Below are 72089 nucleotides of genomic sequence, written 5' to 3'. Positions count from 1 at the left end.
ACATTGTCAGAATGAGAGGCAAAACTTTGCAGGGGGTTATTAGATAATAGAGTAGACATTTTCACTTTCACCCCTTGATTCCAGGACACACGCACTCTGACTGTAGGAAAAACAATGACATGCAGTGACCTCTGATTCAAAGCATAAACGGCACCGTATAAAACAAAATCCTGTGCATTCAAAGTGTAATTTATCAATTGACACCATAACAGAGTCTTTATTAAGCCATTTTACCTTTCAATTAGGCCAACTGCTTTTGGGTAATGAGGTATATGGGAAGGCCAGTTGATTCTAAGACATAATCCCATTATTGCATCTCCTTTGCTGTGAAATGCACTTCTGGATCCAACGCAGTACTGTGAGGAATCCCATCATGGTGGGTCAGGCATTATTTGAGTCCATTTATGGTAGTACTAAGATAAATATTACCAGCAGGGAAGATAAATTCATATCCAGATCATATGTGTATTCCAATGAGGCTAAATCGGTCACTTCCTTGATGGAAGAGAGCCAATTCAATCAACCTGCCGCTAGGTGGCAGGGTGGTCCCCAGGGAACGGTGCCACAATGGAAACCCAATGTTGATACCAAAATTGGCAGATAGACAAACGGGACTTAATTAAACTAAAAAGCTTCTGCATAGAAAAAAGAATACAAACAGGCAACCTTCAGAATGGGAACAAATATTTGAAAATTATTTATCCAACAAGGACTAATATCCAGAATTTACAAGGGACTCAACAACTCAACAACAAAAACTAGTAATCCATTAAAAAGTGGGCAAAGAACATTAATAGACATTTTTCAAAAGAAGACATCCAATGGTCAACAGGTGTATGAAAAAAATGCTCAAAATCACTAATCATCAAAGAAATGCAAATTAAAACCACGATGAAATATGATCTAAGACCAGTCGGAATGGTTATTATTAAAAAGACAAAATATAACAAATGTTGGTAGAATGTGGAGGAAAGAGAACTCTTATATACTCTTAGCGGGAACATAAAACAGTATGGCGATTTCTCAAAGAACTAAAAATAGAACTACTACTATTTAATCCAGCAATTCCACTATCTGGTAACTCTCAAAGGAAAATAAATCATTATATCAAAAAGATAACCACATCTATATATTCGTGGCAGAACTACTCACAATAGCAAAGATATGGAATCAACCTAAGTGTCCATCAGTGGATAACTGGATAAAGAAAATGTGGCACATGTCCATATAGTGACACCATTTAGCAGTAAAAAAAAAAAAAAAAAAAGTCTTTTGAAGCAACTTTAATGGAACTGGAGGACATTAGCTTAAGTGAAACAAGTGAGACACAGAAAGACAAATACTGTATATTCTCACTTTATAAGTGGGAGCTAAATAATGTGTATGCATGGATGTAGAATGTGGAATAATAGACAAAGGAAACTCGGAAATGTGAAAGAGCGGGAGTGAGGGAAATGATGATAAATCACTTAATGAGTGTAATGTACATTATTTGAGTGATGTGATGCATGCCATAAATTTATATACATTTTTGAAAAGAAACTTTGAAGAATTAAAAGAAAGAAAAAACATGACAGATCAGGCTACACATTAGTGGTAGCCAGGTCAACCTTAGTAAGGAGTTTCTGTGGAGCCCAGACACAACGTACGTCCCTGTTATTATGGTCACTATGTTCATCAGTCCATTGGGAAAGCACTGGGGTGGCTGGGGAAAGAAAATGACTAACATCCACAGAGATATTACTTTGTTTACTTATTTTTCCCCAGCTTTATTGAGTTATTGACAAACAGAGGTCTATGTACTTAAGGTTTAAAATGTGATATTTTGACATACATATACATTGTGAAGTGATTATCACAACCAAGTTAATTAACATACTCCTCACCTTCACATAGTACTTTTTTAAGTAATGAAAACATGTAAGATCTACTCAAATTTTAAGTATACAGTACATTATTATTAACTACAGCAGATGCCTTTTCTTGAGCATCCATATGGAACAAAAATATCTTCACAGTCTGTGTCCATTCTGAGAGGTCAATCCACATACTTCTTACCCATACACATTTGTTACAAGTCTTCTAAGTTTACTTCTTTGAAAGTCCCTAATTATTCAGCTAAACCATTAATTAGCAAGTGCTCATAAATTAGTATAGATCTGCACTCTGGCCACTTCTCACTCCAGATGTAATAGACAACAAATATACTTCATGAAGGTCTGCCACTGGGGAGATTTTCCTTCATAATTGCCAAGAACCACCCCTGACTGAGGCTGTTCATTACTTAATATCTATTAATACAGTAAAATCGAGTGTTATATTGCTTCCTTTTTGGTCTAATATCCTTAAACAATATTCTCACACGTTTCCATGTTTTCTGTCGATATATATTAGCAAGGTCTTGCTGTTTCACCATGGGTTATACTGTCTGCCACCCCAGAGCCCACTGAGATTTGACCCTAGCTATGGGCCTAGTGACAATGGAGGCGAGGGGTTGCGATGGGTCCCAAGAAGAAGAAGCACTACTTTCCAAGGCATCCAACCCAACTTACTGTCTCAGAGGGTTTTCAGGCTGAGAAAGGCAGACTCCTGGAGTACCAGATGGCCAGCCATTTCTATTGGTAAGAGAGGTTCAGAATGAGTTGAGGGTTACAAGATGATCAGTTTTACCTGGGTTCAACCAGATGTCTTCATGCCAAATTTTAGACTCTCACTACTTTTCAATCAATAGCCTTTAATATAAGAAACTTCGAGAGACTGTGAATTGTCATAATACCCTTGTAATACAATTGTCGTTGTAGTTTTTTACAATTAAAATTTGTGTCTGATTTTTAGCAATATTGGCCCTGCACCTATTATACTAGGAAAAAAAAAAAACATTGTCTTAGGTATGTCATGGAGGGCTATGATGAAAGTGGCCTGATTTTCAGACCGTGACTTGAAATGGAAGATGATAGACCTTAGCTTGTCATTTTCTCTTTGTAAGCACTCAAGTGCAAAAGACAAAAACAAACAAACAAACAAAAAACACAAAAAAAGGGAAAACATTTTACACTGCAGCCTTTGTAGTCGTTATTGCTGCCAAACAGTTAAGGACAGCACCCACTTGAATTCTCAAGGTATGTGTTTCAATTGGCACTTAATTATAATCAGCCACAGATGACAACTTGATTAATTGTAATGTCATTTCATGCCATTGGTTATTAACATCCTGTGTCTCACTGTGGGGTAAAGATCATGCTCAGACCCAAGGGCATGACCAAACCAGTCCTCACACCCTATCTGAGTTAGATTGAAAAAATCCCCCCTAAAAGACCACACGTCTCTCACATCTCACATCCTAATCTCTGAAACCTGTGACTTTTATCTCATGTGGTAAAAAAGAAGCTGAGGAGTGCAAATCAGATTAAATTAAGGATTTTGAGATGGAGAGAATATCCTGAATTATTTGGGTGGTCCTTACATACAATGACATGTATCCCTAGGGGAGAGGCAGGAAAGATTTGATACATACAGAGGATAAGGCCATATAAAGATACAAGATTTCAAGGTTGGAGTGAAATAACCATTAGCCAAGGAATGCCAGAAGCCCCCAGAAGGTGGAATGGACAGGAACAGACTTTCCCCTGGATCCTCCAGATGGAGTGAGGCCCTGCCCACAGCTTAACGATGGCTCAGTGATACTGATTTTTAACTTCTAGCCTCAGAACTGTGAGAGCCATGAATTTCTGCTGCTTTAAGCCACCCAGTTTGGGGTAATCTGTCACAGAAGCCCAGGAAACTAATATGTCATCGTCAGGGGCTATATTTTCTGAAACTATGCCTGATAGCAATTCTGTAGCAATCTGGATAGTCAGGAGACAGACACCAGAAAATATGTTAAAAAAGGTAAGTTAAACTGTAAAATTATTAACTATAGTAAAGGACTAACTATAAAATACAAGAGAAGTCTATATAGCAACCCAGGACTGAGAGAGTGCCAAGAGAAGAACAAACTTGAAAAGGAGTTCAGACCTCATAGCACAGGTGGGTTAGCCACCAGAGAGCCAAGAAGTTAAATAGTTTCACCAGTCTGGAGCTATTCTTGAGATTCCGGGCAAATAGACAACCTTCTGGATTATAGGTGCAAAAGCTGGCAATGAGTAACCAGTGGCAGCGGGAGTCCAGGTGACAATAGGGAGGGAAGACCTCAGAGCATGCAGACCACTTTGGAGGGAGTGGCAGCTCTGCCTGAATACCTAAGGCATAGGTAGGCTGTGTGCAGACTACATAGAAACTCATAGAACAAGTAGTGTTCTGTGTGTAACCCTTTGTGCTATAGGCAGCTTTATGTAAGCCATGCAGGGATATTGATTTCCATGTTAAGAAGTTTGTAGAAAGGCCATTGCTAGGCAGAGGTTGGTAGCTGAGAGATTATGTTACAGGTCTTATGCTGGGGTAGGCTCCATGGCACCAACACTGATCTCTCCACCCCAGGGGCCACCCCTTGGCATGGAAATTGCAGGAGTCCCTTGCTCCTGTAAAAGTCTCTCCAGTACCCTCTACTTAGAAAGCTTAATATCGTGCTCACTTTTTAAAGGGGAAATGTTTAAAGAAATTTCACTGTTTATCACAGAGCATATATTGAAGGGTTTATTAGAAGCTGATAGGCAATGAATAAATGACACCATCGTATATATATATATACTGTACAGCTCATGATCAAATTTCCCCAATTGTTCCAAATATGCTTTTTACAGCTAGGATTGTTTGTTTTCCCCTTGATTCCAGATTTAATCAAGGCACACATTACATTTTGTTGTCAAATTCTCTTTATTCTTATTTAACCTAGAATATTCCTTCATATTTTTTCATCTTTCATAATATTGACATTTTGCAGAGTCTAGACTATCATATGTGTTCCACATCTGAATCATCTGACGATTTCCATGTGATATGATTCATTGTAAGCATCTGTGGCAACAGTATCACATAGCAGATATTGCATTCTTTCTTTTGCACCCTATAAGGGGGCCTGTGATGTCAATTTGCTCCATAGATGGCAATGCTAAGTAAAATTGCTGGGTTGAGATGCTGTCTGCCAGATATCTTTACTGTAAAAGTAGATTTCCCCATTTGTATTAAAAAGTAATCTGTGGAGTGACACTTAAAAACCATGAAAATACCCTTCTTCCTTCCTCCCTCCTTCCCTTTCCTTCCTTTCTACCTCCCCTTCCCCTTCCCCTACCCTTCCCGTTTCCCTTCCTCTTTCCCTTCCCCTTCCCTTCCCTTCATCCTTCCTCCTTCCTCCTTCTTCTTCCTTCCTTCCTTCTTTCCTTCCTTCCTTGCTTCCCTCCATCCCTCTACATTTTTATGAATATCACTATGGATTCAGATTTTTTAATCCAGTGAATTATAATCTTTTTCTGTCATTCTTTTACATATCTTTTTTTATTGAGGTGAAATTCACATAACACAATTAGACATTTCAATTTAGTGATATTTAGTATATTCACAATGTTGTTCAACCCACCTATATCAAGTTCCAAATCATTTTCATGACCCAAAAAGAAAAGCCCATATGCACTAAGCAGCCACTTGTATGTTCTTCCCCCATTAATTTCCTGGCAACTACCAATCTTCTTTGTGTCTCTATTATTTTATCTATTGTGGGGATTTCATATGAATGGAATAATACAGTAAGTGATCTTTTGGGTTCGGTTTCTTTAGCTTAACGTTTTTGAGATTCACCCTTGGTCCACATATCAGTAACTCTTTTCTTTTTATGGCTGAATAATGGCCATTCTATGTACATATATGACTTTTTATTTATCCATTCATTTATGGATGGATATGTGTGTAATTTCTACCCTTTGGCTATTGTGAATAATACTGCTATGAACATTCCTGTACAAGTCTTTGTTTGAATACCTATTTTCAGTACTTTTGAGTATATACAAAGGAGTAGAATTACTGGGTCAAATGGTAATTTCATATTTATTTTTTTGAGAAACTGCCAAACCTTTACACAGTGGCGAAAGCATTTCAGATTTCCACTAGCAATGTATGAGGGCTCTTTTTTCTCTACATCCTTGCCAACACTTGTTATTTTCTGTGTTTATTATTGGGGCTATGTTAGTGGGCATTAGTTGGTATCTCACCATGGTTTGGATTAGCACTTTCCTGATGACTGATATTAAACTTCATTATGTGTGCTCAGTAGACATATGTATATCTACCTTGAAGGAATATCTATTCAAATTATTTTTATATTTTTAAAATTGGGTTATTTTATTTTTATTATTGAGGGTAAAATACTATGTTTTCTTATAAGAATTTTATGCTTTAGCTCTTACATTTAGGTCTTTGATCTTTTTTCGGTTAATTTGTGTTTATGCTGTGAAGTCAGTGTCCACCTTAATTCTTTTGCATGTGAAGATCTAGTTGTCCCAGCACCAATTTTTGAAGAGACTATTCTTCCCCCATTCGATGGTCTTAGAACCCTTCCCAAAAATCAATTGTTCACAAAGTAAATCAATGAACTCAGAATGATCTTACATTTATTTATGTTTTGCATAACTTGTTCAGAAACATTTTTAATTTTCAGTGTACAGGTCTTTCACTTTCTTGCTTAAATTTAATCCTAGGTATTTTATTATTTTGAATGTTCTCATAAATGGAATTTCTTTCTTAATTTCCTTTTTGAACTGTTCATTGCTAGTCTGTAGAAATTTCAGCAAATTTGTATGTACTCCTTTTGTGTCTTGCAACTTTTTTGAAATGTTTATTAGCTCTGCTATCACCTTAGTGGATTCTGTAAGCTTTTTCTGCACATAAGAGTATGGTATCTGTGAATTAGGATCATTTTGATTCTTCCTGTCCAATTTGGATATCTTTTTTTTTTCTTGTTTCATTGATCAGAACGTCAAGCACAATATTGCACAGAAGTGATGAAGTGATTGCCTATTTGTCTTGTTCCTAGTATTAGGGGGGACATTTTCTCTTTTTTACCATTGCATATGATGTTAGCCTTGAGTTGTTTATAAATGTCCTTTAGCAGGTTGAGGAAGTCTCCTTCTATTTCTACTTTGTTAAGTGTCTTTATGATGAAATGGGCACTCCTGCAATACTTAGCTAGGCCATCTATAACTTTAGACCTTACTTCCTGCTTGCACTGAGCCTAAAGATCAGCCAGAGATGAAAGTTTCGGGGTTTCTCAGTTCTCTTCTGAGCATGCAACCTGCTCTGGCATCTATATGTCTTCCTGAATTCTGCAGTGCATAGTGCTTCTAAATGCCTCCTTTTCCCAGAGAAACGCACAGCTTTCCTCCCAGGATTTCAGTATGCCAATTGTTTTCCTTGATTTTATTATTTTGCCTCAAGCAACTGCATGTTATTTATCATTGCCTTACTATCTTTTTGAATGATTCCCTCTGTGTAGCTGCTTTTTTGCTCGAAGAAAATTTCAGGTTAGGTGAAACAAAGTCAAGCATCTTGCATGAGTCTTTAGGCAGTATTGATTTGTCTCCTCAAGCCTCAGTTTTCCCATTTGTGTTACAGAACCATTTCTCTTTCAGGGATTTTGAGGATTAGAGGTAATGTTTGTAAGACAGCATAATATTAGGCATGGAGAATTTGGTAGCTCTCCATTATGATGGTAATCTCAGATCTCCTTCTTGATGTGTACAGTTTCTCTTCTTCCTTAGTTATTAGACACACATTTATTTGCGACCTCTCAGAAGCCAGGCACCCTGCTAGGCATGGGAGATACACCAGGGAACAATACACACTCCTGACTCAAAGTGGTCTGTAGTCTAACGACAAAAAGTCAAGTAAATATGCAAGTACCATATTCAGGGAAGGAAGGGCAAGTATGAGGGGAGAAGTCCAGAACTAAACCTAGTGGAGTCTTGAGGGAGATTAGGGAATCCTTACCGGAGAAAATAGCATTTGAATTTGTACAGGCTATGTTTTCTACAATGGCCAGAAAGAGTAGCAGGTATTATCCATGTTAAGGTGAAGAAAGAGAACACTTCAAGAAGTAAAAATTTCTTGAACAAAGGCCGCGGAAGCTGTCAAAGAGCAAAAAAAAATCTCTGGAAGCTTCAAGAGGCAGTTTAGTTCTACAGTGAAATAATTGAGAATACAGAAAGTGGAGAATATTGGAGAAAACAGTTGTATTTTGAATATTTGTAAGATATTTTAAAAGATCAACCATTAATTGATCCACAGAGAACACTTTTACCTAGTGCAGAATATTAGAAATTGTGGAGGCAGTGATTTTGTTTACAATGCTATAAGAGTAGAAAGTATCTTTAGAAGAAAGACTGTGCTCCATTATACTACAAATTGTGAAAATGATTGGCTTGAGTTTGCTATATATATATTCATATATTTGAAAAGAAAGAAGAAAAAACAGGAAAGAAAGAGGAAGAGAGGGAAGAAGGAAGAAAATTAAGAAAGGAGAGAGGAAGGAAGATGGTAAGGAGAAAGGAAGATGGTAAGGAGAAAGGAAGAAGGAAAAAAGAAAGAAAGAAAAGAGGAATGGAAGGAGAAAGGGAGGGAAGATGAAAAGGGATGAAGAGGGGGACCCAGGAAGCGGGAAAGGCAGGGAGAGAAGGAGATAGGGTAGCGAGGAAGAAGAAAGGGAGAAAATAGAAATAGAGAAAATAGAGGTAGGGAAGGGGAAAAGGAGGAAGGAAAAGAAGGCAGGAGAGAGGAAGAGAAAAAAAGGAAAAAAAAAGAAGAAAGAGAAAGAAGGAAGAAAAGAAAGAAGGAAAGAAAGAAAAAACAGAAGAAAGAAAGAAAGAGAAAAGAAAAGAAAAGGGAAGATTCTGATGAATTTCTCTTTGTTCACTTGATGGAATGTATTTAATCATTTTTTTCACGATATCTCCAAGATATGAAAGGTAACAGGATGTTTATACCAGAGATAAGATTGGACTGAAATCCTAGTTCACTCTGGGAGCTAATAAAAGTAAAGATTTGAATTTAAGTATCACTTTCTCCTAGAAGCACATGAACAAGGAAATGGGGGTCAAAAGGGCAGTGGCAGTGTTGTAAGCACTTTATCTGAAACATAAACATTACTGGAGTGCATTTTGGACCAAATTACCTCTCTCAGATCTGGGATGTTAGCATTCCTACCCTACTTAAGCATGGCAATTTTACTGTGGCTTTGAGGAGGGCTGAGCTGGGGGCTTGGCTGGACACTTGAGAAAAGGATCTTACCTCAAGGGCTAATATAACTCAAGCAATTAAAAGGCATCCCACCAAGGGGGATCTCATAAAACCCGAATCCATGGAACAGAGCCCTCCCCCTATAAATATCACAGGCGATTGGTGCATATATCACTTCATTCTGAAAGATAATGCAGCCACCTTTCTTTCCCTTGTAAACAGACACAGTTAGTAGATCCAGAAATACTGCACATGAATGAACCATGTCCAATTAAGTCTTGGTTTTATCTTATTGAAAATACCATGGGAGCCTCTGTTTCTTTCATCACAGACTACAGAAGAATGGACAACAGAGTTGTGCTCTCTAAAACCAGAAGTAACACCCACATGGAATAGTCTATTTAAAAAAGTAATTTTAAAAAAGATGATGAAGAAAAAAACATAAGGATAGCCACCTGGAAAACTGGGCATTCTGCCTGATTTAAAGGTTCCCAGGAATATTTTATGACCAAAACATACATACACACACACACACACACACACACACACACAATCTATCTATCTATATATAAACATTTATATATATATATAAAATCTATGATTTCAGTAAAATGTATCTGGGTCTCAGTTCTTCTAAGAAATTTGCTATCCTGAAATCCACCATGAAATACTGTGATAAAATAGTAGCTCATTGGGTGCAGAGACCATTTTTTAAAAATTAAGTTTATATAGCATTATTCACAATAACCAAAAGGTAGAAGGAATACAAATGTGCATAGATGAATGAATAGATAAATAAAATGTAGTTTATACACACAATGGAACATTATTCAGCTTTAAAAAGGAAGAAAATAGATCCATGCTGAACCTTGGATGAACATGGAGGAAACTTGAAGACATTGTGCTAAGTGAAATAAGCCAGATACAAAAGGACAAACACTATGATTCCACTAATAAGAGGTTTCTAAAGTAATCAAATTCACAGAGACAGAAAGTAGAATGATTTTGCCAGTGGCTGGGGGCAGGGGAGAATAAGAAGTTGTTGTTCAATGAGTACAGAGTTGCAGCTGGAAAGAAGAAAATAATTCTGGACATGATGGTAAGGGTGTTAAAACAATGTGAATGTAATTAATGCCACTTAGCTTGCCACTTAAAAATTGTTAATTGTATGTATGTTCTACCTCAATAAAAATAAAGTTAATAATGAAATTACTTCTCTCCATGTTATTTTGGAATACCTCTATTTGCCCTCTTTCAAAAATGTTGTTATACTATTAACTTGAGAAATAGCCTAACACAACAGTCCCTGCCCCTGTATACTTCTTTTTAGAATGTCCCTCGACTAATCAGGCAGTTAGTAGCTATTACAAATTAGAGAGAAGCAAATTAAAATATCAACAGTTGCATTTTTTGTTGTTGTATTGTTGGAAGCTGCCAGCACATAGAGTCTTCCTTCTCCTGAGAAGAATCACTCAGTTGCCAACCTTACAGCCTTGCTAATGGATAAGGAGACAGGGATTGCTCTAAAACCCAAACTTTGCAAAGCTGTAAATTGGTTGTGAGTGTTGCTGCCAGCATTAATAGCCAAAACATTACTCAGCCAGTCTGAATTTTGCTCATTTTGTATGTTTCTAACTCGTTCTAGAAACGCTTCTTGTTGGAACTCTCCTTCTTGGATTAGTAGCTTTGGTTAACCAGGCATTTTACTTGCTATAAAATATGAATGATCTAGGACAGATGTGAACAAACGAATAAGTGAGGACTTGGCTGAAGGAGGATAAAAATTACCAAGAATACAAATACAAATTAAAATTTAAAATATGCTACACTTGGCATTTTTGAAAATAGGAGAGTTAACAGTTTTTCATATGGTATAGCGTCAAATGACTCTGAGTTGTCTTTAAGATATATTCCCATTTTCAGTCTACTTGCATTTTAGCCACAAGCTTTCTATAGACACTTGTGAAATAAGAGTCATTTTTATACTGCCTTAATAATGAGGTAGTTGAGAAAGTAGTAAACATGCAGCACATTTCCATCATGATTTGATTTTGTGTAAAGATCCATCCACATGTTAAATGGTTGAAAAATCTGGGCAGAAATACTACACTTAGACTGGCAAAAAATCTACACCTTTGCTCTCAAACTAACATCAGTTCTTTTCTCCTGTTTTTCTTAGCCTAAAACCTTCTTGCCCACAATAAAACTATGTAGCATCTCTTGTGTGGTCACATTATCAGTCTAAGGGGAATAACAGTGTGGGTTCATCTATTGCTCTTTCTACCAGAGAGTTTCAGAGATAGGACAGCTGGAGATAGGGTACACAGGAGGTTGTCATACATAGAGTATTAACTTCCATAATTCGTCATCCTAGTTTAAAACAACAATGGACACTCTGTCTGCCAGTCATCACACCACACAGAAGCAGCCACAACTCAACAAAGTGCTGGTTCTCTCAACCGTTGGGAGAACCAAGTCCCCTGGAATAGTTACCAGGTTAATTGAAGAATAAAGACAAACACATATGAAAAAGACACGAGAATTTTTCCAAACAAAACTAACAAGTTTAAATCAATGTAAGTAAATGAGAGGGACTGTGGAGCTACAAGAACAACATCAGGGAGAAGAGTGAGGAGGATAATTTAAGACTCATTTTGCTCTGGTCACACTTCTTTCCTTTTACGTGTCTCTTCTTTGATACAGTTTGCTTATTTGCACGATTCAATATTAGACAATGCAAATTCACTTGAGAAAGTGAATGGTGAATAAGAAATATGACAGCAAAAACAGTTACTGAATAGGTTCATTATATAAAACACATAAAAACCCCTGCTATAACAATATAAAACTTATTTGAAAATCCATACATCTTTGATCAACTAAAAGAAAAGATTATGCTTTGATTTTTTTATGATTAAAATTACTTTAATAAAGTTAAATGTCTCTAACTGAAATTCAGAGAAAACAATTACTTTCTTAAAATACTATGATTCGTAAAAGTATATTTTACCCCCTCTTATGACTTTTAACTAGCCAAGAACATTTTTAAAGACAATATAGCTTTTCTTAAGTAGTTCACTCCTGTTTTTGCTTAATTTTCTCTTAAATAATTTCTTTGTTTCTTTTCTTTTACTGGCTTGCGTAGAAACCCTTTTTCTAATGATGTTCTAAAACTAAGCCATTGCATACCAGTATCACCAAACAGCTATGATAGGTGGTGCAAATAGCCAGGAAACTAAGAGGAATAAGCTGGTAAGGCCAATATAAAGCTTCATTATTTTGCATAAATGTCAATTATTTGGCATAAGTGACCAAGCTTTATGGATCAGCCCACACATCATGCCATTTCCCAAAATTCTTTTGATGACAAGTGAATATAAGAAGACAACTGAAAGCCCCCAGACAAGCACGGCAGCTTTTAAAGCACCAGGGAACCCAAAAGAGAATACGGTAGTAGTCTTGGAGAAAAAAATTATGGGTTTATTAAACTCACTAAACTCAGTAACAGGATAATTCCCAGTGATGGTGTGCACAGATGTATATTAAAACACACTTACATAAACAATATACACACATACACAAAAAGAAAATAGCCCCTTAATATAAGGTAAATACTTGAAACAATATTTTTCCAAATATTGAGAAAAAAAATTTATCTACAAAAATCTATCATTTTTCTTTGATAAGTCACCTTTTTTTGGTAAATGAAAACCCAGGATAAATTTTAATAAATTATTATATACTATGAAAATATTGGACATTATCTAGTTATAAAATAATGTTGATGAAGATGAGAAGGATGATGATGATGTTATCTCCTAATCTTTGCATTCAAAGAAATCCTGTAAATCCAATCAAAATAAAGCAATGCTGGTTGAACATTCAAATGGCATTCATCTAACATGCATTACTGGGCTAATAAGAGGATGTATTGAAATAATCATAATATTATCTGAACATATTAAAATAATGTTTTTATTTTTTAAAATTTCTGACAGAACACTATGCAAAATTTATATTAAAATAATGTTCAGGTAAAATTTTCAACTGAAGGTAATCAGAAAATGTTTTCAAAATATGCTATTATGGCAACAAGAACATTTTTGCTTTATTTAAAAGTGCTGTTTTTCCAAATAGCATTTTGAATTATGGTATTATAAAATATTAAAACTTCAAAAAAGACTATAGTTCACAAAATATTACTTCCTTATTTTACAGAAATGGAAACTTAGGACACCTGCCCTGAGCCACACCTTTGTTAATTGACCTGTAATGAAACAGAATAGAAACAGCTATTCAAATGTGATATTGCATGGAACTCAAACTTTGGAGTGATGGAACCCTGCAGTCAATGAGGTCTGTTGGAATACTGAGCTTCTAATTTTCTTTAAGTTTATGTTACCTGACTTCAGTTTAGTACTTTTCCACAAATCCATACGCTAAGCCTTTAGTTTATGTTTATTCATTTTAGCTGCATAACAGGAAGTCATTTTACACACTTGGATGTTAAAGTTTGCTATAAGAAAAAAATCACTAGATAGCCTCAATATCATATTTTAGCTGAAAGAAGTAAGTATCATTAAAATTAAACATAGGTTGATTGAGATAATATAGACTGGTGAATAGATAGAAAAAAAAGTATTTTAAAAAATGTACAGAGCCTCACAGACTTATGGGACTCTATCAAGCATATCAACATATGTATAGTGTTGATATGCTATCAAGCATCTCAACATACATATAGTGGGAATAGCAGAAGGACAGAAAAGAGAGAAATGAACAGAAAGTCTATTTGAAGTAATCATGGCCAAAATGTTGCTAAATTTTTTAAAAAATAAAACTGCAACCAATGCATCCAAGAAGCTCAGCGAATTTCAAGTAGAGTGAACTCTTCCACAATTAACAACTAGGTACACAATAGTCAAATTTTCAAAAACAAAATGAAATTAATAAAAGCAATACAAAAAAGTTACTCATCAACTTCAAGGGATGCTCAATAAGATTAGCAGCTGATTTCCCATCAGAAACCACAGAGGTCAGGAAGCAGTGGGTTAACATATTCAGATACTGAAAGGCAGAATCTCTACTAACAATTCTGTATCCAACAAAATTGCCATCACAGAGAGTAAGAGGAACTTTCATTCGTTTATGGTGGGAATAACAAAGTGCACTTTCAAAGTGAGTGCACTTTGAAAGACAGGTTGGCAGTATCTTATAAAGTTGAAAATTATCTTATACAATCTAGCAATCACATTTCTAGCTGTTTAGCCATCTGTCTGAAAATGTATGTCCATACATGGACTTATATTAGAATGTCTTTACAATTTCTATTCATAATAGTCAAACCTGGAAGCAACCAAGATGCTCTTAAATAGGTGAATGGATAAACGGAACGCAAACTCTACTATAAACAAACAATGAAGTATCATTTGGTGATCAAAAGAAATGAACTGTCAAGCCATGAGAAGACATAGATTAAGCTTAAATAAATATGGTTAAATGAAAAAAAGACACTCTGAAAGTCTTAATATTGTACTATTTGGATTCTATGACACTCTGGAAAAGGCAAAACTATAGAGACAGTAGAAAGATCAGTGGTTGCCAGGAGTTTGAGGGAAGCAAGTTGAATAGATGAAGCATAAAGGAAATTTTAGAGCAGTGAAACTATTCTATATTATAACGTACTCATGCAGACAGAACACTATGCATTTGTCAAAACACACTGAATATTAGAGCATAAAGAGTGAATATTAAAGTATGCAATAAAATAACCATTTAGGTGGTTGGAAAAATTCCAGAATAAAATGCATAATGTAACTAAATAAAACAAAACAACCTAGCTGTATTACAAATGTATAAAACAACTTCATTAAAAGAATTGAGAAAAAGGTGTTGGCCTAAGTAACTTTAGAAATACGTGGAGTCTGTGAAACTTAAGGCAAAAACAACAGGTGCAAAACACTATACTGCCGTTGATAACATTGTATTCAATGGGGGTTACAGGTTACTGATTATGACACTGCTAGGTATGTACACTAGAATTGATCAATTAAGTAAATGTATGGAAAAGTAGGAGGCAGGTTTCACAACTGGAATAAAAGTTTACAGCAAGGGGAGAAAGACTGTTCTATATGTAATGGGTTAGAGTGGGAGACGTCAGTTGAAGACTTTCGTATAAACTGATGCTTAGTTTAATATATATTTTGATAGTTACATACAGAAACATTTATAGATATAGGTATATACATGGGCTGGGATACACATGTATATTTCCTGGCTTTGTCAGCTAAGATCACCTAGAAGCAACAAAACTCCAGTAGCGACCAGCACATTTAGCACTTAGATCTCAATTTCTAATTTTATTCTCCAATTAATGTCATCAAGGCTCTTTGGAAAACTGGCTGATTCGAGGATTGGGGCAGAAAATATAAAAGATGAGCCTGGGATATTTGTAGTGACAATAGGTAAGGAGGTTATGAAAAACAAAAACCAAAAACTTCATAATAATTGGAATTATTTCAAAGTGAAAAAAAGCCAATTGAAAGAGCTTCAAATGGCCAAAGCTGGAACGAGTGTAAGTAACAAAATAAATTAATTAGTAATGTATTCTATTAGTCAGGGTTCCCTAAAGGGACAGAAAACTAATAGGATATATGTGTATATGTAGGGGAGTTTATTAGGAGAATTGACTCATGTGATAACAAGGTGAAGTCCCACAATAGCCGTCTGCAAGCTGAAAAACAGGAAGCCAGTTGGAGTCCCAAAATCTCAAAAGCAGGGAAGCCAATAGCGCGGCTACTGTCTGTGGACGAATATCAGTCTGTGGACAAAGGCCTGAGAGCCCCTGGTGAACCACTAGTGCAAGTCCAAGAGTCCAAAAGCTGAAGAACTTGGAGTCTGATGTTTGAGGGAAGGGAGGATCCAGCATGAGAGAAAGATGAAGGCCAGAAGACTTAGCAAGTCTGCTTTCCAACTTCTGCCTGCTTTTATGCTAGCCTCACAGGCAGCTGATTAAATGGTGCCTACCCAGATTGAGAGTGAGTCTCCCTTTCCCAGTCCACTGACTCAAACAGTAATCCCTTTGGCAACATCTTCACAGACACACCCAGGAATAATACCTTGCATACTTCAATCCAATCATGTTGACATTCAGTATTAACCGCCATATGTATTATGACCCAATGTATAAAATAAATATCATTGAGTCTATCCTGATACAAATGGTTGAATAAATTAATAAATGGGGGACAATAGACAAATTTCCTGTGCAAAGAATTCCAAATAATTTTTATATATACACACTTCCTTTAAGGATATAGAGTAAAAGTTTCCACTCCTCAAGTGTGTGTTGTGAATAGCAATTTTTAAAAATAAATAATACAGTATGATAAAGAAGGATAAATGGCTTTACAGTGGAAAAGCCGGACAAACTCTAGCTCAGTAAGGTGATCAAGGCAGTCATCAAAACTGAAGCCATGTTGATAGCATGTATTCTCAATATTATCTTATAAAAATAGTTCTTTACTTCTGTAGTCTTCATCATAAAACCCATAACTGCCATCTACTTATGAGAAAAATATCAAACAAATCCCAATAGATGTAAATTCTGCAAATTATACCTGACCAGTATTATTCAAAACTACTGAACTCATCAAAAACAAGAACATCTGAGAAATTTTCACACCTATGAGGAGTCTAAGGAGACATGTTGAGTAAATGCAATGTAATATTCTGGGTGAAAAAGAATAGAGGGTATTACGTACAAACTATGAAAATCTGAATAAATCATGAACTTTACAAATAATGTATCAATATTGGTACATTACATGTAAAAAAGGGTACCATACTAATGTACGATGTTAATAACAGGGAAAAGTGAGTGTAGAATATATGAGAACTCCCTGCACTATCTTCTCAATATTTTTGTATATATAAAGTTTTAAAAATAAACACAATGAAGAAACGAATGCATTCTTAGACAAACAAAAACTGAGAGAATGTGTGTCTAGTAGACCTGTTATACAAGAAATACTAAAGTGAATACTTTAGGCTTAAATGAAGTGATGCTCTACAATAATTTAAATCCATGTACAATTAAAAAAAAAATCCAGTAAACTACACAGGTAGATAGGTAAGACAAGATACATGTGTAAATATATATACACACATATCTATATGTTTCTCTCTCTCTCTTTCTCTCTCTCTCTCTCTCTATATATATATACAGTAATTCTTTATCTAAGTTTAAAAGGCAAATACATAAAACAATAATTAGGAAATTGTGTTGATGAGTGTGTGATATATAAAGAAGTGATTTGTATTATAATGATAGTATAATGAGGGGAAGAGAATAAAGCTATAGAAGTAAAGTTTTTGTATATTATTGAAATTAGGTTGGTAATAATCTAACAGAATCATATTAAGTCAAGACATTAATTGCAACCCCTAGGGTAACAACTAAGATAATAACTCCAAAAAACATGATAAAAATTGATGAAACAAGAGGATTAATATGACACCCAAAGCGTATCTATTTAACTCAAAGGTGGGCAGTAACGAAGATCAAGAGAAACAAAAAATGTGCCGTCACACACTGAAAATGGCAAAATGGCAGAAATTTCACTTTATCAGAAATTACATTAAATATAAATGAGTTAAATGCTCCAATTAGAGAGTAAGTATTCACATAATGAATTAAAACAACACAATATAAACATATGCTATCTACAAAAGGCACACTTTGGATTCAAAGACACAAATAGGTTGAAAATAAAAGAATGGAAAAGCCATGCTAAGTAAGCAGACACCAAAACAACTGAGTGGCTATCCTTATCGAACAAGATAGGTTTTTACAAAAAATTGTCCAAGAGTCATAGAGAGGCATTTTATAATGATGAAGTATCAATTCATCAGAAAAGCACATAGCAATAGTGTCCTAAAATATCTTAAGCAAAAACTGATGGAATTGAAAGCAAAAACAGACAATTCAATATTCATAGTTAGAGATTTCAATACCTAACTTTGAAGAATGAATAAATAACTAGATAGAAAATTAAGAAGGATATAGAACACTTGAACAACATTACAAACCAAAATAAACCATTAAATGTCTATAGAAAACTTCACAGCAACATGATACACTATTTTTTTCAAGTATAGGCTGTGCACTATGACACAAAATACTTCTTAATAATTTAAAAGGATTGAAACCATACAGAGATTGACCTCTGCAATAGACTCTAAAGAAATTTGGGGAATTTCACAAAAGATATTAGAAAATACTTAGAGATGAATAAAAATACAAGACATTGATTCTAGATTACTTAGATGAAATAGACAAACCACTATAAATGTACAAACTACGAAAACTGACTCAAGAAAAAAATAATACCAAATCTGAGTTGACATGTAAAGGGATAAAAGGATTGAATTTGTGATATATGAACTTCACACTAAGAAAAGCCCAGGACCAAATTGCTTCACTGATGAATTTTAACAAATATTTACAGGAGAAATGCCAGGTTTTCCAATTTTTCCAAAGAAAGCAGAAGAAAAAGAATACTTCTTGACACATTCTATGTGTCTCCAAAATGAGACAAAGATATAACAAAAAAAGAAAAACTGATAAATGTTATTTATCAATATAGAAGCAAAAAATCATCATTAAAAACACTAACTGAATCCAGCAAATACAGACAGAATTATATATCACAACAAGTGCAATTCATCTCAGGAATGCAAGGTTAGTTTAACATCCAAAAATAAATCATATGTTACATCATTTATAGAATAAGGTATATAAACCACAGGATCATGCTAATAAATTCAGAAGAAAATATTTCACCAGTAAGTATAAAAATACTGAACAAATTAAGAATTAAAGGAAACTTCCTGAACCTGCAAAAGGGCATCCTGTTTAAACTCACAGCTAACATTACACTTCATGGTGAAAGACTATATGTGTTACATCTAACATCAGAAAAACTGAATGTTTTACAGTAAGATCAGGAATAATACAAGGGTGTTTGCTCTCATCACTTCTATTCAACATTGTTCTGGATGTTGATGCTGTGGAAATCGGGCGTGAAAATAATTAGGTATTTCATTAGGCATGAAATAAAAGTCAAACCAATTAAGGGGAAAAAGGACTAAATGTATTTCCACTGCAGATGGCATAGTATTGCCTATAGAAAACTTAAAATTTTACTATAAAGTTAAAATAACTAAAAAATACACTCAAGCAAGGTTGGAGGATGCAAGCATACAAAATTGCAACTGTATTTCCTGAAATAAGCAATAGATCATATAAAAATAAAATGAAGAAAACAGTTGCTTTTACAACATCATCAAAAAGAATATACGACTTAGAAATAAATTTGACAAAATAAGTTAAATATTTGTATTAAAAAACTACAAGGTATTATTGAAAGAGATAGAAGATATAAATAAATAGATATACATCCATGTTCATGGAATGGAAGACTTAATATTGTCAAGATGGCAGTTCTCCCCAAATTAACCTAAAGATTCAATGCAATCTTATTAAAATCCCAGCTAAAGTTTTTGCAGATTTAAGAAGCTCATCCTAAAATTCAGAAGGGAATGCAAAAGTTCCAGAAGAGCTAAAATAATCATGAAGAAGATTATTTTAGAACAAGAGGAAGAAAATTGGAAGACTCACACTTCCCAATTTAAAAACTTAACTACAAAGCTACAGTAATCAAGGTAATGTGGTTGTAGCGTAAGCATATATGTACAGATCAATGGAATAGAAGTGACACTCCAGAAGTATAATTTACATTTATGGTTACTGATTTTCAGTAAGTGTAAGAGGACAATTTAGTGGAGAAAAAATAGTCTTTTCAATAAATAATTTTGGAACAATTGAATATCCCCACCTGAAAAAAATATGAATTTGAATCCCTCCCTGACATCCCATAGAAAACTAAACTCAAAATGGATCATACATTTAAAAGTAAGAGCTCACACTTTAAAACTTTTTAATTTTTTTTTTTTTTTTTACTTTTTAAATTAGCCAGCCATGGTGGCACATGACTTTAGTCCCAGTACTTGGGAGGCTGAGGTGGGAGGACTGCCTGAGCCGAGGGGTTCAAGGCTGCAGTGAGCCATGATTGTGCCACTGCAGAGTCTTGCCATGTTGCCCTGGCTGGTCTTGAACTCCTGGCTTCAGGCAATTGTACCAGCACAGCCTCCCAAAGTGCGAGGATTACAGTCATGAGCCACTGTGCTTTTAAACTTTTAAACCCATAACACTTTAAAACTCTTAGATGAAACAATGAATACAAATGTTTCTGACTTTGGATTAGGCAAGAGTTTCTTAGATATGACACCTAAAGCACAAGAACCAAAGAAAGAAAAATAGATTAATTGAAATTCAAAATTAAAAACTCTGAAGTTTTAAATAACACTATCAAAAAGTGGAAAGACTACTCACAGAAAATTTGCAAATCAAATATCTTGTAAGAGTCTACTAGACAGAATATATAATGGTCCTTTAGAACTCACCAACCAAAGCAAACACCCAATTTAGAGGTGGACAAAGAATTTCAGAAGACATTTTTCAAAGAATATACACAAATGGCCAATAAGAAGACGAAAAGATGCTCAAAATCATTAGTCATCAAGAACAATGCAGCCGGGCACGGTGGCTCACGCCTGTAATCCCAGCACTTTAGGAGGCAAATGGGGGCAGATCACCTGAGGTCAGGAGTTTGAGACCAGCCTGACCAACATGGAGAAACCCCATCTCTACTAAAAATAAAAAAATTAGCAGGCGTGGTGTCGCCTTCCTGTAATCCCAGCTACTCAGGAGGCTGAGGCAGGAGAATTGCTTGAACTCGTGAGGTGGAGGTTGTGGTGAGCCAAGATCGAGCCATTGTACCCCAGCCTGGGCAACAAGAACAAAACTCCATCTAAAAAAAATAAAAAATAAAAAAATAAAAAGATACCATTTTACACCCATTAGGATGTCTTTAGTGTTACTAAAGACAGTAACACTATTGAAGAGAATGTGGAGAAATTGTAATCCTCATACTTTGCTGCTGTGAATGTAAAATGCTGTAGTAGTCACTTTGGCAAACAGTTTGGCACTTCCTCAAAAAACATTAAATAGATGTATCCTGTGATCCAGCAATAGCATTCCTAGGTATATACACAAAAGAAGTGGAAACATATGACTACACAAAAAATTTAACACCAATATTTATAGCAGCATTATTCGTAGTAGCCACAAAGTAGAAACAATTCAAATTTCCATAAAATGATAAATGGATCAACTGTGTTATAGCCATTGAATGGAATATTGTTTGACAATTAAAAAGGAATCAAGTACGGATAGACACACCTTTAAATGATGCTAAATGTTAAAAGGTAGTCACAGAAGGTTACACATTTTGTCATTCTATTTTTATGAAATATCTAGAATAGGCAAATCCACAAAGGCAGACAGTAGACTAGTATTTGTCAGGGACCGGGTGAGAGAGAATGTGTAATTGACTGCTAATTGGTACAGGGTTTCTTTTTGGAGTGATGAAAGTGTTCTAAAATTGATTACGGTAATAGATATGTAATCAATATACTAAATACAGTTGGCCTGTCATATGTATGGATTCCACATTCACAGATAAGACCAACTGTATATCAAAAATAGTTGAAAATAAAACAATACAAATAACAATATAACAATAAAAATTAAAATAGGGTATAGCAACTACTTTACATAGTATTTACATTGTAGTAGGTATTATAAATAAGGGAGAGATGATTTAAATTATATGAGAGGATATGTGTAAATTATATGCAATTACCATTCCATTTCACATAAGAAACTTAAGCATCCTGGGATTTTGGTATTTGCAAGGGTTCCTGGAACCAGTCCCCAGTAGTCACCAAGGAACAACTCTAAACTAAAGATCCCTGAATTATATATTTTAAACGGGTGAATTTTATGAAATGTGAACTATATCTCAATGAAGTTCTTAAAGTAAAATGAAACCTATTTATTTATTAAGTTGGCTGATCTATTTGTCTTAGTCCAGTTGTGCTGCTATAACCAAATACTTGAGATAGGGCAATTTAAAAGGAACAGAGTTCTATTTCATCACAGTTCTGGAGGTTAGGATGTCCAAGATCAACGTGCCAACAGGTTTGGTTGTCTGGTAATGTCTGCATCCTCTGGAGGGGAGGAAGACTGTGTCCTCACATGGAAGGAGGTTGAAGAAGAGAGGCAAATACTAAGAAAAACCTCTTTGATAGGGGCCTTAAACTCATTCATGTGGGAGGAGCCCTCATAGTTTAGTCACTTCTTAGTACCATCTCAATACCTGATGCTTGGAAGTGACACATCAAATCACAGCACTACTGCTGACTTTTAAAAAAAGTATTACTGAATATCTAAACTTGCTCATAAATTGTGAAACTGAGGGCATAAGAAAGGGAAATGGAAACCACTTAAACAAATAAGCTGGAATTTAGCAAATGTTCCCATTCTTAATGCATTAAGCTCAGACTACACTTTTTGTAACTATGAGATTCCTCTTCGTACCTCCTTCTCCAGTAACACTATTATGACTTCTAACTCAAGCTACAAGAATAAGAATCCCTTGGGATAATTTTTAAAAATTACCTCAAAGTGATAGTTAAAAATGTTTTGCTTCTCTCTGTGATACCAAGAGACTGAATTAGTAGTGTCAGTTCAAGGCTTGCTACTTCCTTCTGTGGTCTGGAATTAAAAATACAAGAATGGCAGCTACAGAGAGACTCTCTGAAATTACATCATATATAGCAGAGGTTTTCAAACATGGAAACATTTCATGAAAATATAATTTACCTGTCTTAATAATGTGAGCAGGAATTAAAGAGAACATTTTAACTTATAGCCAAAGTCCCCATTACTACCATTTCAGAACATGTGGATCTGCTTTGTGGACTTACACAGTTTCCAATTCACAGAAGACAGAAGATGAGAGGGAAAATGCGTTCACAAAATGCTGTAGGAAGAACACATTTTGTAAAAATGTCTGCTTTTCGATAATCTAGAGGAATGCATGCAATAGAATTTATTAAAGCCACACTTTAGGAATAAAACTAATTTGGCCATAAAGCACCTTACAATGGCAAACTTTATTTAATAGTGAAACTCACTATAAACTCAGACCATTTTAATCCTAGTTAATGAATTATCAGAAAAAATTCATGTGTTTCCTCAAAATCCTGCAGCATAAAAGACATACAACATAAATGTCAATATCAAGTCAAATTGTCTCTAATTAGATGTGCCATGAAACCCTACTAAAGAAAATAACACAGTGGATTCCTGGGTTAATATCTGAGATTTCTCTAACAAATTTTAAAATCACATGACTATATTTTGTTCCAAAAAGTTTGTAACTCTATTTATTCAAATTCTCTCATTCCTTAAAGCTGAGATTTCCCAACTATCTGAGGGTCCTCCGTCCCTCCCTTCCTATTCTGTTTCTTTCTCCAAAGTCAATCAACAATTGTGTAAGTTGGTGCTTCTCAAACTTTAAAGTGCATACGGATTACCTGAATATCTTATTCAAAAGCAGATTATGATGCAGTAGGTTTACAGAGGGTGTGAGAATCTGCATTTCTTATCAGCTTGTGATGTGACTGATGCTGGTAGTCCACAATCGACGCTTTGAATAGGAAATGTTCAAGCCACTTATTTTTCACATGGAATTATTTCTACACTATTCCTTGTGCCCATTCTCAACTAGACTCAGAGTCTTCTGAATATAGACACAATTTATTTTCCATTTTTTTTAATTTGCCTCCATCTTGTAGCATAGGGATCCTTAACATTCTCAATAAAAGATAGGTATTTGTCAGTTGACTCTGCTAAAAACAGGGCAATAGTTAGCCATTTGTCACAGCATCCTCACCCGTTTTCAAGTTAATTTGAGACCAGTATAGGATCACTTGTATTTATTGTCTCAGTGGCATAATCATAGTTGCTTCAAATATGCTCACTGACCCTCATTAATCTCTCTGAAGTGATGCTTTTAGAGGTAAATAAATTGAGTCAAAGAAAAAGGCAAACTGATGTCTAGACACAGTTGTCCTCCTACTGTTAATACTTAGAAATTATGGGTAATGTAGCCAAGCTTGAAAGAAAGAAAAGACCATTTACCTGTGCCCAGAATGAAAAGATAATTAGTGAAGTAAATATGAGTGATCCTGTGGCAGTATATTTGAGTATGAGAGCAGAGGGAGGCCTTAGTGGGTGGAGCAACGTTTTTCACACAAACCTAGTGATAGCACAAGTGACCTCTGCCACACACAGAGATGCACTCTCAACATCTCCCTTCAAAAAAGAATGTATTGCCCAGCTGCGAGGGGTGTCATTAGCTGATAGCCTTCTAGTGTTAACTCCGTCAGGTTCTCCTCAGCTTTATATCATCATAGGGGTAGCCCTGACCTATGACTGAGTCAGCCTATGGTACAAAGGTCTTACCTTATCTGTACAATGTATTTTGTGAGCCATCATTGTCCTAGGTTATTGGCTTAGCAGAGACTTTATTAGACCTGTATTGAACTCTGACAGCGCCATCTCGCAATCTGCTTCCTCCCTTTTACATTTAAAAATGTTATTCCTCAACAAATCTTTTGCACTCCTAACTTCATCTTATCATCTGCTTCCTGGAAGACCAAAATGATATGCCCGTTGGTGCCCGTGAAGTGGGAGTTAGAACCCACTCCTTGAGAGGAGTGTCTCCCGTTAGTCTAGGTGTGGTCACTCTTAATTGAATTACTCAAGTTGTATTACACTTTCACCCTAATTGGAGGTTTTTGAAAGAAAACCAAGACAAAATAAACATACCAAGAACAAAGATAAAATCAACTACATTTTCCAGACTTCCAGGCAGCTGGGGATGAGAAGAAGCAGTTTTCACCAATCCTTGCACTCACCTAACATTAGAAGGTGGAAAAGAGTTGAGGTAATTTTCAACCACTTTTGCAAGCAAGTCTGTGGAATTGTGGATGTTTCTGCAGCAGCAGTCCAGTGCCTGTCTTTTAGTTTCTTGGGAGTAGACAGATGCTAGTGGCAGTGACAATGAAGTCAGAAGTGAACTCTTGGTTCCACCATAGCACCGATGCTGGTTCCAGGGTAGTATGAGTTTGTTAATCTAGGGATAATTTCTAGAATCAGTTTCTTCAATTCTTCCAACCTAGTTCAATATATTAAACATTTTCTTGTACCTTAGGTGAACCTTGACTTATATGCCAGGGAAACAGTAAGAAAACATGCAAACAACCTAGGAACATTATGTTACCCTTTGAGAAATGGAAGCCCAAGGCCAGCATCGTACTCACATGTAGGAACACCAAGTCAAATCAAGCATTGCAACTCACTCAGGACAAGTTAAACTACCCAGGCATTAGCAAAACAAATAAAACATTATTTTATTGACACCCCTCCCATCCACAACCCATAGCAGATAAATATTTCACCCACAGTAAAAGCAAACTGTGCTAAAGGCAATAGCATGTGAGAATTTCCGAATTATATTAGGAATCATATTCCCAAGAGGAAAGGCAGGGGAATGCATCAAACAGGAAAAATAGCACTGCACGAAAGAAAAATTAAGGCAATATGAAATATTTTGGGCAACAGAGAAAAACTCTGTCTCAAAAAACAAAACAATAATATGGAGGAAAAAACAGGTTCAAAAACTTAACAAACAGAATCTCTTTTTCTCTTTTTTTTTTTTCCTTTTTTTGAGACAGAGTTTTGCTCTGTCACCCAGGCTGGAATGCAGTGGCACGATCTCGGCTCACTGCAACCTCCCTCTCCTAGGTTCAAGTTATTCTCCTGCCTCAGCCTCCTGAGTAGCTGGGACTACAGGCATATGCCGCCATACCCGGCTAATTTTTTGTATTTTGGTAGAGACGGGCTTTCATTGTGTTACCCAGGCTGGTCTCAAACTCCTGAGCTCAGGCAATCCACCCACCTCGGCCTCCCAAAGTGCTGGGATTACAGGCGTGAGCCACCACGCCTGGCAACAAACAAAATTTCTAAGAGTGAAAACCACTAAGTTATAATGTGCCGAAAAAAGTAAAACCATGACTCTCATACAGATGTGAAGATAAATATATGCCTGAGAGTTTATTTGATCCATTAAAGAAACAAGTAATTATAACCACTCCAAAAAAGAATGTGAAGAACAGATGCATTTAGAGATAGAAAATATTGTAATAACTGCAGAAGAGCTGGGGAAAGATTTTTCACTGTAGGGGGGAAAGTCAACTGAACCTCTACAGGATAGGATAGAATTTGTATGTCAATACACAGAATTATTTGCATTGATATAATCTACAATTCGTCAAGTTATAAAGTAACTTCCATAGAATCTGGATCAAAGAACTTGGAGGGGTGTCATCTAGAAACTAGACAATGTATAGTTTTCCACTGAAGTAACAATTTTTCCCCTACAAAAGTTAAGTCATTGAAAATAAAGCTAAACTAATATTAAAAAAATAGCTAATGAAAGATCGAATACAAACTTGTCTCAAAAATCCCCTAAATACACCATTGTGAGGTGAAGTGATGAAAAATATATAATGAAGTTTGAGAGGTGTAAAGGGTCAAATAAGCAGCTCTGTGGATTAGACCAAACCGTAAGCATTTTTCAAAATTCATAAAACTATATACTCAAATGGGTGAATTTTAAATATGCAAAGTGTATCCCATAAAATACATAAATAAAATAATATTTAATATCTCAGGTAAGCCATGATAATCTCAAGAATTGGAGAGGATGTGAGGATCAGTGAATCTCATCATCAGCTGGTGGCCACTCAGGAAAACAATATGGAAAGATCAAGGTTAATTGAAATACATGATTACCTGTGACTCGAAAACTTCCCTGCAAGGGTATATGCTAACGAAATTTATACATGTTAACAACGAATGTTTATTACAATCTTGTTGGGTTCTTTTTTCGGGGGGGTGCCGAGGGGGTTCTGGGGAAGGGATTACTTCCAGCCTGGTGCCCTCCAGTATCTTATTCAATTGATTCACTGGTATCTAAGAAAAGAGTGTAGAATCTAAGAGAAGCGTCTTTAGTATCTTGCAGACATGGCTCCAAAGATTCCTAGCTGTGAGACTTTAGCAAGTCATTGAATTTCTCGGAGCCTTGGTTTATTCCTCTTTGTTTTTATTTTATTTTTAAAATTAATTCATTTTTAATCTTTCCATGGGTTATTGGGTTACAGGTGGTATTTGGTTACATGAGTAAGTTCTTTAGTGGTGATTAGTGAGATTTTGGTGCACTCATCACCCAAGCAGTATACACTGCACCGTATTTGTTGTCTTTTATCCCTCTCCCCCTCCCACTCTTTCCCCCAAGTACCCAAAGTCATTGTATCATTCTTATGCCTTTGCACCATCATAGCTTAGCTCCCATATATCAGTGAGAACATATGACATTTGGTTTTTCATTCCTGAGTTACTTCACTCAGAATAATAGTCTCCAATCTCATCCAGGTCACTGTAAATGCCATTAATTCATTCCTTTTTATGGCTGAGTAGTAATCCATTGTATATCTATAGTACAGTTTCTTTATCCACTCTTTGGTTGATGGGCATTTCGGTTGGTTCTACCATTTTTGCAATTGTGAATTGTCCTGCTATAAACATGCGTCTGCAAGTAGCTTTTTTGAATAATGACTTCTTTTCCTCTGGGTAGATACCCGGTAGTGGGATTGCTGGATCAAATGGTAGTTCTACCTTTAGTTCTTTAAGGAATCTCCACATTGTTTTCCATAGTGGCAGAACTAGTTTACATCCCCACCAGCAGTGTAGAAGTGTTCCCTGATCACTGCATCCATGCCAACATCTACTGTTTTTTCATTTTTTGATTATGGCCATTCTTGAAGGAATAAGGTGGTATTGCATTGTGGTTTTTATTTGCATTTCCCTGAACAACACAAATGCCCATCAAAATGGAAACAACAAAAAAAGATAAATTAAGGTACAGCTACTGGAACACTCTATATCCACATCAAATGAATTAGATCCACCTACATCAAGCTGGTTAAATTTTGAAACATGGTTGAGTCAAAAACAATTATGGTTACCTTTTGAAACACTGTTGAGTTAAAAAAATTATGGTTAAATTTTGAAACATTATTGTTGAGTTAAAAACAATTAAGTTGAAGATGATGATGTACACTTCCATCCTTACCTCATGTACATTTAAAACTTGCCAGGATATTACATTAATTTTAAAACCTGATTGGGAGGAACATATACATCTTGAAGACAGTGGTCAACTCACGGAAAGAGAAAAGCAAGTGGAGTTGGGGAGTGTCTCATTTGCACCTTCCTCTGTGTAGAACATTTTATTTATATTTAAAATATATCTAAAGCAAATTCAACTAAACATTATCATTTGTGTCATCTGTATCATGGCTACATGTACCGGAAGTTATATATTATTTTATGTATTTTTCTTTATCTTTGAAATATTTCATGGAAGAAGGGAAGAAGAAAAAAATGAAAGAAAAAAATTTTAAAAAGAAGGGAATGTTATATTTTAGAAAATAAGTCTGAAATCAGAGGTCCTATCTAATGTTCTGGTCAGTCGGTATTTCAACCCCTTTCTCAGCAAAACACATCTCAAGAAACATAAACAGTAAGTTAAAAAATGTAGAATGAAGTGGAAACTGAATTACAGAGAAATTAACAGAAATGCAATGATCAAGGAGGAAAACGGCATAGTATGTAAATCTCCGCCCTTTGGATTTCAAAGGTCTTTAGAAACTATTAGGCAATTAGTTACTTCAAGGACCCTGGAGGCAACAAAGTTGAATCTTTCTCATTTCAGAAACTAAAGAAATAAAGTTAAAAGACTGCAGCATTTGTTCAAGTTTGCAAAGGAAGTCTGTCTAGTAGGCACTAGCATTAAATTTCCCTTCTTATGTTTTTGATACTTCAGTTCAAATATCTTTGAAATGGTTTCATTGCTGCCTATTTGGCTGTTCTTCCACATGAGAGGCTCATTTGACATTATTTAAGCTCCTCCTTTATTTTATCTTTTCCCAAATTCTTTTTGGAAGTCTTCCAGCTCCTTCATAAGAATACCTATTACAGCCTTCTAACCATGTAATATTTTCATTTGATGCACCGTATCCCAGGGAAAATATTGTCACTTCCCAAAGAACTGGGTTACAGTTAAATATGTACTCTTCCTATCATAAAAAATAACAATCCCCTATCAAGTATAATAAAAATTTCAGTTTCTACTTTTACTATAGTTTTATAAAGTAAACCCATATTTGTAATTTACAGCCCTACATTTGGGCAATAATAGTGAAATATGCTTACTCTTAAAAGAGAAATATGTAAAGTGAATAATTAAGGACACTGTATGTAATTTAAAAATAAAAGAAAAATCAAGACAATACATGTAATTCACATCATATATTTGTACTACCACCTATATGCATTTCCTTATTTGCAAGCTGGTTTCTCTATGGCATTTTATCCATCATGAAATTATAGCTGTAAGTCTTTTAGCCATGGGGAAATAGGAGAATGTGGTGAAATAAAAAATCCTGCCAGAGAAGAGAATATGGATTGTGAAAAAGATTAGAACATTTATATAAATAAAAAAATTGTAAAACATTTTCTTGTACATCTGAGAGGTACTGTTCAAATATGTAACCTCATCAAAGTTTCAAAAAAAAGATTAATAGCATGGAATATAGAAAAAAAAAAAAAAAAAAACAAGGTGCAGTGGCTCTCACCTGTAATCTCAGCACTTTGGAAGGCCTAGCTGGGAGGATTGCTTGAGTCAAGGAGTTCGAGGTCAGCCTGGGCAACAGAGCAAGACCCCCATAGCAATAAAAAAAAGAAAGAAAAACAGACCAATTTCCAATAAATAACACTATTATTTAAAATATAAAATACATATACATATATGTTCAAAATATACATATATAAATATTTTAAAATATAAAAATACTATTTTCATGTTGTCATGTTCATTATTTCAAATAAAAATTAAACATGATCAATTCAAGTAAAAAAGAAAAGTGATAAAAGACAATAAGCACACCCACACAGACATACACTCCCACAGACAATTCCATCACCCAGAATTAATCATCATGAATATTAAAGTTGCATTATTTCAAACACTTCTTCTTATGGATCGATATATTAAAATACTATAAAATAGGATACTATAAATATCATTTTAATAAAATCCCTTAAATAAAGCTTTGCACACATTGAAGAGAATTTCCTCCCTTCCCTCTTTTTCTCTCTTTCCACCTCTCTTTTTTTCTGTTGGTCTGTCTGTCTTTCAGCATGTCTGTATTTTTCCTTTCTCCCTTTCTGAGCTTCCTCTTTTCAAAGTTTATAGCATTAGGTTTTATTCCATTTCCTTTATAATTTTTGATAGTTTTTATTTTGCTGGCTTTTATTATTTTTTGGTTTATTTCTCAAGTACTGAAAAAGAGACTTTTTGTAATTTGTCTTATTTCTCAATGTCAACATAAAAATAGTTTCAACCTGCTTCCCTTTTATGTATTTGTTATGGTACATACTTTCTGTTTTTTTAAAATCAGTTTTTAAAATTCTCCAAAGACTTTTTAAGAATAAACAAAGGAAGAATTGTAAAGTTTTTAAGAAAAAGGAAGGAATAGCGCAGACCACATACACATTATAGAAAAAAATGAAAACTCTATTTTCTTTATAGATATATTTTTAAAATGCCATTTGAAAGGTACCTGGGACTTAAATTTTATTTGGAATTTTATATTTCATAGCATGAAAAGGAGGGACTGTGGAAGTCAGAGAAATGTAATTATAGTCAACTCTCCGTATCTGTGGGTTCCACATCTGTGGACTCAACCAACCACAGATCAAAAATATTGTATTTTAAATGGACAGCTGGATCTGTCTTGAACATTTACAGGGCTTTTTTTGGTCATTATTTCCTACACAATAAGATATAGCTATTATTTACATTACATTTATATTATGCTAGGTATTATAATCTAGAGATTATTTATTTAAAGTGTACAGAAGGATGTGCATAGGTTATATGCAAGTTCTACACCATTTAATGTAAAGGACTTGAACATACATGGATTTTGATATCCACGAAGGGTCTTGGAACCAGCCCCCATGAATACCAGTGATGACTATACAGATTATTTTTTTAAGTCTCCTGGTACTGTTTGCTGAAGATCAGATGTTCTAGGGCAGCTTCTTTTGAATCTCAGTGCCAAAGCTTCACAGTGCCCTCATGGATGGAACCCCAGAACTGTCCATCTTGGCCATTGTAAGCTAGTGTAGACACACTATAGTGGAGAACTGATGACAAAATATAACTTGCTTTATTCTTCATTTAAGGACTATATGCCACAGACCATGTCAAAAGCATTTTAGTTAAAGTTTTTCAAATAAAAAAAAATTAAATTGAGCCTATAGGTATGTTACCAGAAAGTGTTAAATAATCATCTAATAATAATAATTTTGCTCTTCATCAACTTAAGCAATGATTAAAGGTAGATTTGGACATTGAAAGAAACTAAAGTCCCAACATATTTAACCATAGAAAGAACCTAGTTTCATAGAGTTTATATATACATATATACAAGATTTAATAAATACATACTTTAGATAAAAATAGATTAAAGTATTTTGTTATATCATTGACTCACTGCTTATATTCTATTCTATAAAATGTTCACAGGATAGGAAAGTCATCTTTTTAAAATTAAACTTGACCCAGCAGGATGTTTGAAAGCTACATGTAAGGACAAACTGTTTAAGCAATTAAAGATCCAGGCCTTGATGGTTTGGTCTGGGAATTCAACTGCCTGTTAAATAATCATCTAATTGAGAGTGTGGAGAGGACACTGAGAAGTCACGCAGGAACAACTCCCCTGCATCTGAAATTGAGATGAATTATGTGCCCGTAAAATAGGAGGTACAGATCAAGTTACCCATTATGTTACACAAAGAATTAAGGAAACAGAGTAAGCAGGGCAGTTAGTTAAGAAAATCCATAAAATTAAGGCTCATCTGTTTGAAAATCAACTTGAACTAGACAGAGAATACCTATCATTATACGTACAGTAGGTAAATTGTGATTTGAGTGGAATGTATTTGTATATAAAGCCTTAGCCAATATAATGTCTTTTCATAAATTTTCACAAATTAGACTCTCTAAACAAAGCTGATTAAGTTTATTCTCTATCATTATCTCAGTGGTATAACAACATGAGATAAATTTTTAAAATTGTGGTGGAGTGGGGTGGAGTAGAGAGGGCCACTGTTGAAGAGCCATACAGTCAGACAGGGTCAATGACTCATATACTTCTCTAGTTATGACTCAGTTTGGAAATTTGGGATACATCAGTTATAAAGAGTTAGAAGAATATATTTATGTCTTGCCTTTCTGTTCCAATCTAGACCCTGATGCCCTCATGACCTTATCTATTTGGAAACTCCCAGAATAAAAGAGGAAACATTCCATTAACTCCCTTTTAATACAAGCCGTGTGCTTCCTCCCCTGTTCTGATGGGCTTCTGATTCTAAGAACTAATTGGGTCTGACTTATGCAACATCAGTTGTTCTGGATATTTTACAGAAATTAATGTCAGCATTTCTCACAAGACTGGAATTTCCCACCAGCTTCTGAAGACTGGCAGAGGAAACTTAAATTTGAGAAAACATTCTCATTCAAGGGTAAACTTTCAATAGAATCTCATGCAAGCTACATTTTTACACAGTCTTACTAAACCAACAAAAAGGCAATCTAGGACAATATAAGAAAATGTGCATTATATGTGCACATACCTACACATACATGTATACATTTGAAAACACAAATAACATTTTGGTTAAGAGTCATTAGAAACACGTTATTTCAATAATAAAGAACTTGTTTTGTTTTAAAATAATAATGAAGATGATGATGCCGACAGTAACAACAAAAACAAAAATAATTCAATGTTCCCCTGAGATACATACAAATTTTTGAAAAAGAATCATCACCACCAACAGCCTAGGTGTTGTTATCGCCTAGAGCTCAGAGATGCCAGTTTGTGGAAAAACCTGGAACTATCCCTTAGAGTCCCACAGCTCCTCCCCTAAAGCTAGGCTGGAGCTTCATGGGCAACTGCTCTCCCCATGGATGTAAACTCATAACCTTGAAGAAGCAATCCCCCAAAGCAATGCTGCTGAACAAGAAAAACCTATACCACAGGGTAAAGGGGCCAGTAGTAGACCTAGTCCAAATGTCCAATAGCATAAGAGCTTATTTCCTTTGTAACAAATAAAGAAGGGAGTCCTTTTCCAGGTTTTTCCTGATGGGGAGATGATGCAGATTAAGTGGAGAGGAATACTACTCTACATCAGTTCCTGGGAGCCAAGACATCTGCATGGCTGCAGGCATGGCTGACATCTCAACAGTCACACGTACCATAAAGTCCAGTAGCCATAATTTACCTGTGTCATCCATGTAATGTCCCATTTCCATCGTAAAGCCCAAAATACTGCTAGGACTTGAATACTTATCTCTGAATATACTTCTAGGGGAACCAAAATTAAGAAACTTTTACTATTTTTCAAACCTGCTTGACCTTAAAGTTTGCTACATTATTGAGGATGTCTCTAAACATCAACAGCGGTTAGAAATTCCTGTTATAAAGCTCACAAAACTCTGTAATTTTCTTTGTATTTATTATAAGTTAATAGTGTCATTGTCTGTGTAATTATTTGTTTAATACATTAAGATCCATTCCCACATCTTAACAAATGGCTTAGCATAAGGTGAGCATTTAATAGGGCATAATATATCAACTGATTGAATAAACAAATGAACAAACCTGGGAGTTTCCATCTTCAGGTGCTGTCAGTTCTACCTCCAAAATTTGTCTTTTCCACTTGTCTCCATTCCAACATGTTCCAAACCACCATATTTTCTGAAAAATAGATGCGTTCATCACAGTGATCTGTCTGCTTCAGCCTTGTCCTTGACCAACCCAGACGTCTCCTACAAGTGTCCTCCCATTGCATGTCAAATTAAATAAAAACTCCTTATTCCAACTAACCAGGCTCTGCATGATTTTACACTTGACCGTTCCTTTAAGCACATCTCATGCTACTTTCTCATTTGTTCCTACTGCTCGAGATCCTTGGGTTTATACTCCTTCCTAGAATGTGCCAAGCCCTTTCAAGCCTCAACACCTTGTCCTCATCTTCTTTTTGTCTGGAATCCTTTTGTAAAACCTTCACCTGGTATTTTAAAGAGTCCTCAATTAAAAGTGATGTTGTATGGATTTATGTCCCCTCCAAATCTCATGTTGAAATGGGATTTCCAGTGTTAGAGTGGACCTAACTCAGTGTTCCAGTGGGACCTTCTGGGAGGTATTGGATCATGGAGGAAGATCCCTCATGAGTGGTTTAGCACCATTCCCTTAGTAATAAGTGAGTTCTCGCTCAGTTAGATCATGCAAGATCTGGTGTTTAAAAAGAGTCTGGGACCTCTCCCTTCTCTGTCTTGCACCTGCTCTCGCCATCTAATGAGCCTACTCCCACTTTGCCTTCTGTCATGATTGCAAGCTACCTCAGGCCCTCACCAGAAGCAATTACCCGTAGAGCCCATGGAACCATGAGCCAATTAAACCTCCTTTCTTTATTAATTACCCAGCTTCAGGTATTCCCTTATAGTAATGCAAATGGCCTAACATAGAAAACTGGTACTGAGGAGTAGGGGGTTTCTATAAAGATGCCTGAAAATGTGGAAGTGACTTTGGAACTCTGAAATGGGTAGAAGTTATAAAAGTTTGGAGGGCTCAGAAGAATATAGGAAGATAAGGGAAAGTCCGGAATTTATTAGAGACTGATTAAATGATTGTGACCAAAATGCTGATGGAAATACGGACAGTTCAGGCCAGGCTGACGAGGTCTCAAACAGAAATGGGAATTATTGGAAACTGGAGTAAGGGTCACCATGTTATGCCATAGAAAAGAATCTGGCTGCATTGTGTTCATGCCCTAGGAAATCTCTGGAAGTTTGAACTTAAGAGTGATGACTTAGGGTATCTGGTGAAAGAAATTTCTAAGCAGTAAAGTTTTCAAGCAGTAAAGTGTTAGAGGTGGTGCTTCTAACAGCCTGCAATCAGACATGGGATCAAATAAATGACTTATAATAATGTTATAGCTTTCATTTAAAAGGGAAGAAGAGCATAAATGTTTGGAAAATTTATAAGCTGTCCCTGTGGTAGAGAAAGAATCTAAGCAGACTGTGAGGTAACCACTTGCTAGAGAGTTTATCACGACTAAAAGGGAACCAAGTGCTAATATCCAAGACAATGGATAAAAAAACACCATTCCAGAGGGCTCAAGCCATAAGCCTTGGGACAGTGTTCCATGCATCTTGGCTGCTACAGACACAGACACAACTCGAAGGGCCCCAGGAACGGCTCAAGCCACCACTCCAGATGCCTGAAGCCATAAGCCTTGGCAGCTTTCACATGGTGTTAAGTCTGCGGGCATACAGAATGCAAGCATGAAGGTGGCTTGGCAGCTTCTCCCTAGATGTCGGAGGATGTAATAGAAAACCTATGTGCCCAAGTAGAAGCCTGCAGCAGAGGCAGAGGCAGAGCCCCTGCAGAGATACTCTGCTAGGGCAATGCTAAGAGAAAATGTGGGGTTGGGGCTCCCACACAGTCCCTGCTGGGGTACTGCCTAGTGGAGCTGTGTAAAGGAGGAAGTCACCTTTCAGACCTGAGAATGCTAGATCCACAAGCAGCTGGCACCTTGTGTGTGGAAAAGTCATAGGCACTCAACTTCAATTTGTGACAGCAGCCATAGGATCTGCAACCTGCAAAGCCACAGTGGCAGAGGTGTTAAGTCTTGGAAGCCCTCCCCTTAACAACAGTATGCCCTGGATGTGGGACATGGAATCAAAGGCGGTTATTTGGAAATTTAAGATTTAATTATCTCCCTGCTGATTTTCAGACTTGTGTGGGGCTTATTTTTTCTTCCCTTTTGGAGTGGGAATACATTCCACTCCAAAGAGACGGTGTCCCAAGGCTTACAGTTTGAGCTCTCTGGAGTGTAGCCTTTTCCCCATTTTTTTTTTTGGATATTAACACTTGGCTCCCTTTTGAGTATGCTAATCTCTCTAGGCAGCAGCTTCTCCCTGTATTTCAGAGGATGTGAAGCAGTGTCCCAAGGCTTATGGCTTGAGCCCTCTGGAGTGGTGGCCTTTTCCCCATTGTCTTAGATATCAGCACTTGGCTCCCTTTTAGTCAAGCTAATCTCCCTAGGCAGCTTATACCACCATTGTATCTTATGAGTAAACAACTTGGTTTTGATTTTATAGGTTCATAGGTGGAAGGAACTTGTCTTCAATTTCAAATGAGACCTTGTACTTGGGACTTTTGAGTTAATGCTGAAACTTGCAGGACTAGTGCAATGGGATTATTGTATTTTGAAATGTGAAAAGAACATAAGATTTAGGGGGTCTGGAGTAGAATGATATGGTTTAGATGTTTGCCCACTCTAAATGTCATGTTGAAACGTGATTCCCACGTTGGAGTCGGGACCTGGTGGGAGGTGATTGGATCATGGGAGTAGATCCCTCATGAATGGTTTAGCACCATCCTCTTCATGACATGCAAGATCTGGTTGTTTAAGAAGAATCTGGAACCTTTCCCTTTTCTATTCTTGCCTTCCACTCTTGCCATGTGACATTGTCTGCTCTCCCTCTGCCTTCCATGATTGTAAGATTTCTGAAGCCCTCAACAGAGTCAGATGCCAGTACTATGCTTTCTGTACAGCCTACAGAAAGAACCATGAGCCAATTAAACCTTTTTTCTTTATAAATCACCCAGCCTCGAGTATTTCTTTATGATAACACAAACAGCTTAACACAAAAGAAATATTAGTTAGGATATGGCCAATAATCAGCAAATCAGCAAAAAGATATCTGGATACCCAAGGAACTGTTACTATCCCTAGATATGAAGGGACAAAGGGAGGAACTGCTGATACCAGAGCCCACAAATATTTGAAGCTTTCTTTAAAGAGAGACACATTATTACCAGAACTTCTGAACTGAGATAGAGAATATGCAAGGGAAGGAATACCTTGACATCCCTTCTATTTCCTACCAGCATCTCATTGGTTGAACAGATAGGAAGCCAGGAAACCAGAAACCCTAAGTGATGATTGCAAAAGTCAGTTTCACAGGCTACAAAGAAGGAAAAAGTAGGGTGGGGAAGAGTTGTAGGAGAGCAAACAGGAAGTAATTCGCGACAAAAACCACTAGACAGTACTCAAATCTTATACTCAGGAACCTGTCTTAATCTCCAGGTGTGGAGTTTGGCAATCTTTGCTGAGGTAAAAATTCTTCTGCATAATTTTTCTAAATTACTAAAACTTTAATTTTAACCTAGAGCAGGAATTTAAGTATAGTGTCAATGTCATTTTGTTCAATCCTAGGAAATTAAAGTCTTCAACAAAGGCATTGAAATCAAAATGTTAAAAGTTGGATTGCATGTTCATATGGAAGCAGCATTATCATCTAGTGCAGCTTTGAAGATCAGGAGTTCACGAGTGTGGAAGAAAAATGGTAACAGATGTGATGTACTGAATGGTTTAATCAAATATAGTATACCAACAACACATGTTATGGCTTTCTAAAATATGCCCAAATCAAATGCTTACAAATAACTTGGCAGGATGCTTTATAGAGATACATAATAGGGTTTATAGTTATCTTCTACTTATCTTTTTACAAAATTCTAAACACAATGAAGATATATTTCAGAGGATGAACAGAGGAGGGATAGTTTTGAGAGTCATAAATGGTAAATACAGGAGTGAAACATTTTCTGGAGATTAGGAGGAAACAATGTCATCTATAACTCATGATTACATTATTATCTATGACCTAGTCTTTGATCCTAGATACTAAACACCCAAGCAGGGAGAGAATCCAGGGACAGAGAAGCCAAGAGGAAAATAGTGGCAAAATGACTGAGAAGCAAATCAATGCTTTAAGCAATCTTCCAGAGCTGGATAGAAGAATTTAGAATTCAGGACCTGCCAAGGAGAAAGAGAGCTGACGGTTCTCAGACTTTCAGATGAGATCCCTGAAGGCTTAAAACTTAGTTATTAATCCTGGTCACAAATTAGCAAACTATTATAAGAATTAAACCCAGGTTGACTCCACCCAGTCTCAGGCTAGATTAAGTTTAACCACATCTATCCAAACTATTTGAAAAAGGCAAGCATAAATCTTGTCTGCAGGATTTTCATTCACAAATTCTTGACTGCAATCAAGACTTATTTTTCACATCATAAGGCAAGACAAAGTGATCAAAAATCAAGAGAAAAAATAGTTATTAGGAAATATTCTCAATAGTCCTAAATACTAGTTAATATTTTCAAAAAATAAAATACAAAACAGAGAATTTGCAAATATATTTAGGATCTTTGAAACAAACTAAGTGGAAATCTTAGAACTGAATAACACATTTACTAAAGTAAGGAATTCAATTCAATAAATGCATTTAACAACAGAATAACATAGGTGAAGATAAACATAGAAAATTGTGCAAGAAAAGATAAGCACTAAAAAATACTCAAACTAAAGCATTTAAAAAATAGAATGAAATACATGAAAGAGTATAATGCGTATATAGAAACTTTTATGCAACTGAAATTTCAGAAAAAAGACAGGGAAAGATAATGAAGAAGTATTATATGAACATGTATTGACTAAGAGTTTTCCCCCCAAAAATGAAAAACATCAAGCCAAAAGTTCAAAAAAGTACTATGAACACCAAGCAGGATAAATATACAAAGAGAAACACTCCTAGGCATACAATAGTAAAATTAGTCTAAAACCAAGAACCAAGATAATGTTAAAATTAGTCAGATAAAATAATTTATTAAACATAATAAATAGAAAACTTCAAAGTGATAAGGGAAAATAATTGCTAACTGAGAATTCCAAACCATGGACACTGCCACCCTGGCTGCAATACAGTGGCAAAACCACAGCTCACTCCAGCTTCAACCTCCCAGGCTCAAGTGATCCTCCCACCTCAGCCTCCTAAGTAGCTAGAACTACAGGCCCATGCCATTAAGTCTGGCTAATATTTATTTTTTTGTAGAGACGTCATCTTGCTTTGTTGCCCAGGCTGGTATTCAATTCCTGGGCTCAAGTAATCGTCCTATCCCAGCTTCCCAAAGTGTTGGGATTACAGGTGTAAGCTACTGCCACAGACAAGTATTCTTGATTTTTAAAAATCAGACAATGCTAGAAATTATTTATCATCAGCATATCTATACAAAATGTGAAATGTCAATGTTAACAGAAGGTTTTATTAGGAAGAAAATTATCCTAGATGGAGGCAAGGAGATTAACAAAGGATTGAAAACCAATGGAAAAAGTGAATATATACATAAGCACAAATGAATATTGATAATACAAATAAAATAATAATGTCTTGTGGGTTTGAATTACACATAGAATTAAAATATTTGAAAAAAATTGCAAAAATGAGAGAAAGAAGTAATGGAAGTTCAAGTGTTCTAAAGTCCTCAAATATCTGATAAGTAGCAAAGGAATAAATTTTAACAGACTCTAGTATGTCAAGAATGGATATTGTTATCTCAACAATGTATAATTAACCTTGCAAAATGGTGAAAATAATAAAACTTGCTTGATTAATCCAAAAAAGGCAAAAAGAGTAGTAAAAAATTACAGACTATAGGATAGATAATACAGAATAAAAAATAAGATGGTAGATATAAAGCATATATATAAATAACTCCGTTCAGTAGAGTTTGAATAAATAATTAACCAAAATTCTCAGAATGATTCTAAAAACAACTAGAGCACAACTTTGCTGTATGTTGCTCAAAAAGTTCACTTTAAATGTAAGAATAAGAACATATACAAGAAAAAATATTTAAAAAATGTATATTCTAAAAACCAAAGTTAAAAGAAAAGTGGCATGGCTATATACTAAGAGACAAAATAAAGTTTAAGGAGAAAGAAATGTTGAAGATAAAAAGGGATGTTTTATAATGTAAAAAGAGTCTGATCATTCAAGAAAATAAAACAATTTTATTTTGTATGTAAGTATATAGCTTGAAAATACATAAAGCAGAAAAATGACAGAACATAAGAGAATAAAACAAGCAAACCAGAATCCATTTTGAGAGATTCTGACACACTTGTCTTAGTAGCTAGTACAAAAGCACACAAAGTTACAAAGAATATAAAAATAGTTAAACAATGTGATTAACAAACTTAACCTAATTGGCATGTAGAGAATATTGCTATCAATGATTGCAGAACTTAGGTTTTTTTTTTCCTTTTTTAAAAAATGCACATAGGAATCTTGGCTCAAATATAAATTCTCAACAAATATCATGAATTAAAATAAGACAAATATTATTCTGTGACCAAAGTGGTATTAAGTTTGAAATCAATGAAAATAAAAGCTAGAAAATATACATATCTTTGGAAATAAATTAATATGCTTCTAAATACCTTCACAAATCATATCTGGAAATAAAAAGGAAATTAGAAAGTATCATAAAATACATTATACTAAAAACAGGACATTAAGATGTTACAGTTAATGCTGTTTTGAAGTAAATTTATAGACTTTTGCATATATTTTAAAAAGAAAAATGGTTTAGAATCAATTATCTCAGTTTAGAGCTTAAAAACTTTAAAATGATACCAAATTAAACAAAAGAGAACATAGAATGTAAGATATAATAAATATAAAAGTGAAAATTAATGAAATAGAAAATGATTATACAACAACAAAAAAAAGTTTCTCCGAAAGGACTTATAAATTCAACAACAATTATGAGAAAATACATAAATCACCAACATCAGAAACAAAAAGGAGATATCACTATAGATTCCACACTATTGAAAGTTTTATTTTAATACATTTAAAGTTTTATAAGTTACTAAAACCTAGAAAAATGTAATATACAAAATTGCCTAAAGAGAAATTTAAAACTCTAAATATTTCTGTATCTATTACAAATGTGAAACTGTATTTTAAAACCCTACCACAAAGAAATTTCAGGGTGAGCTGTTTATACCAGGAAATTTTAGAAGTATTTAATGAAGCAAGAGGTTGAATTTTACTCAACCTTTTTAAGAGAATAAATAAAGAGACATACCATCTTTTGAGGCCATCATAACCTTGATAACAAAACCTGCTAAGGTAAATTACAGAAAGAAAAATTTCAAACCAATCTCTCTCATAAGTATTCAAAAATTCAAATAAAACATTAAAAATCCATATTCAGTGAGATCCAAATTCAAAACATATATAATGATCAAGTTGACTTTATTCTGGGAATGTGGGTTTTACCAGTCAAAAATCAGTCAATGAACTATGTCTTAACAAAATAAGTGTAAAACATGATCATTTCAAAAGATACAGAATTTTAAAAAATAAAATCCAACATTTATCTATGATAAAACTTTTAACAAATTAGGAATACAAGGAACATGCCTAACATAATACAAAATCTCAAAACAAACATCCACTTACATACACCTAATGATAAAATAGTGATAATTTCCACCAACGCCAAAAACAACAAAAAAGTTCTATATTCACATTTCCATTCTACATTGAACTAGAGGTCTTAAAGTACAGTAAACCAAACAAACAAGGTACAAGAATTAGGGAAAAAAGAATAACGTTGTCTTTATTTAGAGACTATATGATTATTATTAAGTAAATTTATTATGACATCCAGATGCACAAAAAATTTATTGCTTTCAATTTATCAGCAAAAAAATGTTAAAATGAAGTTTATAAAATATACCTTTTATAATACCCTTAAAAATCAAACAAATTAGAATAATACTAATGAAAACTGTTCAACAACTCTACACAGAAAAATAAATTAGAAGATAAGAGTAAATGGAGAAATATGCCATACTTATAATATATTAGAATATTCAAATTATTCTGCAGATTTAATTCAATTCTAATCAGAATTTCCTAATATTATTTGATTGTACGTATTTGTGTGTATATTCAAAGACTAATTCTAAAATGTATATTCAAATGTAAAAGTTCAAGGACATATAAAGCAAGAAAATTTGTAGAAGAGCAAATTTGAAACCCTTACACTACTAGATTTAAGGATATTATTAAGCTACAATACATAAAATGGTGTGGTAGTGGCATAACCATATACAAACAGGATAATATAACAGAGCACCCAGAAACAGACAGACATCTACATGGACACTTGATTAAGACAAAGGCAGTCCCACATAGTAGTGGGGAGAGGATAGTCTTTTCAATTAGTTGTGTTGGATTAACTATATATTTACATGAAAGAAAATGAATTTTGACCTTCATACCACACTAATTAACAAATAACTGATTTTACATCAAAATGTGAACTATAAAACAGTAACATTTTCAAAAGAAAACATGAGACTATACTTGTGATCTTAAAAATATCCTAAACAAAATGCACTAACCATAAACAGAAAAACATAAATACATTTTAGACTGCATTAAAATTTAGAAGTTCCCATCATTAAAACACACCATTAGGACCATGAATAAGAAAGCTGTAGAGTAGGAAAAGACACATACCATATGTGTAATTGACAAAGGACTTGTATACAGAATGTATAACAAGTTCCTACTGAGCTATAAGAAAAGGAGACTAGCTAATACAAAATCGGTGAGAGAGGTATTTCACAAAAGAGGATATCCAAATAAAATGGATATATAATAACATGCTCAACTTCCTTACTTATAAGGGAAATGCAAATTAAACCATAATATATAACCATCAGAATAGTTACAATTAAAAGCACTGACCATTTTTTGTGTGGGGAGCAAGTAGAACATACATCATTGGTGGAAGTATAAATTGGTATAACCACTTCAGAAAATTACTTGAATGTATACATAATATAGATATAACCTGTGACCCAGCAATTACACTTGTAGGCATGTACCATAGAGAAATGTTTACCAAAATACAGGTACAAAAGTGTGCAAAGTACTATTCCTAAGACACTAAAACTGGAAACAATACACATGCCCATCAATAACAGAGTAGACATAAATTGTGACATACACAGCAGAAGATATGGCAATGAGAGATAATGAAATGACTACTATATGAAACAACTTGGAAGAATTATTAGAAACATAATGTTATATGAAGAAAGCCAGCACAAAGGGATCCATACTGTATAGTTCCACTTGTATGACATATACAATCAAGTACAACTGAATTACGTTGTCAAGAAAATAGTCATTAATAAGGAACAGGGTGGATAATTACTGGGAAAGGTCAGATATCATTCTGATGTTCTTGTAATATGACATTTCCTAATCTGGTAGATTTACGAGGGTGTATTTACCATGTAAAAATTGTATGTACATTAATTTTATATGTGAATATTATATATGATATATAAAATACACACATATATGTGTATATATATAATTTATCACTACGTAACAAATGGCTCCAAAACTTAGCTACTTACAACAAGTACTTAATATCTTGCACAGCATCTGGAGGGTTAAAACTCTGGTAGCAGCTTAGTTGGGTGACCATGGGAGCTCGAGATCTGTCATGAAATTTCAGGCAAGATGACAGCTGATACTGCAGTCATCTAAAGGTTTGACAGATAATGGAAAATCTGCTTTCAAAATGGCTCACTCATCTGGCAGTCGGTTAGAGGCTTCAACTCATTGTCTATTGGTAGGAAGCCTCAGTTCCTTACTACATGGGGCTCTGCCATAGGAATGCTTGAGTGCCTTAACAAAATGGCAGCTAAGTTTCACCAGAATGAATAATACAAGGAAGTGCAGAGAGGATACCACAGTGTGTGTTATGATCTCATCTTGAAAATCACACATTGTCAATTCTGCCTTACAAATTATTTAAAAGAGAATAAATTCAGTCCATACTTAAAGGGAGAGGAATTAAGCTCCACCTTCCAAAGTGACTGTGGAAAAAATGTATGGGTGTATTCAAAACCATAACTATACAAACACACACACATGCACACACAAACACATTTTATTCCAACTAAAGATTATTTTAAAAGCATTCAGCAAAAATTACACTAAAATAAATTTAAGAATGACAAACTCATTTTATCCCACTACATTAACTATAAACTAAGAAATGCTAGATTGAAAAATACAAAGACTACATGCAAATTACATATCTGATTTAAAAAAAATTGTTTCCAGAATATATAAAGAACAATTAAAACCCAATACAATTAACAACCTAATATAAAGTGAGCAAAGATTTGAGGAAACACTTCATAACATAAGGTATGTATATGGCAAATACATACATTAAGAAGTACACCATTAGTAATTAGGTAAAATTGAAACCACAATCAGAAACCACTACTTTATCAGAATGGCTAAAATAAAATCTTCAAAAATGACAATACCAAATGCCATCAAAGACACCAAGCAACTGGAAAACACACATTGCTGACTGGAATGCAAAATAATACAGCCACTATGCAAAACAATTTAGATATATTTTATCAAAATAAATATACATTTACCATCTGCTCAGCAACTCCAATCCTAGGTATTTAAAAAAGTAAAATGCAATCTTTTGATCACATAAAATGCTTCTACATGAATGTTTGTGGCTTCATCTGGAATCACTCAAATTGTAAACAACCAAATATCCACCAGCTGGAGAGCAAATCAACAAATTGTGTATCTATACAATGAAATAATACTCAGTAATATGAAGGATGAATGATTGATAAAAAAGAATATGGCTAAACGCAGATGCAGTATGCTAAGTAAAAGAAGTCAGTCTCAAAAGGCTGGAAATCTATTGATTGCACACTCTGAAAAGCAGAAAACTGTAAGGATGAATTAAGATTACTGGTTGACAGAGTTTGGGGGTAGAGGGAAGGGGTGGGACCACAAGTGATATGAATAATTTTTGGCATGATTGAGTTGTAATAAGTCTTGACTGTGCAGTTGGTTACATGGCTATGTATGTTTGCCCAAATCCAAAGAACTATACATTAATAAGAGTAAGATTTACTGTATGTAAATTATACCTTAATAAAAATTATTGAGAATAGGAAGCTAGACAAGATTTATTAACATAATTCTATGGTTTGAATACTTGTCCCTTCCCACATTCTATTGCAATTTAATAGCCATTGTAGCAGTATTAAAAGGTGGGGCATTTAAGAGGTGATTAAATGCATGAATGATTTATGCTACTATTACATGGGTGCATTTGTTATCACAAAGGTGGGTTCCTTATAAAAGGACAAGTTCGATCCCCTGTTGTTTCTCTCTTGCCCTTTGTCTTTCCACCATCTGTTCCTTTGCCCTTCTACCATGCATCTGCCCCGCTATGATGCAGCAAGAAGGTCCCTGTCAGATGCCATCACCAGGATCTTGGACTTTCCAGACTCCATAGCTGTTCGATAGAAATAAATTTATGTTCATTATAAATGATCCAATCTGTGATATTCGGTTATAGCAACCGAAAAGAAACTAAAACATATTGTTCTTTATTTTTGGTGATTTTTATGAAAAAATATTTCCATTAATAAAACTAATGTTAAAAAGTTAAAAATACATTTTATTCATTAAGTAATATAATTTTGTACTTATTCCATATAGTAAATCTGTAGAAGACTTACTTAGTTTGATTTATTGCCTCTTCATTTTCATTTTGACTGAGAAAACTAAGATGTTGAGAGGTTAAGGGATACATTAGCTTTTGCCAAATAATAATCCATCCCAAAACTTAGTGGCTTAAAACAACACCCATTTCTTTAGTTTATAATTTCTGTGGGTGAACAATTTAGGCTGGGCTTAGCTGGGTGGTTCTCCTCATCTTATCTGGGCTCACACATGTGTCTGTGATCTACAGCCAGGTTGACTGGGTTAGATGGTCTAGGATGGACTGAGTTTGGATAGTTATTTTCTATTCCATATAGTCTCATCCTCCAACAGGATAGTCTATTGGAGACAAAAATAGAAGTTTACTGGAAAGGACTGAAACATGCAAGAACTCTTAAGGTCTAGGTTCAGAAATGGCACCGTGTCACTTCTCACATATCCCTCTGATCAAAGCAAAACACAAGGTTATCCCAGTGAATGGCTGGGAAAAGAGTTCTATGTCTTGATGGAAAAGGCCAGTAGCATACAAGGGTGAGAAGATGTAGGAGCTGTCCACCCTGGAGCAGGCAGAGATAAATGATATTCAGAGCACTTAAAAAGCAATAATAAAATCAAATAAGAATCTTACTGCTTTTTATTATCACCATATACCAAGAATTCTAGAGTCAGTCATATAATACTTCTCCCTGCAGGAGTGGACTTCTCTCCCAGCCTCTCTGTGTGTGGTACAGAGGTGCAATAACAAAAGGAACATGATCAGGATTAAATGCAGGTCCTGACTAGAAGCCCAGATGCGCTTGCTGGAAGTCCTTTTCCCGCTTACTTCCCCAATCCATCTCAGAAGGATCTACTAGAATGAACCTATTAATGCAATTTAAAAGACCACTTTGTTTTCCCCTAAAGATCTTTATTTAGTTTGTCTTATCTAACTTTGAACAATCAATCAATCCTCTAACTTAAAACATTCATTAAAGTCTCTAGTTACTATAAAAATTAAACTTTATTTGGCACATATTGGAACCCCCTTAGGCCACTTTAAATTACAAATACTTTGATACAAAATAACGTACCAGATTTACTATCACACAGTGCAAGACTGAAAGAATAAGATTTGATCAAGACCAATAAATCAAACTAATATGAAGGAGAAGCTACAGAGAAACCACAGTCCAGGTGTTTTTGTTAGAAAGCAACTGAGATGTGACAACAAAGTGAGAGGCTAAGCTTAACTTATATTTTGTGTAAATTACAAGTCAATCTTCCCAACTATGGGTAGATGCAGGATGATAAAACAGGCACGTTGTTCCAAGGTTTTACCTATAACAAACTAAAATATACTGTACACCTATTTCCCATGGACATGTACTGTGGGAAACTGAAAGAATACTAACCAGGAAATTTAGGCTGTGCTAAAGGAGCTAATGGCATGAGTCTGTGTGGACTGTTCAGAAAATACAAGTAAAATGCCTACCATTTATAATTTCTATATCTCCACAGTAAGCTCTGTGGTCAGTGGCTTCAAACTACTCTTTGCAATTATGATATTGTCTTTCACTCATGGCTACTTTAGCATATGTTATTCCTTCTGGCATGCACTCTCCCTTTCCCCATTTTCATCAGGTAAAATTCTGTATCTGCTTGAAGAATCATTTGAACTGATATCTCCTAAGTATACGTTTCTCTTCCCCAAGCTGAGTTTTCCTCCTTTATGTTCCCATTGTGATTTTTCTATGTCTCTATTATAGACTGTATTATCACTTCCAGATTTCTGCCAACAGGTTTATCTCTTTGACCCAGCAGCTTTGAATTTTGAAATTTTAGGAGCTCAAAGGCCGTAACTTTCCCATGTAATAAAAATTTTCAATATGGAATATACCACAATAAATAACGGAAGAATGAAAAGTACAGACAATAATTTGAAGAGTGTCAACATCACATGAATGCAGTTCATAGCTGTTTTGTTTATATTGGCCTGTAGTAATATAGCAAAAGTGAAAACTGAAGTCAAAGTCACATGATTTCAGTTGCACAACAAAAGGCGAGATGAACAAGGACTCAGAAAGAAGAGAATAATAAATTATCTTTTTCTTTTTCTTTACTTTCACTGTGATTAGAGATTTACAGAAATCTTTGGAACAATGTTTGCAAGTTAAAACGGATGGTTAAATATATTTCTTAAGGTAAAAGGCAAATTTAAGCTCTCTTCATTTTTAACATCTGCTTAATACTTCAACAGGTCACTGAAAATAATATCTCTTACAAATTATATCTCTTACAAATTTCAAAAGTACAGTTGTGGTCTACTTTAAATAAACCCAATAATGATAGCCCAGATTTATCCACAGAGAAAATAATATACACACAAAGTACATTATAAATGGATGATTAACAAACAATTCACCATAAGATTTTTTCATACAGCAAACTCCAGTCATCACTCTAAAATGTGGTTTTATTTATGAAAATACAATTTAACCACAACTTCTCCAGAATATAGTAATTATACAAATTTACAGATATCTTCCCAACCAACCAATCTCACCTAGAAATGAAAATATTCACTTGTGTCTAGGGTACTATTAAGCACTTAAACCTGTTCCAGCCTATTCATGTTTACCACAAGCTTGAGGAATGAAGCCACGTTATGGGGGGAAATACGCTATTTTTTTAAGAAGACTGATTGCTATATTAAAGCCTTTTGAGAAAAGTATGTGAATGTTATGTGTGGCTTGGAAAAGTTGTTCTATTGAGTATTTTATGTAATACTCAAGTAAAAACCATTTTAGGTGATTCCACTAAAGGAGCAGCAAAAACAAATTGCAAAAAAAAGGTGGCCAGCTTTCAAAAATTCAAAGATTGGCCAGTGTTGATTCAAATTCACTGACATTCCACTACTGCATTACTATCTTCTTGGTTTGCACAGAAAGAGTTTACATTACTTATTATGCCCCACAAGTAGAATATATTATGTGGATAAAGAGAGAGGGAGAGAGAGAAGCAAAACATAGCATTAGGTTGGTGCAAAAGTAATTGCAGTCTTTGTAATACTAATAGAATAGATGCTAATGGAATGAGACTGAATACTAATAGGGACTGAAACAAAAAACAGTTAAACAGATGCAGAGAATGAGAGACAAAGTAAAAGAATGAGACTGAGAAAATACATAATAGTGTGTAGAAATACACACTCATATACTCATATACACACTCATGAACCACCACTCATAGGCTGGGTGTGGTGGCTCATGCCTGTAATCCCAGCACTTTGGGAGGCCAAGGCAGGCAGATCACCTGAGGTCGGGAGTTCAAGACCAGGCTGACCAACATGGAGAAACCCCGTCTCTGCTAAAAATACAAAATTAGCCGGGAGTGGTGGAGCACACCTGTAATCCCAGCCACATAGGAGGCTGAGGCATTAGAATCACTTGAACCCGGGAGGTGGAGGTTGCAGTGACCCAAGATGGTGCCATTGCACTCCAGCCTGGGCAACAAGAGTGAAACTCCATCAAAAAGAAAGGAAGGAAGGAAGGAAGGAAGGAAGGAAGGAAGGAAGGAAGGAAGNCTCCATCAAAAAGGAAGGAAGGAAGGAAGGAAGGAAGGAAGGAAGGAAGGAAGGAAGGAAGGAAGGAAGGAAAGAAGGAAAGAAGAGCCATAGCTCATACACATACACAGTATTATGTGTCAGTTTTCTATTGCTGTGATAAGAAATTACCACAAATTTATTGGCTTAAAACAAATGTGTTATTTTTCAGTTTTGTAGGTGAGAAGTCTGGTGTGGTATCATGGGGTTGTAATCAAGGTGTTGGCAAAGCTATGAGCCTTTCTGGAGGCTCTAGGGAAGAATCTGTCTCCTTTCTCATTCAACTTGATAGCAGAAGCCTGTTCCTTGTGGTTGTAGGTCTGAGTTCCACGTTTCCTGGTTGACCATCAACTGAGGGCTATTCCTAGCTTCTTAGAGGCCCACCTGCATTATTTGGCTTGTGTCTGCCTTCATCTTCAAAGCCAGTGATGGTGGCAAGTTGATTCATTCTCCTACCTTATCTCCCTCTGACTCTTTGGCCTCTTCCTCTTCTGCTTTTAAGGGTTGAAGTAATTGCATTTTCTCTCCTGAATAATCCAGAATAATCTCCCTTTTCTGAGATGAGCTGATTAGCAAATTTAATTCCATCCTCAAAGTCTATTGCCATGGAATGTTAACATGTTCCCAGGCTCAGGACATTAAGGCATAGATATCTTTGGAGTAGGGGCATTATTCTACATAACAAGGTCTATTTAAATAGAATACTAGAATATTTATATTTAACCAATTTTTCTCAGTATATATATCATGTATTGATCTGTTTGTCATTCAATAGCTAACATAGCTACCCAGCATCTAATGATGGCATTTTAATGCAAGTATCTGATGTCACAATGATTTCAAGAATAAAATCCTCAAAGGATCTAGGAAAATTTGACCATCGAAAGAAATAATGATAGTAAAAGGCATAATCCATAGCATAAAATAAAAAATCTTTGAGTTCATACAAAAATAAATAAATAAACAAAAAAATGATAGGGAAGAAAGAGCCCTTCCTTATACTGAAATTCCAAGTAACAAATGCGGAAGATATGATAGATATAGAGACTCAAAATGTGTCAAACAATTTAGGAAAAATTGTTTCAGAAAAATATCAACAGTGAGTGCTGTCTACTGGGTGATAAATAGCAAGATATTCCTGTGATCTCAAGTCAATCCTTTCAAGACATTTAGTACCTAAAAAGGGAAAATAGTAACTTTAGTGCAAAGAAATCTGACAGTCACTACCTTAAACAAATGATGAAAGTGATCATCCCCAATATTTGAAAAAATAATAATCCTGAGCCTGTAATATAATATACTGAGAATAACACAGCATTCTAGCTATGGAACTACTTCCACATATTATAACATAAATTTAATTAAGAGGGCACATTAGGCAAAACCAAATGGAGAGACATTATATCAAACAACTGGCTCATATTCCCCAAAGATTTCAAGGTGATTAAACAAAAATAGAATTGTTCTATATTAAAGAAAAAGAGACAGAACCAATCATTATAACGATCTCTCCTGGATTGGATTCTGAATAAGAAAAACTCATTTACTTTGCAATAAAGAATATTGTTAAAACAGATGAAAAGATTTGAATAAGGTATGTATACTAGAAACTACTATTAAATTAATACTGATTTCTTTATTTTGAATATTATACTATAATTGTGTTAAAGAATAGCCTAGTGTTAGGAAATACATGCAAATATTTAGTGGTAAAGAGATACTATGTATTCATCTCAAGTTTAGAATATCTCTCATATAAACATGTTTTTAAAAATTCCTTTAGCAGTCTCCTTTGTTCATGGATACTACTGTCTTAAATGGAATGGGCACTGGAGACTTGTTAAATCACTATGTATGCCCATCAAAAAGAAACTGACAATGCCATGTGTTGGCAAAGATATGAAGCAAGTCACATTCTTCTATATTGCTGATTTGAGAATATAAAATAATGCAATCACTTCAGAAAACTGTTTGGAAGTTTCTACTAATGTTAAGCATACACTTACCCTATGACCTGTCATTGCACCTCTAGGGATTTACCCTGGAGAAATGAGTGCATATGTTTCACAAATTGACTTGTACATGAATAATTATAGCAGCAGTATTTGTAAGAGCCCCCAAACTAAAAAAAACAAAACAAAACAAACAAACAAAAAACCCTCAAATGACCAACGGTAGGCAGAGATAAACTAATTGTGGCCTATTAGTTAAGAATATACCATTGTGTGAAATTCATGTACACAAAAATTGTATAAACTTCCCCACAAAGGGAAAATAGTAACTTTAATGCAAAGAAACATGACAGTTACCACCTTAAACAAATGATGAAAGTGATTATCACCAACATTTGAACAAACAAGCATCCAGAGCCTCTAATATGATGTACCGAGAAGGACACAACATTTTATCTGTGGAACTGCTTCCGCTAGTCATAACATAAATTTAATTAACAGGAAATTTCATTTATACAAAAATTATATACATGAATTTTACACAATGGTATATTCATACAGCAAAATTGTGTGAATAAAATCAGCAATAAACAAGGACAATCAAAACACATAATGGCGTAGATACATCTTACAAATGTTATGCTGAACCAAAGAACCCAGACCAAAAAAAGAAAAAAAAAGGTATGTAATATTTAATTCCATATGTATAAAATTCAAGAAAAATAAAAACCAATTTATGGTGATAAAAATTCGGAGTCTCAGTTGACTTTGGAGGGAAAGAGGGCATGGATCAGAAAGGGTACAAAAGAAGTTTCTGGGGTTGCGAAATGTTTCTGGCGATCTGAGTGACAAAGATGTACATTTTTCAGCATCCATCAAGCTGTATATGTAAAATGTATGCATTTTACTCAATGTAAGTCAAATGTCAATAAGGTACTATTAACATGAAAAAAAACCTGTGGCTGCCTAGCCACACGCTGTTTGCTTGTGAGACTCACTCACCTTTTTGACAATTAGCAAGCAAGAGCCTTCACCACCTCAACCACTTGCCTAGTAAATTAAGGAAAAGCTACATTTACAAGAAGTTTCTGTCCACTGGAATACAGTTACTATTACTTCTTAAATAACCAAAAGTCCTGCCATATGGACTAACTGAAGACTCATTGTAATGTAGCCAAATCATCTCAATTCTTTATTGGAAGAAAGAGATTGAAGAGCTATGACTCTTTTTCACATCTGGGAACATATATTCCCCAAGCTGCTTTTAAAATTCATCTGGCCTGTGTGGCAGCAGGCTGTATAGGTCTCCAGAACAAGTGTCCAACAAGGTGAGTTTCGGGAGAAAGTGAAAAACACAGGAGCTCCTTTCACAGAAATATTTGCCTAGAGATAGTTCTGTGCCTGAGAATAAAATGCAAATTTGTTTCCAGTAGCCTGAGGTGGGATAGTGGTTTTTACGGTTTTGCTTCAGAACCTGATGAAAATTGGGAGTGAGTTCATCTCTTTTTATAAGGTTATTTAGTGAGGTTTTCCAAAATGATCTAATCTTGCCCTGGAAAATGAACTAAAAGGAGTTGACTGGTTATTAGGAATGAGTTCACTAGCCCCACTTAACAGCCATCCAAGTGGATGTCTTCATGCAAGTCTCGAGGTTGCTTCTGTCCCGGCTGGGTTCAGGGACCTCCCTTTGACTTCAGAGGGACTTCCCAGGGCAGAGCAGGGAAGAATCACATCCAAGGTCTTTCATATTTTAAGTGTGCTTTTCTTTCCATTACCTACTCCTACTTCCAGAGCTGTATAATTTAACTTCCCAAATTAAGAACAGGTTCCAAACCTATAACCTTTGCTCACTCTCAGACACAATCTATTGTACTTTACTTCAAAACAACATCAACACATCTATTTTTTTTTTCATTGAAATGAAATAGGTGGGCTGTAATAATATTAAACCTTTCCAAAGCATACTCGATGTGAGTGAAAAGCAACCATACTGGTCTAATAAAATTAACCAACTTCCATAGTTAAAGGGGAAAAAATGGAAAGAATCTGGTTGGACAATATTTTACATGCTGGTTTATAAGTTCTCCCTCAGTGCGCTGAGCAAAGATCTTTTGTGGATATTTTTACACTTAACATTTGATACTTAAATAAAGATTTGCTTCATTGCCTACCTTCTTTATAAAATTAGATAAAATGAATATTTAATAGTTCCTGACCTTCAAAAAGTTAGGAGGTCAATAGGATAAATAATATTAAATAATAATATCTAGCAACAACAATAGCCTGATAAGTATTTACATAAATGTAAAAAGAAGGTTAAAGATGCTAAATAGAGAATGAAAGAACAGTGAGTTTAGAGTTAGTCATAAAAGTCTTGGAGAAGAAAGTCAAGTTTTAAGCTGGCCTCTGACAGAGAAAATAAACTTTCTATTCTCAGACTAGTTTCTCTAAGAAGAATATCCTTTAGGACCGTGACTTTTAATGGAGGGCATTTGGCCACCCCCCCATGCTGGGAATATTGACATAGTCTGAAGATATTTTTGTTTGTCAAAACTAGGAGAGGTGCTACTGGTATCAAATGGGTAGAAATCAGAAATGATGATCAACAGTATACGAAGGGCACCCCCGCAGTCCCTGCTCCTCAACAAAAAATGCTGGGGCCCAAGATGTCAATAGTTAAAAAACAAAAACAACTTGAGGATTATTCAGAACTGCCCTATCCATAATGAAAGCTGTATTGGCTTTTACATCTAAGTCACCCATGGCCTCAAGAGGGAAGGGAAATAAAAACAGTACTTAGGATTTTTCAAGAGCAGATTGAAACACATTTTTAAAAGAAAACAAAAACCTCAAAAACTGCACTTAAATCACCATTTCTCAAATTGCATGCTGAGATATATTCAAAAGACAGCCAAACTCAGAAAAATACTTTGTCAACACAAAAGTCATATTTTTCAAAGATTGTTGGTAGCAGTATAAAATATACTTTTTTATTCATAGAGTAAGTCAAATTAATTATTTAGAATTTTTTAAACAATACTAGGGTATAAACTAAAAGAAACAGAGAGAAGTTATCTTTTTTCACTACCAAAACTGGAATATTTTACACACACACACACACACACAACCTGTACATATGAATGGGATATATATGAGGTTTTCTTACATGCATAGAGAATGTATAATAATCATAGAGAATGTATAATAATCAAGTCAGAGTAGTTTTGATACCCAACACCTTGAGCATTTATCATTTCAATGTATTGAGGATATTTCAAGACTTGTAACTATTTTGAAATATATGATACATTGTTGTTAACTATGGTCTCCTCACTCTGCTATGGAACATTAGAATTTATTTCTTTTTTCAATCTAACTTTATGTTTGTTCCCACTGACCAATCTTTCTTCATTCCTCCAACACACACATACCCACACCATTCCTAGCCTCTGATATTTTAAAAGAGAATTCTATATGCTTACTTAAGGGTGTGTAGTAGGAAAAAAATTAATATCAAAAACCTCCTAGATGACAGGAATTATATCTTCTAAACTAACATTCTACAATTAGTATAGGTTGCATAAAGCTTTCTATACAGGTTTATTCGAAGGTTAATTATTCTCTATTAAAAATGCACCATCTCCCATTAATCTTTATTGCTTGAACTTTAAACTTTCCATTTTCTGTTGAGTGTGTTTGAAAAAATATTTCATGAAGGGAAAGTTATAATCTGATTTGCCTTTTTAGAAGAACACTTTGAGTTCTGGGTGGAAAATTTTATTGGAGTAGGCAAAAGTGAAATAAGGCAGACTGATAGGAAACGACCAGAATAGTCTAGAAAAGGATGATGATGACTTGAACCAGGATAAAGAAAATGGAAATAAAGAAAAGTGGTGGAATGTTAGACATCTACTGATAGGATTTGCTCACACATTGTATGAGAAAAAGGAAGGAGTCAAGGATAATGCCCAACTCTTTAACATACTAATAACATAGAAAAACTAGGGAGGTCAAAAGGAGGACCAGATTGTTTTAGAGAGAGTAGTGAGGGAAAGGATAAGAATTTCTTGAGCTATCCAAGTGAGAATATTTGAGGACACATTTAACTAAAGAAGACTGTAAATTAATGGAAAGTTCTGTACAGTGCAAAGCTGAAAAGCTGGAAGTGAATATCTTTTTTTTTTCCAAGATGGAGTCTTTCTCTGTTGCACAGGCTGGAGTGCAGTGGCATGATCTTGGCTCACTGCAACCTCCGCCTCCAGGGTTCAAGCAATTCTCCTGCCTCAGCGTCCCGAATAGCTGGGATTATAGGCGCCTGCCATCATCCCAGCTAATTTTTTATATTTTTAGTAGAAGTGGGATTTCACCATGTTGGCCAGGCTGGTCTAGAACTTCTGACCTCATCATCTGCCCGCCTTGGCCTCCCAAAGTGTTGGGATTACAGGCATGAGCCACAGAGCCCAGCCTGGAAGTGAATGTCTTGATCAGCTCTGTGCAATAGAAACTTCTGTGATAATGGAAATGCCCTGTATCTGTGCTCTCTAACAGTGTCCACTAATCACATGTAGCTATTGAGCACATGAAGTGTGGCTACTGCAACTAAGAAATTGATTTTCAAATTTCAATTTAACTTTAATTAATTTAAATAACCAGTATTTTACTCAAAAACCTTTATGGGGAGCTGTTTTTGGACTGTTTGTGTCCCCCCAAAATGTATACATTGGGAAGCTGTAGCCTCCAATGTGATGACATTTGGAGATCAGGCCTTTGGGAGGCAATTAGGGTTAGAAGAGGTCATGAGGCCAAGACACCGACCTGACAGGATTAGTGCCCTCATATAAAAAGATACCAGATAAATTGTTCTCTTTCTCTTTGTGCCTGAATAAAGAAGTTTTGTAAGAACACAGCAAAATGGTGGCTGCCCACAAACTAGGAGAAGAGGCATCAGAATGAACGCTGTCTTCCTGGCACCTTGATATTAGACTTCACAGTCTCCAAAACTATGAGAAATAAATTCTTGTTTAAGCCACCAAGTCTATGGCATTTGGTTTCAGCAGTCTGAGAAGAATAATCCAAGAACTCATTGTTTTCCAGGCATTGCATTAGACAGTGGGACATTAATAACATTAAAAGACACAAGTCTTAGCTTTTATGGCATCTACCTATACTGTTTCTTGAAACCATGAATGCGGATGAGGTTATCCTCAAATAAATTTTGAGAATTTGAGAATATAGGAGAAGAGGAGAGATCAGAGGACAAAAAACAAAAAAGAGAGGAGAGGAGAATGGGAAAGGAGAAGAGAAGAGAAAAAAATGGGAAAGGAGAGAAGAGAAGAGAAGAAAAGAAGAAAGGTCTCAAAAAATCTTCAAAGTTTAAAGTTCAAGCAAATAAGAAGAGCCGACAAAGGATTTATCTGTGATAGGTGTATAATGTCAGGGGATATTAAAGAGAAGAAAGATAGAAATGAAAAACTAGATTAATTGCTGATGTGAGATCAAGTAACTGGAAGGCAGAAAAGGGTTATTTGATGTGGCCGTTGGGGATCATCAGTAACCTTGACAAGAGTAGTTCTAGTGGAGACAGAGAATGGGCCCCAGATCAAAGTGGACTTAAGTATAAAAGGTGGTGAAGAAGTGGAGATGTAGTGGCCACACTGTCCTTTAGAGAACTATTGATGGAAAGGGTAGCAAGAAATGGTTGGGGGAGATAAAGTGAGATGGAAGAGATATAGCAGAAGGGATTTAATGAAATATTTAATTTCTTGTTTATTTGTAGGATGGAATCACATTTGCACACAAATGGAAAAAAATATCCATTGAAGAGAGATAATTTAATTGATCTTGATTGTGCAGAAAACAGAGGAAATAATTGAAGGACTAAGTCTTTGTATTTGTTCTCACGCTGCTAATAAAGACATATAAGAGACTGATTAATTTATAAAGAAAAAGAGGTTTAATGGACGCACAGTTTTACATGGCTGGGGAAACCTCACAATCATGGCAGAAAGGGAAGGAGGAGCCAAAGCCATTATGTGGTGTCAGGCAAGAGAGCATGTGCAGGGAAACTCACCTTTATAAAACCATCAGATCTCATGAGATTTATTCACTATCACGAGAACTGCATGGGAAAGACCCGCACCCATGAGTCAACTACCTCCCACTGGGTCCCTCCCATGACACATAGGAATTATGGGAGCTACAATTCAAGATGAGATTTGGGTGGGGACAGAGCCAAAGCATATCAGTCTTTGAGTAAACAAAAGCAGAAAGATAAAACCTACCTTTGGTAGGAAGTAGGCAGTCTTTAAAATATATTTATAGAAAGGAAGCCAGTAGAAGCAGATGTAGATAAGCATATAAGTTTGATGGAGGGGTAAGAAGAGGCAGTTTCTAACCAATGGCTTTTGTTTCTTTAATAAAATATAGCAATTTAATATCTATTTTCATTATTTTTACTCCTTATTCCTTTGCATATAAACCTCTTAGTCATCCATTAGCAACCATAGTATCATAAATGTAGGATTGTTACAGCTGCAAAGAGGGTAAGTGAATACTTAAAGTTTTTAATATCCAAAAATGATTCTTGAAGCCTTCATGAGAAAAAAGGCAATATATTTGAAACCCACAGATTTTGCTTTTAAAGGTCCAAAACTTACTGAGATAAGAAGAGAAAAAAGGGCCGGGCATGGTGGCTCAGGTAATCCCAGCACTTTGGGAGGCTGAGGTGTGCAGATCATCTGAGGTCAGGAGTTCAAGACCAGCCTGACCAACATGGTGAAATCATGTCTCTACTAAAAATACAAAATTAGCTGGGTGTTGTGGTGCCTGCCTGTAATCCCAGGTTCTCGGGAGGCTGAGGCAGGAGAATTGCTTGAACCTGGGAGGCAGAGGTCACAGTGAGCCAAGATCGTGCCATTGCATTCCAGCCTGGGCAACAGAACAAAACTCCATCTCAAAAAAAAAAAAAAAAAAAGCCGGGCGCGGTGGCTCAAGCCTGTAATCCTAGCACTTTGGGAGGCCGAGACGGGCGGATCACGAGGTCAGGAGATCGAGACCATCCTGGCTAACACGGTGAAACCCCATCTCTATTAAGAAATACAAAAAACTAGCCGGGCGAGGTGGCGGGCGCCTGTAGTCCCAGCTACTCGGGAGGCTGAGGCCGGAGAATGGCGTGAACCCGGGAGGCGGAGCTTGCAGTGAGCTGAGATCCGGCCACTGCACTCCAGCCTGGGCGACAGAGCGAGACTCCGTCTCAAAAAAAAAAAAAAAAAAAAAAAAGTAGAGGAAAAAGGAAGAGGAGGAGGGAAAGAAGAAAATCAGAAAAGGAAGTTCTAAAGAAAGCAGAATGAAAACTTTATGACATTAATGATAGACTGAAAAGACAGCAGAAGAAAGCATCAGTTCTCTCCCCAAGATGAGACTAAATGAGAGTGCCCTGGACAATGAGAGAACAGTGAGGGGTGGAGATGTGACCTTAGAGTGGATCAGTAGAGACTATGTTCAGAGAAATAGCCCTGGCAGGTGAAAGGGGATGAGAGAGGCATGTATACGTAAGCAGTCTCTTTGCTAATCCTGAGGACACTAGGAGTTCTGTGGAACACACATGCTATAGGTTCTCTTAACCAGCCACTGAGTTAGATATGAGCACAGGGATGTAAGTTTAGATCAAATTGACTTCCCAAGAAAGCTGAGAATTCCTCTATTTACCAAGGAAAAGTACAAGACCAGCCAGATAATAATCATGCTTCACAAGTGTCTTAAAGGAAGGTGGGTAAAAGATTTTAACAAAGCAGTCACAGAAATGTTAAGAAACTTTTGAGGTAGCTAGTCCCTTAGCCTACTGAAGGAGTGGGAGAATAATAAGGCTGAATAACTAACCGTCCAACTGAAGCCAAAAGGAAAAGTCATAACAGCCTGGGATTGCAACTGCCTTAGAGGTTGTATATTGAACGAGCAAATGTCTTGATGTGAGTCCCATACTTTTTCCAATGGCTGGGCATCCTTTAGATAAGATCCTGAACAATTTAGTAGGGTACAACACACCTCCACTCCAACCCCTTATCTGGAAGGTATATGCACTTCTAGATGGGGAGTCTGGCTAAAATGTTGTTAGGAAGGAAATAGATGGCAAAGTCCTTTAAATAGTTAGAATTGTGCACTTGAGTTTCTTCATTTGCACATCCTTGTAGACACATTTCCTTATTCAATGAAAGGAAGACAATTTTCTTTCTATTCCTGTTTACCTTTGGTGCACTTGGCATTTGACTAGACATGTCTAAATATTTAATCACAGTTTTTTAGGGATTTGATGTTAACCACTAAAAGGCTAAGAAATGGTAGACTAATTACAATTGTGCTCCTTAATACTGGTATTAATGCTATAAATAAAGAGGAGAAAAGAAAAATATGAACTAAGTAACTCTTTTAATGAATTCTTTTTGAAGACATGACACAATATACGTATTCTATATACACAAACCACTTGAGTAATTTTTCAAACCTCAATTATTTTCAAACTTTATTTCAATCAGAATGAAGCTTCTTGAGTTGGATAAAATATTGTGTAAACAAATGCCTTCATCATTCTCTTAATTTAAACTTCAGAACAATTTGTTAATAATAACCATTGTTCTTTATGGTTGGGCAGGGTGGCTCACACCTGTAATCCCAACAGTTTGGGAGGCCAAGGCAGGCAGATCGTCTGAGGTCAGGAGTTCAAGACCAGCCTGGTCAAAATGGCGAAACCCCCTCTCTACTAAAAATACAAAAATTAGCCAGGCATGGTGGAACACACTTGTAGTCTGAGCTACTCAGGAGGCTGAGGCAGGAGAATTGCCTGAACTTGGGAAGTGGAGGTTGCAGTGAACCGAGATCACACCACTGCACTGTAGCCTAGGTGACAGAGCGAGACTCTGTCTAGAAAAAAAAAAAAGAAAGAAAATTAATATATCTAATTACTGATAATGAACTATAAGTTAAAAAATATAGGGGAAAGAAATAAGAGGGGTAGTAAACATAAAATTATTTAGGAAAGGAAATTAATATTAAACACAGATATTTAAAGTTCCCTGGAGATAAAAGAACTAGAGACTATTTAAAAAGCATTCCTTTTTTTTTTTTTATTCCTGTCACTTAAGGTGTTTAGAGAACCTTATGTAGGCTCCTTAGGGCAAGACCTTCAAAATCTGAGTCAAAAGCCATATATTCTCTCTCTGGATCAAGTTGATAAGAAGACCTAGAATCTATTATTTTATTTACAGAGCAAAATCATCAAGTTAGAACAGTTTGTGATGAAAATCCAGGGGTCTAGATACAGGCAAAGTCATAGCCAAATATCACTATTGAAAAGCAAATATTAAAAGTAGAATAACAAAAACAATAAAACATGTAACATTCACTGAAATACAGTGAGCTCTACAAAGCCACCTTTCCATTTGGGAGTCAGTCATCTAGTTTGCATGAAGGGTGACTGCAAAAAAAAAAAAAAACAAGACAGATTACATTGATGCTTCACCTTATAATATAAGGCTATCAGTGTTTTTTTTTGTTGCTGTTGTTGTTTTGTTTTGTTTTGAGACAGAGACTTTCTCTGTCGCCCAGGCTGGAGTGCAGTGGCATGAGCTCAGCTCACTGTAACCTCCACCTCCTGGGTTCAAGCAATTATCATGCCTCAGCTTCCTCAGTAGCAGGTGTGCCATCAAGCCCTGCTAATTTTTGTAGAGATGGGGTTTCACCATGTTGGCCATGCTGGTCGCCAACTCCTGACCTCGTGCGATCTGCTCACCTCAGCCTCCCAAAGTGCTGGGATTACAGGCGTGAGCCACTGCACCTGGCTGACTTTCAGTGTTTGACAGCATTCTTTTCCACTTGTTCGTCAGGATTATAAAAAGCTATTCCCTTAATATTAAGCATATTTACATTGATCTGATAATGAATCTCTTGAGTTCCAACTGCCTGTGTTTCCTTTAATAATTCCAAAAACATTTATTCGACACCTACTGGGTGAGAAACACCATGCCAGGTTGGTGTTGTAAGGTACATCAGAGTATTTCATGAAGTGTATATCACCAGGCTCTAATAAGTAAATTGCTTGAAATGCAACCACTTTAAGACTAAGGTGTGTGCAAAAGTGAGAATTTCATTTTGGCTTTGTCTTCAGGAGGAGTGACCCCTGTGGGCAGACACAGGAACTAAAACTTTCTAAGTAAAGGAAGTGGCAAGAGCCACAGGGTGGAAAAGGTCAAGGAGAATTTTACTGGGTGACTAGGGTGGAGGGTTCACGAGGAGGATTATGGACTCTGAGGTTGAAAAACTAGAGAGGAAACAGCAAGGAGCTTTGAATGGCCCATTGATGGATTTAATAATTTGTCTTTTTTGTTTTTAATTTTAACTGCAGTACTTTTCAGAGCCTCTATCTAACATGCTAACATGTTTTTGACTATGCAAGAAATAATGTAGCATGCCCTAATCTCATTTTTTTTTTCTCATGGAATTTTGAGTGTGAAGTACAAAGAGATCCTGCCCAACTGTGACATCTACTTAGGGAAATCCTATCTTAGGGAATTTGAAACTACTTCATAAAGTAATAGCATTAACATATATTGACAGAATCAGACCACCCTAAAAAGTATTTTAGGTTTATATCTGTTATGAATGATCTAAAAATCACCAAATCCTAAATTGGAAGATAATGTAGCATCTTCCTGGTACTGATAGTTGAATAGCTTCTTAAAAATATTACACCATTTAATTGTTAGGCTCTGGTGACACAGAAGTTGCTGGAAAGCACCAATTCCATTTTCAAACAGCTTAATATTTTGTGTTCAAATTTGCTTTCTGGAGCTCATTAGGCTTTTCTTTTGGGGCAGTCACTAAAACCCAAACCTTATTTTACCCAACAGTCTTTTATGTACTTTGGAACAACTATCTCATTTCTCCTGGTCTCTGTTTTCCTAGCATTTCCAATAGTTGGTCATGTGGCAGTTCCCAGCTTAGTCATTCCCCTCTGGATACTCCAGTTTGTTAGTGTTTTCCCTGACATAAGACAGTAGACATTGAGATGGTTATATAAACAAAAGTCATATGGGTTAATCTGGACTCAATATGAAGCTGCAGTTCACTAAATTACTGAAACAATTTTCATGTGAGTTTCTACTTACTCTCAACTCCTCCAGCCTCCTCCTGTGTTACTAGTTTTAGGAACTTACATTAAAGTTCATCTCACTATTATTGGCATAATCTTCTTATTTTGTTATCATCTTTTTGATCTTGATTCTGCAATCCTCCCAGTTTCATATTCAATTTGATCAGTAATCTCTACTGTAACAAATACTAGATCAGAAAAGAATAAATACAAAGCCCTACAACTGGAAACAGACATTACTGTTCAAGTTGTAATTAATCCATTGACCACTCAAATGTTACTTATTTACAAAGAGTGATCCCCCCTGCCCCAGCCTACTGAGTTATAAGAAACCAAGGCTTACTCAAATCCACTTACACTACCTCTGCTCCACTGGACAAAGAAAAGAAAGATAAAGGTCATAACAAATACATCATGTCAGCTACTTGTTACTACTCAGCTTCCAACAGGTCTCAGAATTTTCCTTTTCCTTTTTGAAAACTGGCACATTTATCTGTAAAATTCTAACTTTTTTTCTACTATCCAAGATTTGGTAAAATTTAATGATAATATTTATGGTCTCTTGTTTCCTTATTCTCTTAATATCCTGGATTTTTTCTCACATAGAGCAACCAAGCCATTATTCCTAATAATAACTTTTTCTTTAAGTTGGAGCATGAGATTTTAGTTGAACACATCATTTAAGCTAATGCAACTCATTCCAAAAGAAAGTAAAGCTTCACTCCTTCATTTTTTTCCTGCTCTGAGACAGGATTTCTTAATCTCAGCACTATTGACATTGTGGATCCATAATCCAATAATTCTTTGTTGTGAGGGAGCTATCCTGTTCTACATAAGATGTGTAGAATATTACTGCCTATTCTCCCTACTAGATACCAGTGGCAACACGTCCCCCTTCACATACACTAGTTCTTGGCAATTAAAAATGTCTCTAGACGTTGTCAAATGTCCATCGTGGAGTAGAGGTAGGCTGGGAATATTGCCCTGGTTGAGAATTACTGCTTTGAACAGAAATAAGGACATGAAAAAAGAATAATGATTTCGAGTATGTTTTTTCTTCTCTTTTCATTTAATTCTACTGAAAATACTTAGTTCCATTCAGTCAATGAACAGGGCATAATTAAACTAGGGAAATGTACCTGGAATTCTTAGTTAAATCAGAAACAAAAACCTGCTTATGGCCTTAGAGCAGAGATCCTCAACCCCTGGGCTGCAGACCAGTACCCCTCACATTCCCTGGTGTGTAGAAACATCATCTTCCATGAAAATGGTCCCTGGTGCCAAAAAGGTTGGGGACAGGGGCCTTAGACCACAAAATGAGAAGGCAAGTGCTACATATCCAAATTACAGATAGTGAAACTAAAGCTCAAGAAGTGTCAGTAATAACAAGAATGATCACTACAAAAGAACTAAAATATGTTTTTCTCTCATACACATTTAAGTCTCACATATAGTTTTCAAAGTTCACAATCTACAAAACTAACTGCTTAAATTCCCAAACCCTCTCACTTGTGTGACCAACCTTCTCTGTTTCCCTCCCTCTCAATCCCAAAGACTTTTTTATTGCTGTTTATGTCTCTTTCCAATACCATTCCATGAGAAAGGGCAACACTACCCTGTGGTTACAAAATGTTCTAATGGTACCAAGAAAAAGGATACAAGAGACATGGCCAGCCACACATCCAATCATTTTCTTTGGGGTTGTCTCGATTAGAATATCTATTGTCCGCTGATGGAAGGAGAGTCTATTTCTTTTTGCTTTTATTGTGGGTTTATACTTAGGGGCTAGGGCCTATTTTCAAGGCTGTTATATATCAACTCTGTCAAGGAGCCAGCAGGAAGATGTCTTGTATTTTCCCCCACCCCTGGGGGAAAAAAAAAAAGTCGGGCCATACAGAGAGGGAGCCTTGCTTATTTTGGCAAATGGTCACATCAATTTTCTGCAGTTAAAAGGTGGCATGCTGAACATGTTTGTATCTCTTGAGGCAAAAATTAAGGTCAGCTTTTGATCCAATGTCTAGGTTCTCATTTTGTAATTACCAAGTTAAAATTCAAATACACTCACAAGAAACAGACAGGAGTCTTACTAACCATATCTCATGTATTACCTCAGAGAGTTCAAAAATTTCCTGGGTCTCATTAGGTCAACTTTATTATCTTTCTTTTTCTAAAAAAAAAAAAAAAAAGGAAAACAGAAAAGGCTACTGTTCTCATTGTATAAAGCCGAGCCTATCAAATATATTAGATTCAATGAAAAATTCTTGGAGAACGTAAAGCCAGCTGACTCTTCCGTGGCTGTGCATGCAAGGATTCTGCTCATGAAATAGAACTTGACATCTATATATTGATAGTTAATGCGGGAGGGAAAAAAATGCTTGCTTTGTAAAATTTTAATTTTTATGGCTTCTAATTCTTTTAATATAAACTTGGCAAAAAATGAGAAAATTGTAAATCTGAGAAAACAACCTGGTTGAGTTATATATATTGGCCTGGGTCAATGGGAGTTTTAATGCCTGCCAAAATTGATTTTCAGCAACATGTAGCATGTTCAGTGAGAAAAGGGTGGTGTTATTGAATGTATTTAGCAATATTTTAAAGCTTATTCTAGAAAAACTAGATGACTTATAAGCATTATTTTGTTTCCTTGTGTTTAAATACATTGATCCATAAGAGAAGTATATTATCCTTAAATCTCTTATGTCTAAGGCTCTGGGAAGTAACCTCAACAGCCATCCCTCCCTTTAGAGATATAACAAAAGCTCTCATAATAAATGACAAGTGCATCTCTTGAGGGAATAAGTTCTTCTTTAAAACAAGTCTATCCTATTGGGAGGCAACCTAAGAGATGAACTTTGCATTGACCTAAAAGAGTTAATTCACTATAATTCTAGCTTGGCCAAGGAACACTTTGGCAACATAGAAGAAAGACAGTGGATAAATCAGAATAATGAATATGACTATGAACCAGATCAGAACCATACAAACATGTCCCTTACACGAAGGCCAAGTTTTGATGTATGAATCCCCACCTCCTTCTTTGCCAGGGGATAATTCAAAGAACACTGACACCAGAAGCCTCTGATTGCATGTGTATGAATCCTTGGTCTCCAAATCCCTTAAATAAATGTCACACCCTCACACATGTGTTGGCTGGCTTTGAGGCACCAAGCTCTACTCAATTTCAAGGTGGAATGGAAGTCCCACCCTGCAAGGTGTATTGGAACTCCCATAAACCACTTGCCTCATCCTGGCTCAGGGGTTTAGAGGAAATTCAGCAAGCATCAAAGCAGGCACAACACTATCCTCTGAAGTCTATGGTCTGGGGTGGGGCAATCATGCTCAAGATAATTCTTTTGCATAACTTTTATGGGTCTAGGAGGACTCTTTGTAAGTACCTCTTCCACCTAAGGTAGAGGCAGGTTCACACACTAAGCAGTTGTCCTATAGAGTCCTCTGTCTTTCACTCTTTATCTTTTGGTATATTTAAGTTGAGGGAGAAACAGGACCAAGAGTTACTTAGATTGAAAATTATGAGATTCCAGGGTAGAGCCTTCAGGTACATGCTAAAGAAATGAATACCTGGAGACACTGAAGACCCATCTTCCTTTAAACAACAGCCTATTCAGGAAAGAGGGTATTGAGTTCAGGGGACTAATTTGACATCTGTAAGGCTATCAAGCAAGAATTGAATCCATTTTTTGTACCACTTTTTGCAGAAACTGGTCCAAAATAAATAAGCAGCACAGCTGTGGTGCAGAAAGCCTCCTGTGTAAATTATTTTCATGTGTGTGGCTTTTTAAAAATGAATTTCCATCAATCTTTCCATGGGTTTTGGTCCACATTAGCCCTGACTATAACTGTATTTTTCCAAAAAGTTAAGGGAGGTGACTATCTATCAGGGACCATCTCTATTATAGCTTCTTTTTTTTTTCAGGTTGGGTTTGAGGCTGGCCACATATTTACTCGATACTCTTAATATACTACAGAAGTCGGTTTGGTTTGAAGCAATGCAAATGATTACATTTGAGTAGCCTCCTATCCCCCTCACCCTGCTATCTCCCTCCACCTCCCCTCCTCCAACACTCAGAATTCTTGGCTTTACTATTTATAGTTCACAGGGCAGCTCTTGCTTCTCCCACCCACCATCGCTCCAATTTGAAACACATGCGGGGGGAAAGAGAGGAAGGGGAGTTTGTGGGAGGAGAGGTGGAAGAACCACACCCTTGTGAAGCCACCATCCCATCCTGTTTGTATGTGGTTAAACACCCAGAAACAGAGAGTTTGCTGGGACTCATTTCAATACATCCTTGCTCCCTGGTCCAAATACACTTTGGTTTCTTATTGTCTGACTCATTCTGACTTTGGCATAAATCACTTTCTTGATCATGATGGAGGAAAAAGTCAATAAAAGAAAATGCCTCAAGTCACAACCTCTAATGATTGAAAATAAAGTGAAGAGGAGGGGAAGAATAAAACCTTCTCACCACTTTTTCAGGAGTTATCACATATTGAAAGTCCTGCAACTGGCCCTATTAAAACTGAATTCGTAAACGCTGTACCTCATGGTAAACACTGGCCCTCGCCCCACCACACACACACACACACACACACACGAATAGGAAAGGAGGTCAGTTGGTCTGTGCTTTAAGGTCACTTAGACATGTTTCTGGAAGGTGACAAGGTAAAGGATCTGAAAGAGAGAGAAAGGGAGAAAGCGGTAACAAGATTTGGCAAACTCCCCATGCTATAAACTGTCCTTAGGCAAGAGCTGGAGTATGCCAATTTTATTTAACTAAAAATGATTCAGATTAAATGTTAGGATTGAATGTTTAGTGATATTCTTTTTATCTTTTACAAAGAATCCTACTGCATTGCCTCTGTGTAACATGCATTCAGTAGCTGCCCTGGCTCCCTTTCTATTTGTTATCTCACTGACATTTTGAGGTTTTACACCTGTGTCTACAACTGACTTGTCCTTCATGTAAATAAGTGGCTGGAGTAACAATCGTTTGTAGAAAACTTATGAAAAAAAAAGCCCCAAATAATTGGTGACATTCTTGCCATTTATGGCAGGTGAAAATGGGGGAGGATAGCTACACTTGACTTCAAAATGAGAGGCAGAAACATAGGGTCAAACAGACCTGGGTTTAAATGCTGACTCTTCTCATTTCTAGCTGTGTAACCTTGAGAAAGTCATTCAAATAATTTTTCTAAGATTCAGCTGCAAAATCATATAGATAAGAGTATGTACTAAGAGTACTATAATAATCAAATCAAATAGCGTTTACAGGTTTAATACAGTACAAGGTACATAAATGACAGCTATAAAAGTTTTTTGTAAGACTTCCCCCAAAACCCAACATTTAGTTTTAAACTCAAAGGAAAATTCAACCATGAAACTCTAAACTGGTTGTGAATGACTTCTCTCATTCTACTTTTTTAATTCAAGAAGATGGATCTTGAATTCAATGGAGTAATTTAGTGATGGTATAAATTTTCACATTGTGTTCCACTCATTCAGACTATGCTGGGTGAAACAAAATCTAATAAATGTTAATGACTACTGCCGTCCTTAGATTTCAGTCCAGTCTTTAGGAGAGACACAGTTATAAACATCTAGCCAATCAATAAGCTTCATCCAAGAATAATAAAGATGAAAAATACCATGTGAATTTCTGTTTGTCAGGAATTGCTATTGAAACAAAGAGTCCTCCAATGGTGATTGGATGATTTCCAATAGGAAGACCAGGCCAGTCCTCAGAAATGCCAAACCACAAGGGAGTTTCCAGACTTGATTGATAACAGCTGATCACACATCCTACCCATCTATACTCCCTTTTCCTCCACCCACACACACAACAGAAAACAACAATTTAAAAAAAAATAGACAAGAAAGCACAAAATGCAAAAAGTTTCACTGGATATACCTTTTGTCCAATCATTGTGCTATCTTCTCCAGTCCTCCAAGTCCCATTTGGAATGCTAGGTTTCTTAACCTTCTAAGCACTCTCTAGAAGCTAAGTCAAGAAGCATATTACATGGAAAATCTGGAAGATTGTTTCCTCTTAGGAGAAAGCAACAAATTGAATCCTAATCTTCAATTTAGTGTTATTTGCCTCTGAAAAGTCTTTAACACTTGCTTGTGGTTTTTAAAAGTATGGCCAATAATGTATCGTCCATATTTTTAATATGATGAGTTAAGAAAATTGTGTTGAGAAAAATATAAATTTGTAGGAACCTGGCCACTTTCATCAGTATTCAATATTCTTAAGAAAACCTGATATTTTTTAAAAAGTCATAATATTTTGGCCCTGGTTCCAGTTCAGGCTGTGACAGTCATTTGATCATATCCCCATTCTATTTCCACATTCAGCTATTTTCTGCAATGATAAATTAAAAGAGCAAAAGGCATATTATTGAAAGTGATGGATTGACAAGAAATCAGAGATGCTTTTTGTTTTGATTTTGTTTTTCCAGATACTGAGTATGTCTTTCTCATTTCATACATCATCAGTGCCTCTCAGGATATATATCAATCTTCATCGTGGCTCTTAAAAAGAATCTAGTAGAATCATTTTAAAAACCCTTCTTCCATAAAATGGATTTTTGGTGCATCATTTTGCCCTCATGTATTTAACCAGTTATATTAGTCTGTTCTCATGTTGCTATGAAGAAATATCTGAGATTGGGTACTTTATAAAGGAAAAAGGTTTAATTGACTCACAGTACTTCAAGGCTGGAGAGGCCTCAAGAAACTAACAAAAATGGCAGAAGGGGAAGCAAACGTGTCCTTCTTCACATGGTGGCAACAAGAAGTTCCAAACAAAAGGGGGAAAGGGCCCTTATAAAACCATCAGATCTTGTGAGAACTCACACACTATCATGAGAACAGCATGAAGGTAACTGCCCCCATGATTAAATTATCTCCTAGTGGGTCCCTCCCATGACAAGTGGGGGATTATGGGAACTACAATTCAAGATGAGATTTGGGTGGGGAAATAGCCAAACCATATAATTCCATCTTGACCCCTCCCAAATCTCATGTCCTCACATTTCAAAACACAATCATACCATTCCAACAGTCCCCAAAAGTCTTAACTCATTCCAGCATTAACTCAAAAGTTTAAGTGCAAAGTCTAATCCAAGACAAGGCAAGTCCCCTTTGCCTATGAGCCTGTAAAATCAAAAGTAAGTTAGTTACTTCCTACATAAAATGGGTGTACAGGCATTGGGTAAATATACCCATTCCAAATGGGAGACATTAGCCAAAATAAATGAGCTAATAAACAGGCCCCATGCGACTCTGAAATCCAACAGGGTGGTCATTAAAACTTAATGTTCCAAAGTGATCTCCTTGGACTCCATGTCTCACATCCAGATCATGCTAATACAAGAAGTAGGCTCCCACAGCCTTGGGCAGATCTGCCCCTGTGACTTTGCAGGGTACAGCCCTGCTCCCTGATGCTTTCATGGGCTGGTATTGAGCATCTGTGGCTTTTCCAGGCACACAGGGCAAGCTGTCAGTGAATCTATTTAACACCATTCTGAGATCTGGAGGACAGTGACTCTCTTTCACAGCTCCTCTAGGCAGTGCCCCAGTGGACACTCTGTGCGGGCGCTCTAACCCCACATTTCCCTTCTGCACTGGCCTAGTAGAGGTCCTCCATCAGGACTCCACCCCTGTAGCAAACTTCTGCCTGGACATCCAGGCATTTCTCTACAACTCCTGAAATCTAGGTGGAGGTTCCCAAACCTTGATTCCACCTGCAGGCTCAACACTACGTGGAAGCTGCCAAATCTTGGAGCTTGCACTCTCTGAATCCACAGCCTGAGCTGTACCTTTGCCCCTTTTAGCCATAGCTGGAACAACTGGGATGCAGGGCATCATTTCCCTAGGCTGCACACAGCAGGGAAGCCCTGGGCCTGGCCCACAAAATCATTTTTCCCTCCTAGACCTTCTAGGTCTGTGATGGGAGGGGCTTCTGTGAAGGTCTCTTACATGCCCTAGAGACATTTTCCCCATTGTCTTGGTGATTAACCTTTGGTTCTTTGTCAGTTATGCAAATTTCTTCAGTCTTGAAGAATTTCTGGCTTGAATTTCTCCCCAGAAATTTGGTTTTTCTTTTCTATTACATCACCAGGCTACAAGTTTTCCAAACTTTTATGCTTTGCTTCCTCTTGATTTCTTTGCTGCTTAGAAATTTTTTCCACCAAGTACCCTAAATCATCTCTCTCAAGTTCAAAGTTTCACAGATTTCTAGGGCAGGGGCAAAATTTTGCCAGTCTCTTTGCTAAAGCATAGCAAGGATCACCTTTATTTCAGTTTCCAAAAAATTCCTCATCTCCATCTGAGACCACTTCAGCCTAGACTTTATTGTCCATATCACTATCAACATTTTAGTCAAACTCATTCAATAAGTCTCTAGGAAGTTCCAACCTTTCCCACACTTTCCTGTCTTCTGAGCCCTCCAAGTCTCTAGGAAGTTCTGAACTTTCCCATATTCTCCTGTCTTCTCCTGAGTCCTCCAAACTGTTCCAACCTCTGCCTATTACCCAGTTCCAAAGTTTCTTCCACATTTTTGGGTATCTCTATGGCAGTACCCCACTCTCTGTAGTACTGATTTACTGTTTCAGTCCATTCTCCTGCTGCTATGAAGAAATACTCAAGACTGGGTAATTTATAAAGGAAAGAGATTTAATTGATTCACAGTTCTGTGGGATAGAGAGGCCTCAGGAAACTTACAATCATGGCAGAAGGGGAAGCAAACATGTCCTTCTTCACATAGTGGCAACAAGGAGAAGTACTGAGCAAAAGGGAAAAAAATCCTTATAAATCCATCAGATCTCATGAGAACCCACTCCCTATCATGAGAATAGCATGAGGGTGACCACCCTCCATGATTAAATTACTTTCAACCGGGTCCCTTCCATGACATGCGATGATTATGGGAACTACAATTCAAGATGGGATTTGGGTGGGGACATAGCCAAACCATATCACCACACACATGCAAAGAGCTGAACCAGCCCTACAATCTGAGCAAGCTCAAGTGTTCATTGCCTTTCCATGTGTGTACCATTGATTTGGAGTGATGTCCATTTGATAAAATACTTTTCCAATTGCTTTTTGTGGTATGTTACCAATGATCTTATCACACTGAACATTGGTACTGAAGACTGGACTAACCTAAAGCAATTATGGAATTGTTTCTCTTAGTATTTACAAGTTAAAGAGTGATACTGATCAAATACCTTTTAATTTTATTAGATTCAGTTTATGTCCTATATATTTTTGCATTATTTGAAAATTTTAAAATAAGTATGCAATCATATTATTTAGTAAAGGTATGTAAAATTATTACAAATACTATTATTACAAACCATATATATACATATTATAAATTTACAAAATATCAAAGAGGGATGTATGTTTCTGCTAATGGGAGACAGGAGTCTGATTCCTAGCAAGTTTACTTTCTGCTTATGAGATCTCTTGCAGACTGATATAAATGAGTGCATT

The sequence above is a fragment of the Theropithecus gelada genome, chromosome 10 (assembly GCF_003255815.1).
Source record: "Theropithecus gelada isolate Dixy chromosome 10, Tgel_1.0, whole genome shotgun sequence".
NCBI classification, from domain to species: Eukaryota; Metazoa; Chordata; class Mammalia; order Primates; family Cercopithecidae; genus Theropithecus; species Theropithecus gelada.
Note: the sequence above shows the minus strand (reverse complement) of the source record.